The following is a 72089-nucleotide window of genomic DNA, read 5'->3' on the forward strand; positions in this document are numbered from 1 at the left end:
GTTTTCTCATATTATGTATGTTACTTTAAAAGAAAATGAGAGTGTAAATATCTATTGCTTTCACTTCAAGCCGCCCCCACCTCCCATATCAGAAACATGACGTAAAATGGTTGAAATGCTTAGATCGAATATTAAAATTTGTGTGCTTAGTCCCGTACACCAATTTCTGTTGCCATGGTTGCAGTGCGTGTGATTTTCATCTAGATTTGTCAATTTATTTTCATTTGAATATTTTCCAATTCTCAATTTATTCTTTATTTATCATGTGCTACATGATCAAAGTTTCCAAATTATAACATTTTCTTTTACAATGTAATTGCAAGACCAGAAGTCTTCTTTGGTTGAGATGAAATCTACCACATGTCTCTTTCCCCCTTCTAAATCTCACATTTCTTCTTTTGTCGCTTGTATTGTTCTTAAATTCCGAAGTTACTTTGACAATCTATACAATGGACTTTTTAAAAAAATCTACTTTTCTGAAAGCGCCATTTCAGACAGGATATGAATTCTATTCCTAAACATGGCAACCCCACGCACGCAGCAATCTCCCTACTTTAGTAAACCCACACCATGAACTCTCATATTTTTCCACAATGTGAGATAAAACATGACACTTCTCACGTGACACCACATACGAAAATCCTCCCTACAACCGCAGAAACCTAACACCACGGATAGAGGTCGTAATATGGGATGCCCCTAAATATTAAATGAATGCATGGACACCCATATACATGCGTGGAGTATAAGCCGCGGGCTGGGTCCTGTCGACTATAATGATTGATGATTTCCGAGGATGGGACACGATTTGCTTATGGGGGGGGGGGAAGTTTTCGTATGCAGGGGGTGTGGCTGGACCAACGTGATTGAAAAGGGGCGGTGATTTTTACAGAAGTTTTCCTGTATGACCCCCCCCCCCCCCCCCCTCCCCCGAAGTCTGAGGTGACACACAGGGTTTCACTGTCAAGCGATAAATAAGTTGTCACAATGTATATGTATTTTACGGGGCACAATAACACAATTTAAAAAATGCATATAGATGTATGTATATATTATTTTTTATAATTTCTTTCTTTCTTTCTTTCTTTATTTTTGTATTATTTATTTATTTATTTATTATTATTATTATTATTATTATTATTTTCTTTTTTAAAAATATTTTTGTTAAGGGAGGGACATTTTTTTAAGGGAGCGGCAATTTATCGGGTTAAGAAATAGAGTTTTGCCTCCTCCCCCCCCCCCCCCCCCCCCCCCCGTCCTCCCTGGCTGCCGCGGATACTTGTAAACCTTCCCTATACGAATGTTATAACTCCATAGACATCTACAGTAGATGTGAAGTTTAATGCGAAGTCCAATGTGGGTCACACTGCATGGGTTCGCTTTCAGTGGAGTTCTACAATAGCAACGTGATTTATGGGATAGAGAGGTTCCAGAATGAGCTGAGAATACATGTCATGCATAGAGAAATAAATTGTGAAGATAAGATGGAGAGAGAGAGAGAGATAGAGGCAGAGAGAGAGAGAGAGAGAGATAGACAGAGAGACAGACATACACAAAGAGAGAGAGAGAGAGAGAGAGAGAGAGACAGACAGAGACAGACAGAGAGACAGACAGACAGACACAAAGAGAGAGAGACTCAGAGAGAGAGAGAGAGAGAGAGAGAGAGAAAGAGATGTTACTGAAATAATTGGATGGTTTTATGCAGACTGACATTCCGTGTCTTGCGATGATAAAACCATCGTCCATGGTGCGAACTTATAATAACTACAGATTAAAGTGATCAGTTGAATGGTGTGATATCGAAGGTGAATGAAAGAAGAATACCAAATGAGTGTCCCTGGAATGTGCCAACGGCCTTGCCCATTATCGGAAACTGATGATTGCGTATAGCTAGAGCCAAATCATCCACAAAGTGCTATTAGCCTCATTGTCATTCGTAAAGCCTCTCATACATGTATGTATCAGAATGATTGCTCAACCCACAAGCCACCAATTTATGAATTATCATGTGAAATTTGATGAAAAGGGACTTTCCCGAGACAGATTGTGAGTTTGTGATGTTTGAATAATTACCAATTTTATTTTAACGATTGCTTTTCCTCCTGTGACTTATGAAATACGGCTACTTCATCAGTACACTTTTCTTGACATGCATGAAGATATCAGACATTAAGTTACCAGATTTCTCAAACTAAAAGAGTGTAACATGGATTATGCATATTCATTGGTTTAAGAATTATTTAAGAAATAAGATCATTATCATTTAGAACAATGTGATACATAAATATTCTCTATGTCGGCACCATGTGTGTATTACAATAACAACTTATATATATCTCATTTACAAGAATTTAATTATTATAATCCGTTTCAAGAATGAGGTACTTAACATTCCATAACTTATAAAGATAACTAAATAATATTTGTCTTTGAAATAATCATCTTGATAATGTTTATAGTATGCTTGAAGTCAAAGACTTTTTAATGTTTATCATTATTATCGCAATGCATACTCCCTAGTTAAAAATGTCGCTAATAAAATGAGATTTCTTCCCTCTCAATATTCATTAACTTGAATTGCTCGCGAGTTTCTATTAATGTAAAAAGCAAATGAAACCCAAACAGTCTTTATGAAGTCCTACGTACGTTAAGAAACACATCACATTTTTCTTTTAATCTGTCTACATTATGATTAAAAAAGAGGCGACGAGAGTGCATTTCTTTTCATTATTTTATAAAAATGGGTGTCTGCTGCACTTAGTGTATGTACTTTTCACAAAGTTAACTTGCCTAGAAATAGTCAGACCAAATCACTGATTTTGTAAGTACAATGTGTTTTGAAAAGTCTTTTTCCTTTTTCTTCATATACATTTACGAAAATAGTATATACAGGCATGCTTAGGTTGAATAGAGATGCTGCCTTTTTTGTATGTTGCTATAAATAAACTGGCCAATGATAGGGAACACTTATTCCACGTATTGAGCCTTGAGTGAACACAATGTTGAAAATACGAAGTCGCCACAAAATATTGCCCGTAAATATCAATGCCATTAATTCCCCATCCCCTTTATATGCATACTGCTTAAATAAACGGTATGAAAATTAACATTTGACAGGTTCAAGGATTTATTGATCTAGTTTTGTTACTTCCGTTGCAATCTGGTCACGTCCAGGCAATAGCATGCTTGTTCTACATACCAAACAACTTCACTAGTCTATTTATTTCTGAAGGCGGATTTAGAGGGGGGGGGGCTGATAAGAAGGGGAATAACATGACATAAATTGTGTCAATTTATATGGACGTATAACGAGAAAAGAAGAAAAGAACGAAGGGTGCTGAATGGGAAAAAGATCTGGCAGCAGAGGATGACGAGAAAAGTTCGTGCGTATCGTGCTCCCTCTTTCTTCAGTGTATAGCTGGACGAATCATCTCGATTCTATTTAAAGTATTATAGTGTTGATATATGTCTTTTTGTTAAAAAAAAAGGGGAACGAATAAAGTAATAATGCGTTTTAAATTATTTGTCAGCTAACGTACAAGAAACTGTAACTTCAAGGCCCCTTGAAATTAATCGTCCCTTCTCATTTACCACGCATGTCCTGTGGTCGTGCACATTGCACATACACTTCCGGAGGCTCATAAAACATTCAAGATTGATGGTTGGATATTACGTGGCTCTGAGAAACTAGTAATCTGACCACTTTGAACCCCGTTAGTCCGCCCTAAAAAAGTGACGGATGAAATGTCGACATACATGCAGTCGATGAACTAAATGGCGGGTAAACATAGTTCATTACATGACAGACTCCCCCTATCTCAAACATATGTTAAGGTGTTAAGGCACACTGGCGTGAGGGCTGAAGTATCTTGGCTGAATAAAAACTGTTCAGATTTTGTATGTTTCGAGAGAGCAAGTAAGTGATTAAATTGCATTTTTTTATATTGAAAATGTAATTTCTGTTCCAAATAGGATTATAGAATATGAGACGATGGTTGCCAAAATATTAGGCGGCGGATTCCCGAATCTTGGGTAATTTCACAATTTAAAGTTAAGCTGCAGCCCCCTCCCAGTACCCTCCCCTCCCTTGTCTTGCGACGGGGAGAAAAGAGCTAGGGGGTGTAGCCTCTCCTTTGTTCCAAATTACGGGTACAAAATAATCAAAGAGACTTTTATTTCAAAGGAAGGGAGAAAGTAAATTGATAAATGTGTGTGTCTACCTGTTGACAAGGGCTAATTCATCACGCGAAAAGAAGACACTAATGAATTGTGTGTGTGAGTGTCTCGCCGATGAGAATATGTGCCCCAAGTTAAAGCTGTATTTAATGGGCAAGACACCGAGTAGGGTCTTTAGACTCGCAGCTGAAAAGGGTTTTAAGATCATCCATTTCCAAACCTTTCGAAAGGTTGTCGGTCGGATTTGGTTGCTGAATACGTGGTCAGAATTGTCCTTCTTTTATTCTTCTCATCATGGAGTATATCGACAGAGCTGAGTGCTCCAGATGCTAGAAGGTTCACGAGCATAAACCTTTAGATTTCTAGGTTTACTACAAGTAGTTCAAAATGTTTCTCAAGCCTATTTGAAGTATCTCATAACACTCTCGTTGTGTTGGGAGAGGAGTTTCACTGTACAAAGCGGAGCATTATTATGCAGCGACGATACTCTTCAATTTAACCTTGTTGAGAACATTCTCTCGTCTTGAATGTTGCCATGAGAACATGGTTTATTTTGTTACATTAGGAGGAAAAAGATGCGGGAAGGATGCACCTGGTATAACTCGCTGAGTTCATCCCCTGTGCTCCGTGATAGTACTCGAATAATGACAGCCTTGAAGCAGAGATGTGAGCGACATGCAGAGTAAATGACCCGTTTGATCTCTCTCCATCTCTCTCTCTCTCTCTCTCGATCTCTATGTCTCTCTGTCTGTCTGTCTCTCCATCTCTATCCATCTCTCTCTGTATATATATCTCTCTCTCTCCATCTCCCTCTCGCCCTCTCGCCCTCCTCCTACCCCTTCTCCCCATCCCCTACTTCTCCCCTCTTTCTCCCCTCCCACTCCCTTTCTCCCTCTCCCTCTCGTATCTCCGTCTCGTCTCCCCTCCCTTCTTCCCCCTTGTTCTTCTCTTCCTCTCCATCTCTTCCTCTCGTCATCTCTCTCCCTTTTCCTTCATTCCCATTCCCATTCCCTCTCTCTCCCTCTCCATCTCTCTCTCTCGTCACCCCTCTCCCCCTCTCCCCCTTTCCTTCATTCCCATTCCCACTCCCATTCCCTCTCTCCCTCTCCATCTCTTCCTCTCGTCATCCTTCTCCCCTCTCCCCTTTCCTTCCTTCCCATTCCCTCTCTCCCTCTCCATCTCTTTCTCTCATCAACCATCTCCCCCTCTCCCCCTTTCCTTCATTACCATTAACATTCTCATCACCCATCTCCCCCTCTCCCCCTATCAGTCAGACCGCAGCGTGCGCGATAATGAGGCTATACGCTGATTTTTATTCAGCGTCTCTTTGGTTATCTCGTACATTCACGTGTGCTGAAATTCACGAGATTTTCTGTGAGATTTGTAAGGGTGTACATGCAGCTGCTTTTGTGGTCGATAACTTCTGTCAACATGGCAGCACGCAACGGTAATTACTCTCGAGATTCTCAGCTTCAGTTTGATATGAAACTTGCCATATTTCACAATTTTGAAACGATCCTTTTTCACCACTTTTATTGTCGTTATTTTTGTAACATTTCAACAGCTATTTTGTACCCGAAATTTCGCTTTTGGTTCCTGACTTTGGTACATAATTAATTTGTTTACTTTGAGATTCGTTGGAAAGATGAAAAGTCACTAATCAAAATAATGTCAAAACCTAATTGACGCGAAATCTTGTTCTCTTTATAATCATAGTAATTAAGACCCTAAAAACCCGGAAATTACCAATTTGTTCTTTCTATATGATGGCACGAAATTGTGTGATTTCATACTCGTGCACGCTCGCCGTTTGAGCAATGGCAATGCATAACTGATTAGTAAACTCCAGGGAGCTCCGCCGCGCCACCGACTGGCCGAAAAAATTAAGAAAAATGATTAAAAAAGAAATAATGTAGAAAAATATTATTTAAAAGGCAGGTGACGTAATTGATCCAGGATCCTAAGGTTGTTGTCATGACTGCTTGCGCGCACGTGCATTACAGGCGCACGCCACAAGGAATGCTTACTCAAATTTGGTATTCAGAATGTTAATAAACCAAAGCGGAACATATGTGACGTAGTTGACGTATTTGGCCAATCAGAACGCTCTATTATCACATCGGCAAAGTTGACTACTTTTTTTAATTATTCATGAACATTCGCGTGATTTTTCTTGGTTCCTGACTTTGGTACAGCGTAAAATATAATAATTTTGATATCATTGTAAAGAAAAATATTTATGCTTTATGCTGATTATAACATCTTCTTGACGCAAGAATGATTTCTATGTGAAAATCAGCCCTACTCTTTAGATAGATTTATCGTCGAAAAACCCCATTTTCAAGGCGAAATATCTGTTTCCAAAATATATTAAACATGATTGTCATATAAGTATATAGAGAGTGCAACTTCTTATCTTTGAAATAAGACCCATTTCATGAGAAATGAACAATTATAAAGGCAAAAACTGCCGATCGGGAAGACCGTCTGCACTACTCATTACGTATGCAAGACACGTAAATTCTTGCATACGTGCTGAATAAAATAGAGGGTTTTCGCACCGGCTGCGGTCTGACTGCTATCCTTCATTCCCATTCCCTTTCTCCCTCTCTCCCTCCTCACCTTTTGACGTCATATCGCCAGAACATGGCAAGCCTGAAATAACAAAATAATTGTCCATTACCTCCACTCGTTCAAACCACAAAATGTGATTTAATGGCATCAGAGGAGGACCACGAGTATATTAACGCATTGCGGGCATAATCACATCTCTCTTTCACCGTGCCCAATTGATCTTTCTCAGAACTGAAGAAAATAGTGAGGTAACCACTTTACTATCACATCCTATCAACGTCTCCATTAAGCTAGGAAAATGGAGGTGGTGAAGCTTCAAACATGTTTTCATGTTTGAAAGCACTGAGGGGTTCCCTAAAAGATTAAGGTCCCATGCTGCTTTATGGGCCTAGACTTGTGTATGCTGCTTTGAAACCCTGCTGTAAATGGTGATCACATAAGTTTAATGATAAATTAGGATATCAAAATATAGTGTATTTATTATTCAGTGCTTCGCAAGTTTGTTTCCAGGTATAACTAAAATCCTTCCCAGGTGACTTGACAATCATAGCCTATCAGATATAATTATAACCAATATATCGATGGATATCATACGAGTTGAAAAATACCCCCATAGTTTTACGGAGTGTACACAATTTCGTTTCCCTCTTTCCCCTCATTGCCATCACCATGTTTCATGTACATGTAGAACACCTTGTTATATCCATCTCTGCATTAATAATGTGTTTTCATCCTTTGGAACCCACGACAGTGAGGGACTGGAAGGAGGGGGGGGGGGTGCTTGAGTACTCTTTTTACCAGACGGATTGACACGCATGCACAAACCTCAAGCTTTTTTTTTTTTTTACTAACATTGAGCCCCCCCCCCCCCCCTCCCTTCCCTCCCTCCCCTCCCTCCCACGATGTTTGAGAGCGCCCGACGTAATTGTTTATTCTTTGCTTTGTCTTAATAAACTTAGCATCACTCATTTTTCTCTCTCTTTAACCAAGCCTTGTGGTTACACGTGCGAAGTGCGTTTTGAGGCATGATTCAATTTGGCATTCAAATCTGAGTATCGATTTGGAAATACGTCGAGGTTTGAGGCTTAGTATATTGAGAGAATTTGAACAATTTAGAAAGGAAAGAAAATCAATGTCTACTCTAATGAAGAACAGGTGGATTGTACTTTTGAATTTGTTGAAGTCCTAAGTGTATGTTTCGTACCTGCTTCTGTATACGTGTAAATACATTGCATATAACGTCTATCAATTATTGATTATGTATTTTTCAATGTCATCTCTTGAATTGTTTTAATTTTAACCCTGAAATTCTAGTTTTCCAGATAAACAGGAAAATTCATTTATTATATAGTTTGCATTCTTGCACATCAGTATCATTATGTCAGCATCTCCACGTTTCCCAAATTCACTACGTACTCTCCATTTCCATCTCTCTCTCTCTCTCTCTCTCTCCCTCTCTATCCTTTGACTCACTTTTACCGGTTTCAATATATTTCTACAGATAGTGAATTCAAAATTACAAATTACAAACAAGTGCAACAAACTATATATACCCCTTTAAACACAAAATAATAAAAAATCGTAAAATGGTGCATAGCTATATAATTATAGTCATACCTTCCTCCCTTTCTCTATCCCTGTCTCCCTTCATTCTCGTGTCTTTTCCACCCTCTCCCCATCTCCAAATCCTCTCCCTCTCACTGCCCTCTCTCTTCTTCGTTCTTATATCGCTCCCCTCTTCCTCCTCTTACTCCCCTCATCTTTCTCTCTCTCTCTCTCTCTGTCTGTCTGTCTCTCTCTCTCTCTCTCCCTCCCTGTCTTTCTTCCACCCCCTCTCTCTCTCTCCCCTCTTCATCCTTCTCTTTATATCTCTTCTGTCTTCCTCCCTCCCCTGTTCATGTATCATCAGCTTTCCACTTCACATTCGTGTATAGCTCCCTTGAGAAATAAGAAGTGCACTTCTTAAACATCCATTCCATCCAGCTATATACTCTTCCCTCCTTCATGTCAACTGCGCCTATTTAGGTCACATTAATCTTCTTACTCTAAGACAGGAAATTAAAAGTTTTTATCCTCATTAACTCATTATTGCTGGCTTACATTAATCGGATTTTCGTGGAATCAACGATTGGAAGTGAAATAAATGTTGTTTATAAGTTACTTAAATCAGGGTCGGTCCACTTTGAAAGGTAATATTCTTTACTTTTCAGGAAAATGTTTCACATCAAATCATTAATCTATACCACAAGATTTGAAAATAACCCCCTCCCCCAATTTATCCGTGAGGCAAATATGCTTTGAAGCAAGATTGTAATTTGGATGGACATATAATTACGGGCTGGTCAAATTCTAAACAAAATACTATGAAGAGAAAACATTATTTTGTTAATAAAGATTTCAATATTGCACTGAAATCATACGAAAAATGGCATGGAAATTGTAATAGTTATAACTATTTCAGCTTTGTGAAAATCTAATCAAGAAAAGGAACATTGTTGGCAACAGTGTCAAGAAATTAAAACAACTGCCATATTGATTGCTAAATGCAAACACAATCTTCCGAGTGCTCCCGACGTATATAAGTAATAGACAGAAGATTGGGATATCGGAATGATAATATCGATTTCCCCGGAGTGCACTGAAGAGCTGTTCCCTTATGTATCGGCCACAGGGCGAGGAATTAACATGTCTGCGTTTATTACAAAAGGCAGCTGGTCTCAATTTGTCACTTAGCATTTGATTACATTCCTTTTGTCGTGTTGAAACACTCTTATCCATGTTACTTACAGTCGTGTCCTTTTAATAGAAGGCGAACGTTGGAACACGCAGAGAAAGGGGAAGCCGGAAATTGCGGGAAATTGTTTCACACGACATGATAGAGTAAATCGAAATGTTTGTTGATAATGATAATGATGGCATATCTTGCTTAGATATGAAACGATTTTGAGTGCTCGGCCTTGTGCGGAGTTAAGATGTGGACAATACCAATCACTGGGTGTTTTACTGAAAGGTTCGAATGTCGAATCATCCATTGTCGAATCGAGTATCCTTGTTTGCAGTTCATATTCGTCTCGGTGAATACCATGTATACATGATAAAAGCAGAAATCTATTTGCTTTGAGATGGACGTACAGGTGTAATCAGTGATTTTTGTGAGGATGTAAAAAGGATACTGATTCAAATCATTTGTTTTATTGCACTCTGTAAAATACTATCGAAAAGAAAGAATATTTTCATTCCAACCACAAAATATGATTTAATGGCATGAGGAAATAAGTGTTATTATCAAGATCCAAATCCTGTTAATGTCGAAAATTTGATACAATTTCACAAGTTCACTCATAATGATATCATCAAGCAAAGTTCATAGAATTTTTTTCACTCTCGTATTTGGGTATAGAGCCTTCTCTGTACAAATGACTTTTTCTTACTGTATTTCAAACTATAATGTATTCTTTTGATATCTTACTCTTTCTTGCTAAGTTTCAAACTAGGAACTCTTTGTCCGATTATACATGACAGTGAATTGTCGCGAATCCGTTCAGTCTTGTTCCATCATCGATACTGACCGGTATCTGTCTTTTGAAGATGAGCCTTGCCAGAGGAAAGATACAAGAACCAGAGAGCAAACTCTTCTTCTAAATCCGGGTCCCAAGGCGATTATTGACACTTTATCGATTGGCTATCGGCATCGCTCAAACTTGACCCGGATACATATCAAGTTATAGTAAAACAGTACCGGATGTCATCGAGCCGAGTACCCATGTCACGCCAGTAGCTATTACACGCTATGATTGACTTGAAGTAGGAACAGGAACACGAGGAAGAGGAGATAAGGAGTGAGTTTGACGAAAGAGAAGAGGGTTGATCGGTGAACAGAATAAGTAAATATTGCACAAGGGGACAGCTAGGAGAGTCGAACCATCTTCGCCCCGCACCCCTCACAGCAGCAGCATCACCAGCAGCAGTACTAGTAGACGTAGTAGTAGTAGTAGTAGTAGTAGTAGTAGTAGTAGCAGTAGTTGTAGTAGTCGTCGTCGTAGAAGTAGTAGTCGTAGTATCAGTAGTAGTAGTAGTGATGGTGGTGGTAGTAGTAGTAATAGTAGTAGTAGTAGTAGTAGTAGAAGTAGTAGAAGTAGTAGTAATAGTATAGTAGTAGTAGAAGAAGAAGAGGAAGAAGAAAAGGAAGAAGAAGAAGAAGAAGTAGTAGTAGTAGTAGTAGTAGTAGTAGTAGTTCTAGTAGTAGTAGTAGTTCTAGTAGTAGTAGTAGTAGTAGTAGTAGTAGTAGTAGTAGTAGTAGTAGTAGAAACAGAAGAAAAAGAAGAAGCAGAAGAAGAGAAGAAGACGTAGTGGTATTAGAAGAAGTAGAAGAAGTTCTCTGCAGGTTCATACAAATTGAATGTCGCCAACTGAACCATACTATGAATGATATATTGGAATCGATGCGTGGAAATTACAAGTAGAAGTATACATTTTCGCTCTTAAACGCAAATAAACTGATTGCTCCAGATTAAACAAAAAGTTCCATGATGACGTACTCTTTTTATTCTTGTACGTGCTTTGGATAATGTCCGTTAATTGTTGACGTGACTTGTGTGACCCTGGCGTGACCTCGCTGACATTTTAGGCTCCATTGACCTTCCCTCGTACGTATAATATGGAAGATATCAATCTGGAAGAAGATAAAACGCTAAAATTATGCGCTTTAATGGGTTCATGCATGACTGCAAAATCAAGATAGGTGCGTTTTGGAGCATATTCTGAGTGATTAAATTAAAAACAAGCCCCTTTTACATTAAAAAAAATGCTATTCCTTGTGCAGATTTCTCCGGTCTTCTTCCATGTGGATGGTTAGCATTGGACATTAAAGAGATGTTTTTGAACGATTTAAATTTGTTATCTGACATAGTTTAATCTGTGATTTTCTTTCGAGAATATTCTTTTTGAGCAGCGGATGTGAGGGGGGGGGGGGTGGGGAGGAGAAGAAGCCTCCTTTATTTAGGTAAACGCGGGCATTTAGAGATGTCCACTATTTTATAAATTCTGTATAGCAAACAGTGACTAATTATGAGAGGAACTATAGTCATACGCTTCAGATCAAATGTGGTCATAATTATCATGAAGTAGGAAGGAATTGAAATACGATAGGTATTTCTTCGATAATTTTCCCCTTTTCCTCTATTTTCATACATTATTTTCTACAATACTTTATAGTCGACCTGAAGGTCCTTTTTGATAGCATACATCATGCATCAGTCTTTTGAATGTGAGCCACGATCATGTTTTCCAGACAGAAATGCTAAAAGCGCATTTATATAGCGGCAATATATAGACGTGATGGAAACCTTGGCCTTTGTCCAATGTCCTCTTGACATTTCGATCCATCTAGAATTTTGAACGTTTTTCAACATTTTCTGAACTCGAAATGAAATACTTTTACTGAACAATACATCCAATCGTCAATCATGTGAAATTGTCGTGAATATGAGAAAATGAACTCGTGTGAAAACAATGTGAAGGTCTCCATTATTAAGCGAATGATATAACCAAACAGAAGAAAAAAAGGATCAAATCAACCGAAACGAATGTTGTTTTGAGCTCCGGTAATGGCAAAAAATAAAAATGTACACCGAGTTGTCAACAATTTTATAAATGGGCATATTTTCAACAAATTTGACAGGTAATGTATGGTAAAGCTGAGAAGTGAGTAAAGAAAACTTTGAGTTGATTTATTCGATCAATAAGACACGTACTAAGTAGTTCCATATTACATTTCAGTGACGTGAGACTTCCAGCAAATTTAATTTTAATTTTTTTTCCTAGTCCAAACACTACTAAAACACTTTAAACAAGCAACAACACAAATCACTTTGATTTTCAGAAGTTCACTCAAGATGCGTTTCTATTTACCAGTACTATTGTCCTTTGGCAAGACATTGATCTACATTTGCCACTCTCCACCCAGGTGTTAAAAAGGGTACCCGGTAGGATGCGAAAGCTAACGTAGTTTGATTAGCAATGGCGCTTGTAAAATGGCGACTGGCTGGAACGCTCCCCAGGGAGTGGAGAATGTGCATACCTTGTGTGCGGGTAAGCCTGAATCCGATGACCGGGGTAATAATGTTCCGCGCCTAAAAACAAAGTATTAGGCGCATTATAAATGTGAGCTATTATTATTATTATTATTACTTAAAATAAGGCTTCCAATATCATATTCAGACCAAAGTTAGTAATACACTCACATTTATCTGTCTTCATACAGTTCGTTCTGATTACCAGAACTCAAGAAAAGGCTTCCTAACTATCTTGTCTTCATACTTTTGTATGAGATCGTCTGATTCGGTGGTCAGACTGTCCCGAGGTTGGCCTTACTTTCCTTCCCTCTGGGACTATTATAGTGGCATCAATGATTTAAAGCCGATAAATCTTCTAGGCCTACTTACGTATCCATATGACCTATACCTGACTTACGGCATGGATACATCAGACCAAGGAGTAATCCCTCCCTGATCACACTGATCAGAGCGTTCTGTGACAACTCCTTACTTATATACCATTGAATTGGAATTATGGTGATGCACACTGCTACTTAATATATACTATGCATTCGACCTAGTATCTTAACCTGTTGTCTAATGAATTCTCTTATTCCTATAGGCTTAAAACAGGGACCACCGGAACCAAAAGCCAATGGGTTAAAGCCTTTCACTATTCCTTCAGTTAATTACATAACCCTCTCGTGATTAGTGTAATAGGACGACGGAGATCCGGCATTTACCCCGGCGACATTTGCTCCAGAAACATTAATGCTCCTGCTTTATTTTGTTAACGTATGGTCAAAATTTGAGCTGTAGTGTCGTTTTATAATAGGTTCACAGCTAGGCCAAGGGTAAGGTAGGGTGTTGGGTCCAAGTTGGAAGTCAGGAGTTCGGTTAGTTTATTATGAGGTAATGCATAACAACCGTCGCAGGAGCAGTATGTGTCGTACGACCCTCGAAAACATACAATTTAATATTCTTGTGACCCTATAAACAATCAAGATGCACTACACTTATCAATGTTCATGTTTTGATGCATGTCCTCGATTTAAACGAGGCTTTTTTTCAAATTCTTAATAATCCTTTTTTAATTTCTATATTTACTTCCGTATGTGCTGAGACCTTACACTTTGAAAGGCCACATTAATGCATTTTAAGTCTCTTAACCTGCTTAAATTATTAAATTACATGTAAGCTCACCCCTTCCGCATTAGGTACTTAATTTCTATATTTCATTCAGATGATCTGTCTTTAGGTTCTATTTTTCATTCATTTCGCTCCTTTAGCCTTTTTATCCTTCTCTGTTGCATCCTGGCACCGTGTCTTAGTCTTAATACCTTGACCGCTGATGGATTGCTTTATATTGAAACAGGGGAAAAAAAGCTTAGAAAAAGGGTCACACTATTACATTAAAGATCCGTCAGTTACGATTTTGCGATGGAGATGCTGACGTCATTGATGACGCAAGTTGTTTTTCCTTCGCTTCCGTTCTTTGTTATGTGGTCGTTTCTCTCCCTTTTCGGTCGAGTTTTCTCCCTTTCTTTGCTCGAAGAATTACACTCGTGCATTTGCAATCGGAAAAGGTCAGGGCAAACTGAACGACATCACGTGACACTTCTGAGGGTCCATGTCAATTATGAGCTTAGGCAGATATCGACTAAATTATGCACGGACTAATAATTTTGTTCATAATATGCACACAACGAACATCTTACAAAATAATATGGAAGGGCGTTGTTTTGTGTACCGCGAAAGATGTTATCCAAAATATTAAATTCTCTAGAACCAAAAGTGAATGTGGTGTCAACGTGTTGGAGGACGTTGCCTTTGGTTAAACACAGAATACAAGAACACAGTCCTCATAATGAGACAGTATGAATAATGCAACAAAACAAGACGTATCACGACCGTAAAAATAACAATGGAAATCATAGATAAATAGTCATTTGGCTAGTTAATGGTTAAATGTAACTAATAGTAAAAAAAAAAGTAGAGATCATAATGGGAGTTCGTATAATGCAAGTATAATAGAAGAAGAAGAAGAAGAAGAAGAAGAAGAAGAAGAAGTAATAGTAGTAGTAGTAGTAATAGTCATCGTCGTCGTCGTCGTCGTAGTAATAGGGACTTTTAGATTTGCACGAAGAAAATGTGGATTGCCACGATCGACGTCCTTCTAATGCACTGCCTTGAATGGACGTCACACGGATCAGTCCATGCAAATCTAAAAGTCCCCAATGATAGCAGTTGGGTACTAGATCGAGTAATCATAGTTGAATGTAAAACAGTAGAAGGTATATTTATTGTAATAGTAGATACTTATCATATCATGCCTATTCAGGTTGTCGACTAAAGGAACATATACATTGTAGCAAAATTCTTGTCAATGCACTGTAGTCAGAGCTTATTCTGTACTAATAATCACATATCTAGTCGATTGCTGCCTGATTTTCTGAACTCTCCATGCAAAGCGTTATATGAATGGCATCATAATACATCATTTTTAGCTCTGGGATCATCGGATTACATCGCATATATCCCACCATCTTAAAGGATTTATCTTGACATTTCGTAAAAATCTCTACCTCTCATACGAGTACATTATATATATATATATATATATATATGCTATCTTTTATTTCGCTTTTTAATGCTAATTTTGTAACAGTAGTCTAATAATGATAATAATATTCGGCCATTATAGCACGTCATAATGCCCTTTTCCATCTCAATGCGTTTTACATAATGAAAATCCACTATAATGATATATATAACCTTTTATACAACACCTACGTGGATCCTTGTCTTTTGATTGGACGATTGTTGGTCACATGATATTCAATAGATGGTATATTGCACGGTCGTGCATTTTTGGTTATATGCGCCGTGCATTTTTGGTTATATGCAGACTGCGTATCTCTCTGCTGCATGTGCGCGCGCGTATCCCTGCGTGTATCTGACGCGAAGGCAATCTGTATGTAATTGAGAAGGCTTGACTCGAACTGTAATTTATCTTTATAAGGAGTAAAGCCTAATTTGTTGATTAACGTTCTATTAGGTCTTCTTCGATGTTGTATAAAACAAATAATGAATGTTTTTCATTCGTTTAATAGTGCAAATATTTTCATTCGTTGAAAGATTAACGTTAATTCTATTCAACTCGGCTGACGCCTCGTTGAATAGAATGTTAATCTTTCAACTCATGAACATATTCGCACTATTGAACTCATAACCATTCATTATTTGTATATTATTTCGCTTTTTAATGCTAATTTTGTAACCGAAGTCTAATAATGGAAATAATATTCGGCTTATATCTAGCTCGTCATAATGTCCCTTTCCATCTCAATGCGTTTTACATTATGAAAGTCCCCTATAATTCTATACATAAAGTCGTGTGTTAATATATGATTAAGGGAAAGCCGATATTATGGGGACATAGTGGGCTATAAACAGATCGTCTACATACTGACAGACAAAGCAGGGAGGAGGCTGTGTACAATGAGTTTTTTTAAATGCCCAGTATTCGAACAATCTTGGCCTGATATTCGGACCCTGAGACTGTCTATTATTTTGTCTCAACATTTTCACCGAAATTACGTGCCTTCATTCTTTGCTCTCTGGCTTTGCTAACTTTTACTTAAAACAAAAAATATGAACTAGAAAGTTGACTTTAGGGTTTAGTCAGCCAACTCTCTTGTAGAATATTATTTGCGCCCGTTATCTTATGCTGAAAATTATTACATTTTCGAAGTAAGGTATCTCCCCTAAACATGCACAGACACCGTGATTTAATATACACTGTTAATAACACATCTAAATATAATAATGTGTCCTCTTTACGATTAGCAAACAATGTGGGATTTAAATCTAACCGTTACCTAAACCCAAAACCTGCTAAATCAATGAGCGTCCTCTATAGTCACAATATAAAATACCCAGCGATTATTATGACAGACTTGACACCACTCAAAACTAATATTTATCAAGGCGATCTGGATTGTGAAACAACAGGGTTGCTTCTCATTGCTATAGGAAGCAGATGTTTTGTCTTTCAAACTACGTTCATTCATGGACAATTCCTTTATTCTACTGTTTACCATTAATGAACAACATTTGTCTTTGAAATTATCATTTGTTTTGGAAGCAAACGGGTAAGTACCAAACTCTTCTCTCGGAATAAACTAAACCAACTTTAAACATTGCCATTTGCGTATAACCCAATTATCGAAGGCAGATTGCATTTTGATAACATGTAATCATTCATGGGGGGGGGGGGGGGTGCTTCTATGCAGGTTCGTAGCGATAACTGGGTTATAATTTGTATAGTTTGTTCTGCTCCTCTTTAATGACCAAGTTTCTGATTATGATCTCAGTAATTATTAATAGAATGTGCTTGATCAGAGACCGATTGGTAATTAAAGAGAAGTAGGAAGATTGATGGATAGAGAAAGGGCTAGAGGGAGGGAAAATGTTTAGAAAGGGAGAGATGGAGTGAGTGAGACAGAGAGAGAGAATAAGAGAGAGAAAGAGAGAGAGAGAGAGAGAAAGAGAGAGGGGGTGAGAGGGGGGGGGGGCGATATGGAAAAAGAAGGGGGGGGGGGTCAGAGGGGACTATATAGGTATATGATTGAATACATGTATTTCTTCTATAAATCTTTCTGCACAATTCAATCATTCTTAATCCCGCATCAAGTGCCCTGAATACTGATTTTACAAATGAAAATCTTTTTTTTTACCAACTGTAACGTATTGACGTTCCGTGAATTTTTTTCTCTCAAAGATTCAAAGATTATGATGCATAGTAGATCAAAAGTCGATAAAAAGCACTCACAATATGACCTACTAGACAAAGTACTACAAAGATTTGAAAGTCAGTTAAAACCTGAGTAATTCCGCCTTTTTGTAATATGGTATGGTAAACAAAGCATCAATAATATATTGCAAAAAAAGTAGTCTGCTATGTTTTTTCGTGAAATAACTGTGTTTTGAGGGGTAATGTGTTAGTTTGTTAGTGTGTCACACGTTCTCCTGCCCAAATTATCTTCAAAGTCTTCGATGTTAATTACGAATCCTAGGTATTTTTGTTTCTCTCTCTCTAAATAATGAAGTAGAACGAGCCACTTTATTGGCAGGGCAAATCAAAAGCCAGCAAGGCAAGAAGAAAATGCCGTAGGATAAAAATCAGAGGTTCGTGGAACACCGCCGGCGTCGTGACCCGGTGAATAGTCGCGGTCGATGTCGACAGGTCTGCTGGCGGGCGACGATGCCGGGCAGACCAGACGATCATCGAGTTGGGTGGATTCAGCTTTGATGTATTTGGCGCGCGAGTATATACAGAGGGGGTGAAACAATGGATGCATTTAAGCAGTGATGCTGACAGTGCAATACTTTTGACGTCATTCGTCAGGCAGAGAGACTAAGGAATAGAAAGAGAAAGAGAGAAGAGGATGGGGTATAATAGGAAGGGGGAAAGGGAATGGGTTTAGTAGTGAACGAGAGAAAGAAAGCACATGCACTAGAATAACTATAAATATTTATAATAAGGAAAACTCATACCATATAAATAGGCCTATCGAGAGTAATATGCGAATCTTGAACTTCTTTATTGTGTGGTAGACATTATTGACTCCAACAACCACTGTATATTGCGTCAGTCATTAATAATTTCGAATTGCTCAGTAGGCGTAAGGTCTAAACACACCATCCACGTGATTACTATGAATATTCATGAAGGTATAGTTTAATCTTTTGACGCATATTGTCACCCAGGGATATCAAGATAACGACTTTCTTTGATTGCTGCATAATTGAAAATGATAATGATCTAGTCAGGATGGATGACGTCAACAGGGCGGGAGTTATTCATTTTCTCTGTGATATCTTTTCTGTTACGAAATTATTATATGGCTTTGGTGATTAAAAACTCACTTATTCTAGAAATAAAATATGAAGTGAAACATGACCGAGTAATGATATGTATTTGAACTTGTGACATCATTTCAATTGCGAATTATATCGAAAAAGTAGGAATGTTCGTTGAAAACTCACTATCCTAACACTTCATTATTAAATAACATGTATGTTAATGTTTTCCAAGATAAGGTTATGTTGTAGTTGTATTTTTGTTTCAACCATTTATTGAAACATAGAAGCTTTATCATTGGAAACTCATTATCCTAACACTTCATTATCAAATAACATGTATGTTAGTGTGTTCCAAGATAAGGTTATGTTGTTGTTGTATTTTTGTTTCAACCGTTAATTCAAATAAAAAAGCTTTATCCGTGAATCATCTGTGCAACGTGATATTCATGTCAGCGAAAAACATACGTGCCACATGAAACACCTTTCAAATTACCTACAATTTTGTCTTTGATGAACGAGGCAATGCAATATCAGATAGAAAGGGAATCAATAATTGACTATGTTCAACGTTTGGGGTTTTCCCTCATTCGTGTTACTCGCGTACATACGTCAGAGCTTTATCTGAAATAATACATAACCACGAAGATCATAGTTACATGCTCCAAAAAAAAAAAAAAAAAAAGAATAACCTTGTAACCAAGAGAGTAAACCATAATTATGTAACTTTATGATTATTATTTTTATTTTGACTTTATCCTGTAAAGTAGCCTGTGGAGGGCTAAACAACATAAACAAACATTCTCATTGGCTCTATGCTCAGCGGGGCCGGTTATGCTTATGTTTATGAATGATTCAAATTCAGGAATGCCTGAAAATGAATACATCAAATGACCTTCATAAGAAGCTTTTCAAAAATATTTAAAACAAAGTATATCCACCCACTTATTTAATAGCGGCTGTTTGTAAAATGCTTTATGGTGTACGTAAAGGACAAATCCCCATGGACGTTAATGGAAATACTGGCTTCTGTTTTGCAATGTACATGTACGTTAGCGTTATGTTCGCACTGATTGGTATTCGTGTAGGGTCACGTGGTACACATTATATCATAATTATGACAAATTTGATAATGCCATTACGTGCACATAGAGGGCTAAAACAACACAAGTATGCTCGGTGAAGGTAACACTTCGAGATTTTGGCGCATTAGGTCCCCGTCTTCTAATCGCAACCGTACTTGCGATTTATATCAATCGCGACTATGTGCATAAGAGATAGGAGACTGTAAACTTGCGATTGATTCGGATCAACTGTAACTCTTTAAAACACAGGGCTCATATAACAAAAAACCCACTTTATCACTCTAAATATTTTTTTTTGATAAATCTAGTGACAACGTTTAAATTTTAAATTGGCTTTATGATGAAGACATTTCTTTTTTATTTAAAAAATATTCATAAGCAAAGATTAAACCACTTTTGTTTAAAAAAAAATAGTCCCAAGTGATTGGAATAAAGAAATGTGAGAGAAAATGTGAAAAGCAAGACATGAAAGATGGTGAAAAGAACAAAGAATGAAGAGGACAAACACACGAAGGTATATTTGAAGAAAACAATCAGATGGGGGAGAAACTGAGAGTGACATAGAAAAAGGAAAGAAAGAGAGGATAAAGAGAAAGAGAAAGACAGAGAGAGAGAGAGAAAGAAAGAGAGAGAGAGAGAGTGGGAGAGAAGTAGAACGCTTAGATTATGAACATCAAGGGACCATTAAAACATATTTTATGGATCGATTTTTAAAAGCAGCTTAGGAGAAACCGAAGTCTCGTTTAGCGGGACATACCCATCAGATAATGCATTAGTGTGGCCTAAAAAGAAAACGGTGCATCTTCAATTTCAGCACGAGCAAGCCATGCGAATACTGCTATGTGAGAAATGGGGCAAGAATTATATATAGTGGTTCTTTTATGACTTTAACATATTTCAGTATTAAAGAGAAGAGAATTGTGTTTTCATATGACATTAACATATTGCAGCAAATGCAATGTCATAATACGTCATTGACAATGACAGGTAATTATTTAAGTATATACATTAATAATTTATGAATGAGCCCCCTGGTTGCAGAGTAAGCAGACAAATTACATTGTCACCCTTGTATTGTGATCCTAAAACTACATGTATAATATCTTGAGAAATATATCAGACGCCGATGCTTGGAACTCTCTTCAATTACAAGACATGATTTTTGTTTATATGATGGACCATTTGAATAAGTTATTGACAACTAGTAACGAAGAAAAAAGGGATTTATACATTCATCTGGATTTATCATTATATTGTAATTTCCTGTGAATTACGTAATCGACCATGACCTGACGTCAGCAATTGCCAGTCTCTATTGCCATACTTGAACTCAATGGCAAAGTACGGCACTGTCATCGTGGGGGGGGGGGGGGGGTCTCACTCGGGAAATTAATTTATTGTTTAAGTTGCCAAGCCTTATTGTGTGCCTGGTGACTCTGTACCTGCACCAATGCTGAAACTATACCATGTTTAAAACCTTGTCTTGTCAAAATATAATATGATATCAATCTCAACCTGAGTTTGATATCAATTGCAACTATATGTGCACAAAAAATCAGTCGGAACTTTGTGATTGATTGGAGGACGTCCGATCGATTAGGTTCCATTACAACTCTTGAAGCCGGGAGTATAATGTGTAACCAGTGTATATTGCAATGTCAATATCATTACCGATGTCTGGATCATTCGTGCATCTGTACACCATTTCCCTACCCTTGCTAATGCCGTCGTTTCTTTCCACACTCAGTCTTTTGTCTAAAATCAAATATATTATTTAAAACTAAAACAAACATATTATTTTGTCATGATAATTATACGTGGCCATAATCTTATAAAAATCAACAACTTGATCATTTGAGAATTTGAGAAACAGAAGACGGCTGAGAAGGTTCAAAAATCATTTTTCAGTAGAACCTCAGGAAAAAATAAGTTATCAAGTGTCTGTCTATGATAGAAAGATTTGTTTTGCTGTGGTAATTAATGAAGGGCGTTATTTGACTTCATGAATGATTTTCCGTTATAACTCTGATTACATGTATGATTGTTCTATATTAATGTTCATAAATGTTTTTCTTTCTTTCAGAATGTAGCCGTTTTCGCGACAGTGGATCGAGAACGAGCTCGTCCGATGTTATGTTTTTAGATCTACCACTCTCCCCATCATCGCCTACGCCCTCATCATCCGCCTCATCACCATCGTCATCACCATCATCATCCCCTCTACATTCAAATTCCCCATCGTCATCGTCACCGGGGACGACGACCGAATCGTCAATAAAAGGGACGGAAAGAGACTCTTTATCGATCAATGGAAGCAGCATTGATCACGAGAAAGCAGCAAAGAGCCATTTGTGCAACATTACGCATGCGCATCATCCCTCGGAAAGAACGAACCAGAAAGATGATATCGAAATGAACATCACCGTATTGCCATGGCAACTCAGCATCACAGTGGCCAACCATACATTGAGTATTAAGGTAAGGGCATCTCGATATTGCTCAAGGTAACAAAATGTTAAGTATTAATGCCGAATAATATATCAGAAGAAATAGCTGGTACGTTTACATCTATAGTCAGCTAATAAAATCAAACACCGAATTCTTTAATACTCGCTCTTGAGCAGCTTTAGGATAATTAACAAAAAATAACAACAACATCAACAATAATTGTACTAGAACTATTATGGATGTAAAGTCATGCTTGTGCATCCTTTGATTTTCTAAAGATAATATCTCTATTTCTCTCTCTCTCTCTCTCTCTCTCTCTCTCTCTCTCTCTCTCTATTGATATATAGGCCTATACTTATATATCTCCCTCTCTCCCTCTCTCTCTCTCTCTATATATATATATGATATATAGGCCTATACTTATATATCTCCCTCTCTCCCTCTCTCTCTCTCTTCCTCTCTCTCTCTGTCTCTCTCTCTTATCAAACAAAACTATGTGGACAAGGAAGACATTTTTTCATCCCAACGTTTGGCGTTGTATTAACTTGAATATATTCTCATTCCACACTGCTGCTCATCGTTTCAATCATTAACGCTGTATAACAGACCTTGTGTGCACGCACATCGTTCTGATGACGTTCTGATGGCCATCACTTAAACTCCAGCACCCAATTAACACTTTAATATTGATCTATCATTAATTGAAATGCTCTAGATTATTGATTGATGAAACATTCCCTTGCCGCTAGACTCATCAAGCGACAGGGCAGACATTACATCGGTTTATTTATAATTATAGTTGTAAAGAGGTCGCTGGAAGTAATTTATTTAATTGGCAATATGTATTTCATGATTTTATTTATAGATTTAATCATGGATCGTGAATTGAGTTTTGTTTCCCTATTTACATACCGCCGATTGTGATTTCGTTTCCTTACATCTACCTTGTTTCGTTTTACTTGGCAAACACATTCATCGTTTTCACCTGAGCTTCATTCGGATCTTCAATGTATTTGTCCCATGCGTTACCGACTATAATATCACATTGTCAAATATTTCATTAAAATCTTGGATGCGGATGGAAGAGAGAGAGAGAGAGAGAGAGAGAGAGAGAGAGAGAGAAACAGAGAGAAACAGGGAAACAGAGGGAGAGAGAGAGAGAGAGAGAGAAAGATAGAAAGATAGCTGCATTTTTCTTGAGCATTATGTTTCTTAACGAACATTTCAACAATGCTCGATTTTAATCAAACTAGTGTCAATATTACCCCCCCCCCTTCCCACCGCGTTGATTTGTCAACGTACACATCTTTTTCGTATAATGTTTACACGAGATCATGTTCTTTGTCCCCTTCTTTATCCTATTAAGGGGGCACCCCTATCCCCACCCCTCATCATAATATGTTACGTTTCGTTAATATTGGTCGCGCAGGAAACCTTTGTAGACGTCTGGGAGTCTCTGCTTAAAGTCTGCGCCTCATTAATCATCATGTGGAGTATAAACTCTTCCTCACCTCTCGTCTTCTATCTCTATCTCTCTCTTGCCCTTTGTATGTCTCTCTTTGTCTCTCATACTGCATTTCTTTCACTATTTTCACCCCTTCTCCACCTCCTCTTTCACTCTCTCCCTCCCCCTCTCTCTCTCTCTCAGGGAGATCAGAGCAAACTCTAATTTCACAAAAAAATATTTATATCTGTTTGAATAAAAGTGCCTCTACATACTTTGACTAATTGGAAAGCGCAGGTCGTCATCTCCGAGCCATTGTTTCTAAGCATTCCAGTTGATTGGAATTTAAATAAAAACACGTTTGTATATGCTCTGGCAAATCTTCTGTGACACAACCCTAAGCCTGCTAAGTTGATTGCTCTACTAGCGGGTATTACGCTGTGACAGTTTCTTGAGTCAAAATACAAGATAAAGGGAACATAAGAAGCTGAGATAGGGAAGATGATAAGTACATGAAGTAGTATTAAAAGAAGAGAGACATTTATAATTAGAGGAGAGAGAGAGAGAGAGAGAGAGAGAGAGAGAGAGAGAGAGAGAGAGAGACTGACATACCATGCAGACAGACAGAAAGAAAAAAAAGAGAAAAAAAGAAAATGTGTAAATGTGACGAAAGTGGGGACCCTAAAATAAAAACGTGTTAATGGAAGAACAACAAAAGTAACAGTAGATAAAGACATTTAATGAAGAAATTAACATGCCAGGAAAAAAAAGGATAAAAAAGAAGAAAGAACACTACTATGGAAAATATAAATATGGGAAAATGAACTCCAGAAGAACAAACACAGGAAGAAGGAGATGAGGAAATGAGATTGGGCAAAAATAGACACAAGGCAAGCGCAATATTATAACTTCAACATATACTCGCTCATGCAGTCTAACAATAGCCCGTGTACAATACCCCTTCTAACATGTGTAATAACTTGCAAGCGACAGTTAATTTCCGGGGGTAGATATGTGAGTTTGATGGGTAGATGTTTCATATTGCTTATGCTGGAGAAGAAAATGCCGGAGCTTAATGCAGCTCGGATTCGCGTTGTCATGCCTAGAGCTAATGCCAAGGAGATTCAAGTTAGAGACAATAAGTCTTCTTCAATCGATGTAAGTGAATCCGACGAATGGAGGAGGGGGGGGGGGGGGGAGGGGGGGGGGGAGAAAGACAAAAATGCAATGAGTGAATGAGGGAGGGAGGGAAGAGTGGAGAGAGATAAAGAGAGAGAGAGGGAGAGAGAGAGAGAGGGAAAGGGAAAATGGGGGGGGGGGGGGTCGATCAAGATAGAAAGAAGGTAAAAAGAAGTAAAAGGGAAAACTGGAAAAGGGAAAATAAAAGAGTGTATGATAATCTTCTAATGATAATGATCTTGATTTAAAAAAATTATTAACATAAATTTATGGTTGATATAAAAAAAAAAAAAAAAAAAGCATGTGATAATGACCAGCGCAAGATCAGAAATATAACTAACATCATAATGAACAGTGAGGCTATGAAACTTCCATCTCGTGTATTTTTACACAGGTGGGGGCGTCCCACGGGGGGGGGGGGGGGAGGGGATATGAAATGACAAGAGAGGAAGACAATCACGTATACAAAAAGACTGAAATTATCCTATCGGTAGAACAAATATGAAGATTTCAGGACGAATAGAGAAATAGGGAAACTGGAAGACTTCAAATACAAAATGCATGAGTACGAGATGGTAAACATGTCAAACATTTCGGACAATGATTGCTCTACGAAAGAGGTTTTGAAAAGTACATTCCACTTGTAAATCGTAGAAGCCGACAATGATTTTGTAACTATCTAAAACCATCAAATAAAATTAATTCAGAAAACCTCAATGTTATTTTTAATCGAAACGTTTGGAAAATTCAAATGCATAATACCATTTTGCGCGCGTCTTTGGCTTTGGGGAACGTATTTTACAGGTCTAACCACATTGTTATGCTTTCGGACACTGTTTTCAAAATAAAGATCGGCTACCGCCCCCATCCCCGCTTTCTCTCTCTCTCTCTCTCTCCGCTCTGTTTACTCAATTGACTGCATAGCTGTATTCAAAATAGTTACTTTTCACGTTAAGTTCACTTGATTAGCTCGCTGACATTTTCCCTGAGAGGAGATACTATCTTCAGCATGTCATTTTTTTTTAAAGTACTTAAAAACACTGCATTAATTGCTTTCCGTTCTTGTATCACGAAAAAAATTATGATTTAAAGAGCAAGTCAGGTGATGTTTAAATTAATTTTCTTGTATCATATGATGTTTACTGTGTATTTTACAAGACAGTCAAGAGTTAAATTAAGCATGGAAAGGTAATTAATGCCGCTTCCTCTCTCTAAACAAATGTATATATTTTTAATGTAGGCATAGGTAATTTCCTTGGTTTTTATTCCTGAACCTCCCCTCTCCCTAAGCCCACCACACCCTATTTTGAAGTTCTTCATTCCGGGTAAGTCTACTCAGCATCTAAAGGAGTAGCCATTTACAACTACCAGAGTCAGTTACACATCTACTAACCTGCATCAAACAACAAACCTTCATATTATAATCATTATAATGAATCAAATATATGGGAAAAAGATTAAGATCGGCACGATAGTTGCATCATACTCTCGTATGTTCGTTGTCGTCATCACTTTTTTCATCCTCTTTTCTTCCACATCTTCTCTTTCAAATGGCTTCCACAATCATTGCTGTACATCTTGTATTTAATATCAATCGTGATATAATTATCATTATCGATGTTTTTGTTTTGTTTTTAATCCAATGTCTCTAATCCCAGTGGACTGATACAACTGGAGCCGAAAGGTTAAAAGGATCGATCGTCCGGATAAATTACAGCTGTTGCTTCCATGATGTTCTTCTGCCGCCGTGTCTTGTTTTCAAGATCGCTGGATCAAGATATTGTAAGTATAATATTATTCAGGAAAGGGAATATTGAGTTTTGCTCGAAGAGAAGAAAAATTGAAATGATTTTGAGAGCTTCCTCGTTCGTTTTCATTCCTTTTTGTGGAAGAATATTATAGCAAAAATTGTCACTTGAAAATCGTTCCTCTTTAATTGCCCTCGTATTCAAAATTGGACTTTACTAGAAATAGTTTAGTTCTGATGGATAGTGCTCAGTTTATCAGCCTAATCATGATTTTGTTTTTTAAAAATTCTTTCATTTTCTGCTAAATATTCATGCTGTCATTCTTAATTCCATTCTTAAGCTTGTTTCACTCACTCAGCGGCGTATCCATGATATGAAGCCAACGAACGCCCCTTTCTTTGTTTGAAAGCACGCGGGGCTGCCAGATTTCACCAACCCCACCCCGTTTATTTATTTTTGAAAACGCCACTGAAAATAACGTTAATCTTAAAGGAAAATATAATAAAGGGGCAAAAAGAAATATACAATTTGTAAGCTTCTTTTAATACATTTTCGTAATCGCACAAATACTGCAATGCAAACTCGTGCCGTAAAGAGGTCCACGGCAGCCTGAACGATCCCACCTTAGCACACACGTTATTAAACCTGGATGAGCCTGGGGTGATTCTAACTTGATTTCCTCTCATTCTCCATCCAAAATGCCTGGATGAATTCCTTCGAAGTGATTAATAAATAACCCATTCACCCTTCCCTTCCTGGAGCTCGATCGGTTGCCGACAATAATAACTCAGGTACCGAGTCAAGAACCGTTCGTCAAAAATCTAATTACGGTGTCGTCAAAAGACAACAAGTCTTCCCTGGTTTGCACTCCATTTTCACATCCGCTGGCGGTATAGAAATGAGAACCTGAAATATAAATAAGACTGTAATGTATTTTCCCGTCAGGTATCAGTGACATTAGATAGAAAAAATGAAGAACATTATCTGGCATGTCTCTAAAGGTAGGGAGGCGGAGAAGATGATTCGTACTTCATTTTGATTGTGAAAACAAACTGACTTCCTCGCGCAAGCTCATTAACTGCAAAATCTCTGATAAACAACCCCTATCGTGATGCCTTAATGGGTTATTTGGTTTGAGTGATCCTTACTGAAGATTGCTTTTGTATTAATAATATATTTTAAGTATAGTAATACCCCAATTAAATATTCAAGATCAGATTGGGCTGCCCAAATGTACATTTTTGGGGAATTATTTCGTTCTTGACATTGAATAGTTGGCTATAAAATAACAACTCGAGCATCCAACCCCCCCCCCCCCCCCCGCGCCCCCTAAAAATCAAGGACAAAACTGTACAACGAAAAACAATTCAAGGAACGTTATCCATGGATCAGATCTTGCAATAGTTGAAATATGAATAGGACTGCAATGTGTTTTCCCGTCTGGTATCAGCGACATTAAATAGAAAAATGAACATTATCTGGCATATCTCTAACGGTAGGGAGAAGACGCTTGGGATGATTGAAGATGACTTTTGAGATTCAGAGGGTCGTCTTTCCCCCTAAAACTGTATAGGTTATCACTCTTGTTCTGAGCAGATATTATGTGGAAACGGATGTTTCTACCATGTCAACTGAACTGTATATTATCACAATTGTACAAGAATGGCAAAATATGATTGGAGCATTCATTTTCACTGTAAGATATTGGATCTTTTATTTCAATGATCGCATACTATTTTGGCATATGGAAGCAATATGTATAATACACAATCACGATCTATACATAACGTCATATAGATTGAGATCGCTTGCTTGGCAACGTCCAATACGACTGGGTTTACTTTACCAAATAACAAGCATTATATATCATACCATTCAATATCAAGACGCCTGCAGCTGTTTTTTTATATTGCTTTCATTCATCTCTGCAATAACGTCTTCCCTTCCTGAATTTTCTCCCTCTTTTCCTGTCTCTCCTACTTTGCTCGCTTCTTCTTTTACCTCTTGTTTTTTTACCTCTCGTTCTCTTGACCCCAATATCCTGCCACCATCCGCCACTATTTTATTTTCTCATTTCGATTCCCATCTCCTTCTCACGTTCTTTCTCTCCATTCTTCTTTATACTCTTTCCATAGCTTGATAAAATATGTCTACTTGGCTCTATCGCAGCATTAAAGTGTCATAAAGAAAGAGAGCTAGGGAGAAGGTGAGAAAGAGAAGGAAAGATAGAGAGAAAGAGAGAGAGGGAGACAGGGAGAGAGACAGGGAGAGAGAGAGAGAGAGAGAGAGAGAGAGAGGAGAGAGAGAGAGAGAGAGAGAGAGAGAGAGAGGGGGGGGGAGACAGGGGGGGGGGAGAGAGAAAAAACCCTTTGTAAAAGACATAATGACTGTCCATGGTCAACAACGGTGGGAATTGAAAGAAGAGAAGGAGATAGGGAGTCAGAGGGGGGGGGGGGGGGGAGGGGAGGGACAGAAATAAGCTAGAGAGATACAAGAATGAAGGGAAAAGAACATTATTTAATTTTGTTTTGATCAGAATAGAGATGTAAAATGTCACTCCTTCCTTCCTTTCTTCATTCATAACGGAAGTAAACGTGAGAAGAATTTGAAAACGAAAGAAACCGATCGATTCCGATGTACCACATATTGAAAGGTGAACATTGGTTGTCTGCACTTTGAATCTGACCTCTTTATAAGTACAAGAAACAGGTTCACAGTAATGATGTTCTGGTGTGAAGGAATACAATTTTATTGGAAACGTAAGTGGGAAATGTCTGCATGTTAAGAATGAGAGCCTAGGGAGGAAGGATGTGCAATTGGCAAATGTGCTTTTTATTAGAGACGATGGATGTGTGCTTTGCTGAAAGCCCCTGAGAAGCTGTGATACAGTGTGATCATGATGCGGGTCTACCATCACTTTGCTTGTGGATCGGAAAAATGTGAAATGTTGAGGGGAAAATGGCCATCGTTAAAGATCAGATCAATGTGTGTTAAAATAGATCAACGTGTCGGTAACATTGAAAGATCATGCCTCGAAATAATAGAAAAGTTGTTGGAAGTTTGAATAAAAAGAAACTTGGCAACGAATTGCAGGAAATCGTTCGAGATGGTATTGGAATGTAAAGCACATTGGTGCGACAACATTGACAACGGGTATGACGACAATTTTAATAGTGGGTATGACGGAAGTCGGTTGCGGTGATATCAGGCCAAGACAGCACAATAACAAGATGGAAACAATATGGAAATGATCTGGCAGAGTTATCTTACATGTCTTATAAAATGGTTCAAAATGAATGGGTGCTAGAATGTCGTTGAATATGGTCGTATAATGACAGATTGTCAGAAAAAAAGGGGAGAAGAAGAAGAAGACGAAGGAGGAGAAGAAGACGAAGGAGGAGAAGAAGGAGGAGGAGAGGAGGAGAAGGAGGAGGCAATCTGCTCATTGGTAAATTTCGTCATATCCTCGTAACGTTCTTGGTAACTTTTTTTCTCTTCAGATTCTGTAGCAACCGATGTTCTCAGGCAATCAAAATCAACGCCATCTACGGCAGGGAATAGGTTAGGAGTGATCAGCGGTTCTGGCGATAGTATGACGTCAATTTTCAATACCTCGGCGACGCCAGGAGCACCCATCGAGTTTGTGACGAGTAATATTACGAATGCAACGACGGGTGAGTATGCTTATTTCTTCTGCGGGGTGATAAAGAAATAGGACAAGATAGGCGGGTGTAAGGAAAGGAATTACTCAGGGGTGGATCCATAATTGTCAGAAAGGACGGGGGGGGGGGGGGCGGTTGAGTCTTCCCGGGAATATGATTTCCGCATACTATTTTTCCGAGAGAATCCCGCAAGACGTCCTAAGATCGGGAGTGTTTTTACCCATTAGGCTAAAAGGCGCTTGTTTTTCACTCTTTTGCCTCCTCTTGAATACGCCTTTGATAAAGAAAATATCCTAATACAGAAGACGAGATATGAAAATATCAAAGCGCTGATGCAGAAGGCATTGTTTATGGTGCAACAACAGCGATGGAGAAAGAGACTTGGATAATAAGCATAGATAATAAGACGATTTAAACATGACAAGATTAAAAACGTGACGCATCTTTATGACATGAACTATGACGGACCAAAGCTGGTGGCACTTTACTGCTGTAAAATGAATATGACATGCCCCCCCCCCATGTTCCACTTCCTTCTCCGCTGTCCCGCATTCAGAAAATAGTAATAATAATAATACAATGAAATGATGCCCATCGGCACAACGACCAGATAATGACTCAACCTTGAACTAAAGAGACGGAGGCAGAGACAACTGAATTTAAGGTGTATAGATAATAGTAAACACCCAAGTATCAAGAGAGATATATTTAGAACTTAATCGTTTTTTTCACAGAGTTGATTAGACGTGTTTTATTACAAATAAGACAGAGATGGAAATATAATGGTTGTAGTACATAATGATTCAACATCTGTTCAACCTTTCTTTATGTGAAGTATTTATCATTCACTGGCCTTCTTGACGTCAAGGAATATAATTACAAATAATTACACATTTGTTTCATATGATCAAACGAGAAGAATCAGACAGTGAGAATGCAATGGCGTCACTAACAATATTAAATGGGATGGGGGGGGGGGGGGGGCTTATGAATTTGCCGAAAGTACTAACAACCAACAAAGAGTTCGAGGGGGGAACAGTACAATTGGTCCATCGTACTATTAGCTCAATTGACTTGGAAATTAAGAAATGTGCTGACAGTTTGACATTGTTTTGCAAAACAAAATATTTCAATATGACTGTCACTCTCCCATCCATTCTCTATCGACGCCCCCTGAGAGTAGCCTTACTATCGACAGTTGATGGGGCACATTATGATCCGAAAAAATACGACCCCCCCTTACCAATTGCTTGGAGGCCCGCCCAGACACCCCAACCCCTGCCCCCAAGCTAAGGTCACCTAGATATGCCACTGCCCATGATATGACAAGTCGAATATTGCTTGTCTTGCTCTGTGTTTCTAATAATTGATTTCTTCACTGCACAGCGGACGGAATGACGGCATATGAAGAACGTCTGGAGGTGATCGTGACGGGGCTTTGTGTCGGTGTCGCCATCCTTTTCGCATTCTGGTTGGTTTGTTTTCTGGTAGAGAAACGATCTCAATCAAAATATATGTAAGTGCTATCTATCCTATTTTTTCTCTCTTCCGTTGATTCTCTACTTCCTCCGACCCCCTCTATGATTCTCTCTCTTCTCTCTCTCTCTCGTTCCTATTCCCTTTCTCCCAATCAATTCATAATGATCATGGTAACCACCATCCACTAGATGGTTAGTAAAAACAAATAAAAATGTTTCTCTCTCTCTCCCTCCCTCTCTCTCTCTCTCTTTTCTCTCTGACTCTCTCTCTCTCACCACACTTTATCATCCCTCTCTCACATTCCTCCATTTACCCTTCCCCTTAGTCACAACTATCACAGAGATTAACAAATTTCAAAAACATTGTAATGTAATGATAAAACATTGATAAAAAAAAAACAGATATTAAACGATGCCAGACTTCTCCAAGACGTCTCCGAGAATGTGCTCGATCAGAGGTTTGTGAATTCAGAAGCAGGTCTTATTATTTGGCTCGCTCAAAAACAGTATTTAGAAAATAATCACAAACGAAGCTGATATATTGACGTTTATACAACTGTATTTTAAATGGACGGTAGTATTCATTTACGAAGATCATGTGCATAAAAAATACGTCATAATTGTCTTGTATTGATTTCAATGATCTGCAGGAAACGAGGATCAGATAAACAGAATGTTTCCCAGACGAGACAGTATCCACATGAAGTAGCAACCGTCAGAAAAACACTCATGGTAAGATGACCCCCCCCCCCCAAAAAAAAAAAAAAAAACGATTCTCCATTAGATATAACAGTAATTCAGAGTCCGACGAAGTATCCGACAAGGCTACAACCCAAGTCACATTGACGCCACCTACCCCAGACCGATCAAACTACATTACTTCGAATAGCGCATCGGTCGTTTTGAAGTTGGTTTCACGATGTGACTGCGGCACCTCTTGCCATCTTGGAAGAATGACTTCATAAAGTCAACAAACGAACGTGGCCCATTTTTTCATTCTACTTTCGCATGATTAGTTAAGATTGTAGCCGAATTAATGCACCATTAGTCGTGTCAGCTATACTATTGTAAGCCAGTCAGATTTGATTATTCAATAGAAAACCCTCTTTCCCCAATATCCATATGACTACACAACCTGCGATAACGAGACTCTTTGTTTTAGTTTTTTCCGGATTGCTCTACTTCCAATTCATTAAAGAAACAGCGTTAATTTAAGGGATCTTAAAGTAAAATCGTCTCTAGATAGGCCCCTCCCTCACTGTGAAAAATTTGGGAAATTTTATTTCAACACTTTGCCCAACGTTGTGCCATAGTCAACCTAACCATCTATTGGGCAATATTTTACCCAGTGGTATTGGTAAACGTAAGTACCCGACTTCACGCGTGCATAATTGTTTCGTATTTTGACCAAAATTTGGGCGAAGATATGACCCTTCAACTGCCCAACTACGGTAGCCCACTTGTTGGGAAAATCTTGACCAGCTGTTGGGCAAAATACTAAAAAAATTATGTAAATATTGCCCCATTGATGGTTGGGTTGACTATGGCACAATGTTGGGCAAAGTGTTGAAATAATATTGCCCAAATTTTTCAGTGCTCTAACAACGCTTCCTTGCATGCTCACTATGTTTATCCCTGCCATTTGCAGGAGATCTACGACATGCCAATGATACGGGTAGCGAATTCAGACGAGGAGGGGTCAGAGAGCGGGTCGGGTCAGTCGACGGGTTCCCGCGGTCGGAGTCGACTGGAAAGTGAAGGCGACGAACAGAACAGCTCGACCAATATTTCGTCATCCGACCAGCCGACCGGTGCCGATTCGTCTTCGTCAGAGGATACGCTCCGTAAGAAGGAGACGAAGAAGAAAACGACGTTCGCTGATCCGAAGGTACACCTGGATATTCCGAAGGTATAGTGTAGGTGCGACTTATCCTTCCGCAACAAGAGCGTTGCTGATAATTCCTTACACTTTCCGAATTCCTAACCTGAACTCAACCGTAACCCAATAACAGTCGCCTCAACCTATCCTAAAACCCGGTAGAAACCCTTACCCGACCCTGTGATATTTGAGCAAATAAAGCTCGGAGCAAATGTGGCTGAACAAAATTGAAATGTTGCATATAAGCAATTGACGGGCCACTACACGGACATGTCCCCGTTTGGTAAAATGTTGTGATTGATCCGAATCGTGTGCAACTGAACTTGAGATGGATATCAATCGCAATTCTAGTAAGTTTGCGATTGATCGGAATATCAGTCGCAACACTACAGAAAAGGAAAATTGGTCTGCCCAGAGATGCAATAAAGGTATTTCGACGTTTACGCCAAATGACATGATGACCAAACCTATTTCGTTTTACCCAAACATTTTACCAGCAATGCGTTATCATCACAAAATTATTCCTAACCACTGTTTTCACTCCGATCCAGAGTTGTCTGCTTTGTAGTTTCAGTCAGAACGTTGACTGGGACTGGGACTCATGGAATCCGATTATCACTTCTACATCATGATATAGTAGGGATTTAAAATAATGACTGGTGTTCAGTCAAATATGTGGATAAAAGTAAATTATAGGCATATCATGTTGGAAGGCTAAATAATTAAGAGGGGAAACCTGCGAAGTTAAAGAAGGGAGAGACTACGGTACTTTGAGAACTCCGTCTCTTGTGTCATTCATGGCGATATCATATCAAATCTAATAGAGATTGTGATTCTTGTATTTTTAATAGACGGTACCTAATTAATAGGCCCGAAAATCATCGATGTTCTATTTCTTAATCATCGTTTTCCTTCAATTCCCTCGCAGGAAGGCACCCCTGAGAAGTTTGGTACGTGGCGCCCTGTAGCCAAGGCAGGATTGGGGTCACCAGGTGAGGTGCGCTCCAACCGCTTCATAGCCACCTCACCAACAGCTCAGCCCAAACGAGCACTACTAGCTGGCGGTAGGTCTCCGTCGATCCTCAAGAAACCCAGCAATTTCAACGCCAACAAATCGCCACCGAGTATACTACGGTTCTCCCGAGGTCGCAAGATACGCGAAGACCCGACGACGATAGAAATGAACTCCATGGGCGATCACCTCAACCACGGCTATTCGTCGCCCAAGAAACATTCGAAACTGGTCTCTGCTCTCAAGAGCTCCGACTCGAGAAAGCATAAACGAACTCGGTTCAAGATGGACGAGCCAGAAGACATCGGCAACTGCGCAGGCGCAGGAGCTGAAACGTCGGTACCCGTGGGGAACAAAGCTCTGCCAAAGCAGTTGGTCACGTGCGAAGTGCACTTTGAAACCCCCACTGCCCCAATCCTAAACGGAGAACTCGAAGCCGAGGATGAGCTGGACGACGATGATGAGGATGAAGAAGTGACAGAAAGGACTCCACTCAAGAAAAATGTGAATTTTGTGGTGGTGGAGAAAGGTCTCGCAAGTAAATGCAAGTTTAATCTGAGCTGGGAGGATACAGACGGATTACCATGTACTGACGTATGACGTTAGTTTGGCTGGAGTTTGGTTCAATAACGCGCAGATGATTCTTCACGCCAAACCTGGTCTCGATGCCAAAAACTTTGTGTTTTTATCGCAATCCTGCTATCACTTATCATTCTATACTACGATAATACGAATAGAGAAATCTTATTCTTAATTGAATCAATTAAGGTCTGCACAGTGTGAACTAATTTTTATCACGCAAAGAGCTTGCAAAGCAAAGCAATGTATCGACATTAATTAAAGTGCTTGTCGAGAAGTGGAGAACACTCCCACGCCCAAGTTGTTTGAATATAATTTTGAGCATTTTTTTGTACATTCTGAATTCTGATAAAGTTTGACAAGTTGAATTAAAAATGAGTTTACTGCTTTTTAATATAATGGTCGCACCACAGGCCCCTTTTACACTTTATCTAGAACAAAGAACACTTGACTGTTTTAATCCATCACTTAGAAGAAAAGTTGCATCATCTAAAGAATATATGTGAATTTTCGTTGCGTTCGCGATGTGATGGGTGCTAAATCGCTGGTGCCTAACGTTTCATATCGACATTTTTCATACATACAGCAGATTCATCTTAATATGAAATAGATAATTCAAAGATATTATATAGCTTTACTTTTTTCCTTTTGCAATCAGTGCTTAGGGGGAGATGTTCTGGGGAGTGTTTCACAAAGACTTTCACAAAGATCGACTTAGGTTGGACTTGAACTATGGCAGGCCGATCATGCCACTGGTTGCTCTCACCATTCCTGGCATTGGTCTCGGAAGGGACGTACAAATCGTGGTCACAGATCTCCATTTTTTGATAGTTCATTATTGAAGGGAAAAAAATTATCTTAAGATCATAATTTTAAAGGTTTTGTCCTTCTATTTGCATCTGGTTCAAGGCTTTATAAGGGCATAAATCACATACCGTAGTATAAGTCCAAGTATTAAATGTAACACAAGTTTACAATGTTTTTTGTTTTTTTACTTCTTCAACAATTAACTATGAAAAAAGTGTAAATTCTGTAGATTTGTGAAGTTCCTTGACAGACCTATGGCGAGAGCAACCAGTTGCATGAATGGCCTGCCATAGTTCAAGTCCAACCTAAGTCGCATCTTAATCTTTTAAAAAAAAAACACCCTTCTGGATGCGCATACGACATAACACATACACTTGAGCATTCCAACTGCGTACATTCTCAGAGCAATAGACTTTTGATACGCAAACAATAGGTGAGGGTACTCAAGCGGGATGACAGTGATCAGGTATTACTATCATCATCATGACAACAAAAAAAGTAATATTGCATTAATGATGTTTTCTCGGATTTTTATATAAAGATTTACATGCAGCCTCAAAATCATAACGGAGTTTAACATTTATGAGAAGCAGCATATATTTGTTTTACAACTATATCAGGTTATTAGATCAAATTAATAAAAAATGTATTTAGTAATAGTGAGAAATGTAGGGAGAAAAACATGAAATGATGCGTTGTTTCATTTTAAAATCTTTTTGGATATAGGCGCCATGCAAAAAGGGTAGGCGAGATGAGCTAAACTGTATTTTTATATAAAACGAATTTGAACTGATAATATGTTAATGGAATATCAATAACAATATACATGTACCATTACAGAGAATTGATTTATGAAAAAAATGTGCAATTGTTATCAACAATGAACACATGAATGATTATCGTCAGTACTTGTATTTTCTGGTTCAATAAAGAGTGATTAGAATGATTATGATTTAATAAAATGTATGCAACATATTACTAATTGTATTATTGAAATATGTGTAGATGAAATAATTGTTGAGAATTATGATGTATATTGTACACAGAACGCATATGAGAAGTGTATAGAACCACTTCAGGTAGAATAATCACTTCATTTAGTGAATTTTTGAGACACACAAATTAAAGTACAATCATGACAATGATAAACGCAATGAGAAATATTTTTGTGGTATTTAAGTGTTTATTTATATCATTTATACTCTTTTATATTTAGCAGGACAGATTGTAAATCATTTGAATATCACTTAATGAAATGAGAGATTGTTCATAGATGAAATCGTGTTCACTGGAATATATAGAATAATAGACAGGAACAAATATCTAGGTATTGAAATTGCATATATTGGAATTGTTTTAATAACTTCTGCCAAATTTGTCAATGATATTTGCAATTAAACTTTGATGTCTCTAACATATATGTTTTTTTTATTAAAGAGGTAATTATTATACTTATCGAATCAATTAATAACTAATCTTAACAAATTGGAGTTGGATTTGTCAAATAAATCAAGTAATTCATTTGTATTAGATTAAGTGATGATTGCAATCTAAAACTCAATAAATACTTTTATCTAAATCCCTAATAACATGGATAATCTTTTATCATTCCATTTGCATTTCAACCATTCAACTATTGAGCAATAAATACTGACTCTAACATTAAATAACAGTTATAAAGTCATTTAAACATATTTGTGGCTAACACCCAGTAAATAAGATCGATTGATCGATCTGTAATTGAAAAACAAGTCAGAAAAAATCTTGATACCAGCTGGACCTGAACCTGTCAGATTTGTTCGGACTTCTTTTTCAATTACAGATCAATCAATCAATCTTATTTACTGGGTGTAAGCTACAAATATATTTTAAAAGTTCTCCCAGGAAGCATTACATTTTTTTTTAAAGTTATAAAGTCTTAATTAAGACATATGATAATTACATTCTTTATGAATTTAGTTGTCAAACAAATTTCATTAATGGGATGTTCATATTCTCTATCAATAAAAACAATGAGAATAAACAGGCATGACTATACAGTCTAAAAGGATGGCTCCAAATTATTATAATGTTCTTGCAAGGCATACTTTTTAAAGAATAAACACAATCAACCGTTCATCCCTCCTACATCTTTCTATACACGTAAAAAGTCAAAGATATGCTTTTAAGTAAGCAACATGGATCCAAGACCCAACTTCTCGACATACCAAAAGGGACCAGTGTCACAACTTGGACTCAAAGCCAGTGTAGCATCTCATGAAACCATCATAAAAACATGCTTGCTGATTTCCTGTTGAAACCTATGTTCATTTCATAAAACAATGTTTGCAAAATTAGACTTAGAGTACTGTAATGTAATGGCATGAAAAGATGCGATTGGAGCACAAAAAGTGTAATAGTTAGTGATGTTAGTGAATAATAAGTTTTTTTGTTTTGTTTACACATCTGTTTGAAAGGTTTTTCTAAACATTAAGCCTAATTGAGTTAGTACATGTACCGGTATTTACCTACCCCATACTTTAATGATGTGCTTCTACCGTAGGTGATAAAATCATTATTTTGCACAATCACACATTTTGCATTCCAGACGCTGCTTGTTCCACTTCATGTTTGCTAAGCTATCTTTGATGGTTTCACGTGATGCTGCCTAGGGTTACCACCTTAACAAACCATCATTTATTCAATATACTGAGCCACACCTTATTGTCAAAAGATGATGACAACTTCAATTATATGAGAACTATTCCGATGGACTCATAACACATGTAAGACCATTAGACCAACAAAGGTCTGCAGAACTTTCGCTCACCTGAGCTGATGAAAGTAGGGACCTCGCAATAAAGGACCTAGCTCCCATCCCCTTTGCACCAGGAACTGAAGATTTATTAGAACAGTAGGGCAATTTAGGGGTGCTGCTCCAAAGTCCCCTGCAAGGGCAGGTATCCCATTCAAACAAATTTAGGTTTTCTTCACATAAAAATGGTTCCTACCATGTTTAGCCAGAATCCATACCAACATTTTAGTATGAAATCACATCTACACTTCATGATCCATCAGGAGCAAGTTTAAAGAGATATCCTTGATTTAAATGGATTTTTTTAAAACCCATGTTTTGACAGTTCTCAAGATTTGTGCATGCACTTTTTTAAAAGTTTGTCGTGCTTGCATTGCTGTTTGGATGTTGGATATTGAAGGCTGTTCCCAAGACCCCATGGGGGCATATACCTCATTTGAACAACTTTAGATCTCCCTTTCCTGCAGGTAATTCCTACAAATTTTGATGAGAATTCAGCAATGGATGAGAGTTGAGACATGTTTCTAATTATCTTTACCTTTTTCATTGCCCATCTTGAGAAATACACAAATAATATTTCACACAAAAAAAAATTCCAATTGATGTATCTGCTTTAAATTTCAAGAAATATTTTTAGTAATTCCCATTAACATGGATTTTAGCAGTTTTAAAGAGAAGGTAGAGTTCTGATAAGAGGTGAAAAATAATTTGTGAGCGTTTACATTGTTATTATGCAAGTGTGGAAGAAAATGTGCCCTGAAAAGGATGGCTCTTCAAATGCCTCATATTCTAATTATGACATGTAACAGCTTAAAAATGAGGACCACATTTTTATGCCACATGTTTGTATAGTCCCATATAAATCTTTCTGTATACAGTGCTTGTTACTTTTACCAAGACTGGGCCAAATTTCTCATCATTTTGATGATCCCAGAACCTAACAGTACATACCAATACTTATATGCTACATGATCAACTTTTCTGATCGATTCCACATCGCTTCTTTCACAAAGCAATCGCATAACCAGAACTCAACTTTATCTTTAACTGCCAACAGCACTAGAAAACTAAGGTAAAATTCCTCATTTTGGAATAGATTCTAGGACAACTATCAAACTTGTGAGTTGAGATAGTATAATTACAATGAGTGACAAGAGTAAATGTTGTTTAATCCCTGGAAGCGGCAGTTTCTCTGCAAAGATGATGTAGTGCATCACATACCTCAAACACCTCATTGTTTGATGAAGCACCGTGGAACGCTTCTCCCATCAAAAAGGTAAACTTCTGGGATTCTGTGGAAAGGGAACAGATGAAATAAAAGTAGAAAATGCATTGTAGTTCGTAAATGAGGAAGAGGAGCTAGAAAAAAAGAAACAAAGAAACAAAGGAAGACATTTCAAAAATCGGTCCATATGTTTTTATGTTACTCATCCCTAAGGATGCAGCTATATTTCCTCTGAAGTGTTTTAGAGATATATTGACTGCTATGAGAGGTCTGGCTGTTTTTATAGGCTCAAGCCAGTATAGAAACAACCAGACCTCGAGCAGTCGATATGTCTTTAATATACTGGTACCAAATTGACACAAAAAAATACCAAGAATTCTTACCTTATCCTTTTCTTGAGTAAAGATTGGTTAAAACATTACAGAAAATATGAGACACTGTCTGATAATCTTTGCTGGAAAGATGACTGAATATTACAATCATTTGGGAATCGCAGACAAAAAGCACTGCATGGTATCTGAGCTCGCAGTAAGTTTTAACATGTAAATCAATGGGATCTCATCAAAATTTAACTATTTTCCCGGTACCCAAAATCTTTAGGGAATCTCACTCATGAAGTATTAACTGTTACTGGCATTGTTCGTTTCGTTACGGGAATGGCTAAAATCACGACTCCAATTTCAAACTTCAAACTTTCAATTAGTGCTGTAGTCAAACGTTTAACCGTCCGGTATCCGACCGCCCATGGCGGATTCCGTTTTCAATTGGACGGTTTTGTTTTCCCGATTTTGTTTAATTTTTAATTTTTTAAAATTTATTTATTTATTTATTTTTAATTTTCGATTTATGCCCCTCCACCTGGCACTATTCCTGGCAACGTCTCCAAGCTCAGTAATCTGTGTGTCGACTCACCACTCAGAAACTAGAACAACACTCCAATAAGTAAATCTTTGTAATAGATCTCAATATGTAGTTTATAATAATAATTCATCCAATTTTTACACATGGCGTACCACAAGGTTCTATCCTAGGTCCTCTACTGTTTTTAATTTACATTAATGATCTTACACATTCTTCTAAAAACGACATTGTTACTATTATTTGTGACAAGTTCACAAGCACAAATCGGCGCCTTCAACTGCACCTCGCAGTTAAATGAAAGTCCTTCCTTCTTTTTCACACGGACCTGGCTTATCCGCACCCAAAAAAAAAAAAAAATTAAATAAATAAAATTGTTTAACCGAAAACCGCCCGGTTTTGACTGGCGGTTAAACGGAATTGGAGATATCCGTGATGTTACAGCACTACTTTCAATGACATGCTCCTCTCATTAATTCTTCTTCTATTAAAACCAAATAAATATCAGGGTGGGCTTCCCCCTTTAAAGTAACAACTAAAGAGTATTATTTCTCACATTGGTTCGGACAGTCCCTACACACAAGAAAGACTAATAATACAATTTTATGTCAACGGGGACGTAAGCCAACCTTGCACGACGTCAGCACAATGGTTCTCCTTCATCGTCTATCAGAATTTTGTGTTCATTTGACATCGTCTTGAGCAGCCAGCTGGAGAATCAGCTCCTTCAGCTCACCCCTCTTCCTGGTCACACTGGCCTGGGTGACGGCTCCGGTTAGAGGAGTCCCTTGGAAGTGATGCTTGCAGACATGCTCAGCATTGCAGATCACAAACAAACCACAGTCGTAACCTGTAAAACAAAACATACACTACATGTCATGGTCTGCAAATCCCTACCAAGGCTCTGAATGTTTGACAAAAGTTTGGAATAGACAAAAATATATTTACATGTAATCCTGAACCAGAAACATGAATAGTCATTGTAAAGATTATTCTCAAAGAACATTTTTGAAATACAAGAACATAGAAAAAGGACATAATTTGATATAATGCTTTTACATGACAAATAATAATCTTAATGGCAGAGAATGGGATACTGAAAATACTTTATTTGAATAACCAATAGATACAATTTCATTTTTAGTATACATAATGTACATTTTCTCCATAGACCCCAGCCCAATTTCTCTTGGGGTTCATACTCAGCAGGTAAATTAACATACGTTAATTCACTAGAGTGTGAATAGAGGAACTAATTTATAATATTCTTTCACAAACTGAACCAAAACCTGATAAACCTATGATAGGAATCATGTTAAAACGTGTGATGGCATAACTGTTAGATTTAGTGGCCATATGCACTTGGACTCCTGTTAGTTTGAGCCCTATCTACATGCACACTCACAATTTTCCTGCTGAGTACACTGCTCTTGGGCAAACATCACGTGGGCTTTCTCTAGACCAACGTGAGGTTGCATCTTCATTGCTATCTGCCTTGCTGCATGCTCATTGAAAGAACCAGAGGAGTCGTAGTGTCTGAAAGTACTATCTCTTCTGGAACACACCAGCAAGCTCCTGTACAATGGTAAAGAAAAAAGGTCATAGCTAGTAGAGTAGACATAGTTAAATCAATGGAAATCACCCTCGTTGAGCAGTCACATTCATGGGGTACTGAATAGTTCCCTCCTCCAGGGACTGCATATAGGAGTTCCCTATTCAAAGCTCCATGAAACTGTTCTTTGAGCAAGTGCACATTGGCATGTCACAACCATCTCTCTAAATATGCTATAGATGGAAAATGTCAAAGGCAGACTGGTAAAGATTACAAATATCCGATTCTAACAGAATCCTAAACAATTTATGATGAAAGTTTACTGCAAATTACCAGCCCCCAAAAATTAGTAATAAATTTATAAGAACTGGTTTATAATCAACAGATGAGAAAATCAGGTTAATCAGGTTGTGTGTAGAATACAGTCCCACGCATGAAAACATGTGCTGGCTTGATAACTCATTGATTAGTCTCCAACGTATAATTATATTTCCACATAGGCCTAGTGTGCACATTTCCAAATTCACTGATCAATCCCCTAGGCTACATATATAATTTGTACATGTAGTTCCATTGTGTGTAGATTTATTAATTTACTATCTGCCTCCTACAAATAATATACAGTCCCACATATTCATACATGAACATGCTAAGTCACAAACTGGTCGGTCAGTTTGATATTCCATTCTTGGTTTCATGCACCTAGCAAGAAAAATAAAACTCTACTCACCAATGGGATCCACCAACAGACGTGTCAGAGTCATTGTCATTGATGGCTAAAAACACAAGTTGCTTGAAGGCAAGATTTAGAGATTCCAAGAACATCCCAACCTCTGCATCTAAAAGAACAACAATTAATGAAATAATATTTATAAAAAAACATTCACAAAAATATACACTTCAACAAGGTAGATGGAGAGAAAATTTCAAACACTTGCTCTTAAGCCAATGTAGTCTTGAAACGATTCTATATTATTTATGGTCATAATTTACAAGGCAGATTAATCATCAAGAAAGCAAAGCGAAGGATTGTCCTCTGACATTTAAATCATCTTCTTTTTCCATTTACAAAATATGAATACTTGTAATTAAAGATGCATATTGAGTGTTTACAATTCACAAACTTCAACATAACTGCATACTTTGAATACTCTGACAAAGGTATATTTTAGGTATGTTACACAAAAACCATTGATATGAAGGTGCACATTATGTTCTAGAGATTTTTAGAATTATTCAAGGCTTTATGAGGAATGTTTGAAAACATGTGCAGATCATTTTTTTTTAATACCTTGAGATAACTTGATGAACTGAGCTATGTCAGGCCCGATAAACGATACATCATCTGAGAAGTCCTTGAAGAGGTCATATTCAAAATATCTGCATGAGGAAATTCAACACAAAATTTTTAAAATATTTTCTAATCTCATATAACGTAAGTGTTTAAAGTTGTATGTGAACTCAGAATGTACCAGCTTAACCAAATGCATATAGTGACACATACAGACACATCTGGAATACACAAAGCCATTGAACATATGATTTGATATATTGGAATGGTAATTTCGGAAACAATACAGGTAAAAGGCTAAGCTAGCTCGAAGTCCTAATGACATGGACATGGACAGCTACCTACAGTAAGTCATCATGCCTCTATCATCATCATCTATATTATTATTTTACTATCGATTCATCATGTACAGTAGTACCATTACCACTGTGATATGTATGTTGGGTCTATGCTTAAATTTGGCACACACATGTTGATGCAATCTTGCATCTATGTGTGTTTTAAACTATGTACACATAGACTATGTGTATGTTTTGCTAATTCATGATTTGCAGCACGAAAAGTAAATTGTGAAAGAAAAGCAGAGATCTATCTTCAAATTCAAAAGACGGTGGAGCCTAACAAGTTAGGCCTTACTGAGCAACCATGTACATAGTCATAGATGCATCACTTAGGTTCAAAATGTGAGCCTAAGTACGAACAAAAAAGGTAAAAACACAACACACAATTAAAATATAACGTATGAACATAGACCTATTTGACAATTCTGCATGCAGACTACCTTAAATAGGGAGGCCAATGCCCAAATCTAACTTTTTAATTACTAATTTGTTTATACTAAAACTAAGATTAAAAGAAAGCATTTACTTTCACTAAGAAAATCCACCCATCTGCCGACTCCATAGGTTCCATCAAATAGGAGATATCCAGCTGGTTTGTAGCCATTTCCTTCTACGCCTTTCCGTACGTAAGAGCCTTGAAACAATTATATTTCATGTCGCAAAGTTACGTTCATAATTAGACAGGCCCGAGGGACAAAGTTCATGATGAAGTTTAAAACTTCGCGCGAAAGTGCAATCACTCAACAGCGGCTAGCCTTGAATCGGTCGCACACGTACACACCTTCTTCTTCTTAGTTGATCCCTCCACCGACACAGGCAAGCCCCGATGCAGGCTGAAGTCCAGCCATCAATGTGCGAACGATTACATCTTCTACTACTACGAGCCGAAGACGATGGTTCAAAAAAGGAAAGAAATATATATAATTCATTGATATTTACCTTAGATGTGTATTCCAATAATTTGATTTCCTCATGAGTATTCCTTATTATCAACGATCGAGAAGTTACGAGGTCCAATTAAAATCCATCTTGCAGCGAACACAATCATAGCGCACATCCATGCATGCAACGTACGTGTACTAATATTTCTCTCACTCTCTCTCTCTCTCTCTCCCTTTCGCTATACGTAACATACACACTCACTAACCATGTATCATATATACAACACACACCTTCAAATCATGGCTTTCATTTCAATTCTCAATTGGAGTATAGACTGCTCACGTAGACTTTTTTTTTTACTGAAATATCTTTTTAAACACTTCTCATACATTACTGCACGACACTCGTATCTAGTGCTGTGAGAAGAAGGTACTAGGGTCTATAAATAAGACTACGCTTTGCGCACGATTTGACCGGAGCTCAGATTATGTCGCAATACCCTTTATTTTTGGCGCGAACAATGACGTCACTGTTCACTGTTTTCCTTCTCATTTTGAGATGGATGTAGTTATAGGGCTCAAACCAACGCAAGATTGACAGAAACATCGTACTCTATCTACTTTCGAATGTTCAGTTTGTAAAAATCTGTATTTAAAAAGATATAATCTTTTTTCTTTATATTTTCTAGTTGTTAGAAGTGGCAATTGTGAACATCTGAAATGTTGATCTCTATCAAAAGTTCTTTACTCAAAACGGATCCCATATTTTTAGGGTCTACCTTCTGCCAATGAGAAGGTTTTTAGTGAGCAAACCTCTACGCCCTCTAGGATTTTCTTAGTCGGTGGTGCGAGTGCGTCAAGGTCGTCTGCAACCACAATTATTGGATTAAAAAACGTCAAAATCTGCAAGATTGTCAACAAATGGTGAAAGACTGTTACAGATCTGTGATTATAGGTATGTTGTGAAATGTATAATTGTATTTTCTTTTCATATTTTCTTCAATTTTTATTTTTACATCATTTTTTTCCCTTTGCTAATTTTTTGAAGTGGGCGACGAGCGCACAAATCGTAGGTGTAGAAGCCTTACGCCCGGCATTGGCCTCCCTACCTTAAAGAAATATAAATTTACAAACATCTTTTGTTATATATGGGACCGAGCTCAAGATGTGGAAGATCTTGCACACATAACACTCTGTCAAATTCCTGCAGTCATTCACCAAAAACTTACTCGAATGCGAAGGCAATCACTTGGTCATTCAACCATCTTGGTCCTTCAAGTAAGGCTAAATCACTACGTCGAAGAAGGCAGTTGTTATAACTTAGAACAGTTGGCCCTGTACTCGCCATTTTGAAAGAGAAGCTCTGCCGTGCCTGCTATGTGTACGTATGGGACACGCTGCGCTGGCACTCGATATCAGGGTTCTCATACAGTAGACAGCGCACTAGCAGACGATGGTCTCGAGGCACTATTGATATTTGGGTATCGCTCTATATCTCTACGAAAAAAAAATATATGCGGCATTGTTGAATATGAAAACAAGTCATATGGAAAGAGGATCTATAATTAATCCGAAAAAGACTTTCATACAATATTTTTAAGACCTAGAAAAATGTACTTTAAAATAGTAGGTTTAAGGGAATTTCAATTTAGAATGTAAAATGAAAAAATTACTTATACATACTAGAAAACATATGTGGTTGCATTTAAATTTTTAATTAGTAATAAATGTGCCTTTTGTGATAACAATGGAGAGACCTGTGAGAATTTATTTTTTACTTGTGAAAAAGGAGAGTTCTCTGAAGAGATTGTGGTGATTTATTCAATTTATTGGATATTAAAAATATAAACTAGGAGGGAATTTACAATGGTGTAAAACTGAGTTTTAAAATAATGTATGAAAGGAGCAGTTATACTTTTAATCAAATATATGATTATTTTTTTTAATAGCGGAACTCAAAATAGACCCCCAAATCCTCGAAAAATTAAACAAAGACTGCTGGGAAATGAAGGAGAGGAAAGAAAATTAGCTGAAGAGCGATGTACATTAATACACCACCTTGGGAAAAGGGAAACTTCCATACATAGGAACATAGGGACGACGGGGCGAATACATTTATTTTTGGATGGAAAAAAAGGAGAAAAAACAGCAACAAGAATTATGAACATGTACTTTTGTTTTCCTTTTATTATTGCAATTCATGTTTAAGCCAAACTATCAATGTACAGTGCATCCTGTTTTGTTATGAAGAATATGAATAATTTTGTTTAATATGAATGATTTGTAGGCCTACAATATAATAAATATATTGTTTTAATGCATCGCTAGAGCTAGAGGTGAAGGTGGGGGGGGGGGGATAGGCCGAAGGGCCGACCCCTCCCCAATATAACCTGCCGTCGAAAAGCCACCAAAAATAATTAATTTGTTGATTACACATTTCTCTAAACAATCAGAAGAAAAAGATAAGAAATAATGTTACAACTGATGGGTGCACTTTTATAGCAGGTCACCCCTGACTCGGGGGGGGGGGGGGGGGGGGGTCTTTCCCAACATGACTGACTACGCACCCGGGTCCAGAAATGGCGTAGAAGGGTGTCCTTTTTAGCTATACGTCGTCATCGACATTTTTCTTTAAAAGGTGTGTTTTCAAGCACTGATCACGCAAAAACCAAAAAAGGGGGTGCATTTTCTGGTTCACAGGTTCCGACGTTTACTTAAAAACCATTCAAAGCCGATTTCTAACAATTTAGAGGTGTTGAATTTAAAATGTGTGGTATACCTTTTAGGGTCCGTTTTGGAAAATGTGCGATATTTACGCCATTATAGGATCATTACAGAAAAGGTGCGATACGCCAATAGGGTCCATTTAAGAGGTTTGATGGATACGGGTAGGTAGCACTTGTGTATGAGAGTGACCCCGCCCCAACCCTCCTGGCCCCTACATAACAATGACACCGCCTTTGTATACTAGTCTACGGATATTGCAAGAAACATATAAACGTACATGGATATTCACAATCCTCGCATGCCAGTATATATAGCTAGTTTCAAGAGCTAATTCTCTGAGAACTTGCAACCACTAAATACGACCCAATCTTAAATTTTGAAGAGCGTCATCACTGGCAGAGGCTGGAACATACACAGTCATTTTAAAGTAGATATTCATTGATTTTAAAAACAAACTTTATTTTCATTATTGCAAAGTTGAACTTTGATTCGACAAGGTTATCAAAATTCATTGCTTGGAAACATTCAAAGTAATGATTAAAATAAATTACAAATTGCTTGAATACAGCCCCGGCATAGCACCTGAAGAGCTCTCCGAACGCTGCTGAGATGTGTGAGATCACAGTATGGACATGACTGGCACAAGCAGACGATGTCCCATGACATCTCACACATTTCCAGTGCCTGCGTTTTCATCTTCTCTTGAGTTCTTTCTCTTACTTCACTACCGTCAGGCTAAATGTATAATCTATTGCCTCACTCTAAACCCCGCACATGGTTTTATTTTGATGACAAATGCAGCGATACAAAAATAAAGGAATTTGTCGCTTGTAAACAAAATAAGACGCCATTGTATATTCAGCTGCACACTCCGGGGTATGTTCGGCGTTTCAAGAGGGAACAAATGCCGTCCTTAATATCGTTCCGGGGGGTTTCAATTTAAAAGTCTGGTTTCTTTGATTGTTAATGAACCCCTATCCTGTTTATTTACAAGCAAAAGATTTTAGTTATCAGAATCGGGTCATATCCCCTTTTGAATGGTTTGACATGCCATTACATTTATATACACTAAACTCATTATAATTTGAGAAATAATAGCTTTGCAATTATGTTCATTCTCTATGGGATGTCGTCTGCTTGGGCAGTGTTGGTCCATATAGTGACGTCATTAAAACATCGTTATTTTCCCGGCGAATCTCTCGTATATCCCAGCTGCTATGGAGGTGGTTGTATTTGTATTTTTATAAATCACCCGATATGTAGTTGACCTAAAACTTGTACGATGGCCATCTGTTAGCTTACCAGTTTCTAGTGATACATTAGTTGACATATTTGTGATCTTCTTTGAATTTCACCTTTAATGTGTTCTGTGCGTAATCTTTTTAGGCCTATAAAAGTAAACTTACTGTAGAGTACCCCTTCTGTAACAAACGTTCGCCATCATACAAGGAAAACAAAAATCGTTTCAAATGCGCATGCCTATATCTTCAACCTGTCGCCCTCAGACCTTATCACACTTTCGTTTAGTTAATTGGCTTCTATGTCAATTCGTTCTTTCTTTTCAAGGATGCATGATCGACAATTCTTAATCATACTTTGCTTAATACATACTTGACTTGTATACATAAACGAGACATTTTGCCTATGGCCTGCCGCCACATCTTACGCATAATCATGTTTTTGCAGTTATCTTTTATGGTTAACAGGTTACGACATAAGAGAATTCGGAGAAAGCGAGTTTAAGGATAACACAGAATAAATATACATAAACGAGAAAGTCATTTTGCCTATGGCCAAACGCGAAATTTTACTCATACTTTCAATCATTTTTTGCAATTATCTATTACGGTTTACTGGTTATGGCATAAGAGATTTCACTGAAAGCGATTTAAAGATAACACAGAAACTAACGTTAAAGAAAAGTAAAGAATAAGAAGATGATAGCGATATGAAGATGATTATGTCGATGATGATAGAGAAAACAATTTCAAAAACCAGAAGATGGTTAATTGTAGTTTATTTCATTTTATTCTATTTTATTTATTTCGGTATCACCTTTTCAAACAATGTGACCTTTATATGCTTTTTCATTTAAAGGTAAAGACCAGTATTTCATTTTAAATGAAATGAAATGAAATATTGGAAACGCCCCAATTTCAAAAAATAAAATGGAAGCTCTCATTACCAATCATGTGAAAGAATATGTTTTGACTAATACATGATGATAAAAAAATTTGCCGGGAAGCCGCCTACTAATTCATATATTTGGTAAATTTGTTTCTCTCATGGACTGTGAGAGATAAAGGGTAGTCCCATAAACATCTTTCTGTGTATAGTGCTTGTAACTTTACGAAAAATGGGCCAAATTTCTTATCATTTTGATGATTCCAGAACCTTGCAGATGCTAGATGCTAGATGATCAACCTTTTCTGATCGATTTCACAACATTTCTTTCACAATGCAATCGCATGACCATAACTGGTCTTACCTTTAATACATGGGTTTTTTCGATTAGGGCCTGCAGTACATAAGAATTTAAAGGGAAATAAGCATATCGCTTTTATGCCCTTTGACATTAACAAGTCAGTAGACGTAACTTGATGTTTGCTTTCACTCAAAGTATCTTGCAATTAACTTTGGTTATCTCCTGAATACGACCGTGGAAACCCTGTCACCCTAACCCTCAGCAGATGACAGTATTGCTTCCTCATTTACAACGAACCTCATCGTCTTGGGCACATCCAGAAGCAGGTCTGTGGCATCTGGGATGCGAACGATGTCTGTCTAATTATGAGTATAACCTGAGGCAACCATGTTCTCTGCTCTTCACTTACACATGAGACGGAGAAAATTCTATCGCATCCGGCATCAATTTTTCCTGAAATTATTTTTGGGGCATGTTCGGTTTGTTCGAAAATGCATTTCTTGTTTTTGATGCGAAGTTGCGTCTCGAATTCGAGCAAAAAATATGCTTGTTCATCTCTATATGGTGTCTCCTGTCTTTTATGATATCCTGAGGACCCATCAACAATAACTTGAAGAAAGAAAGGAACAAGACTCACGGTTCCAGGGGAATACACATATGAATAATAACTAAGTTACTAAATAAGCGCCCTTGACTAATGACGTCATACTGAACATTCACGTCCTCTCTCTATGTTCGGAAAGGGTTAAAGTTAAAAGGGGATAATACTTATGTGTTTTCAGCTTTTCACGTCATAATGTATACCGTTCACATGACAGATCTTGAAAGAAAATGAAACAGGTAAACCATGAAAACAATAGAATATAATTTTTTTTTTTTTTTTTTTTTTTTTGGGGGGGGGGGGGGATGGGCACATTTCTTCCATGTAGTTATGACACATGTGCTTTCCTGAGGCCGCCACCGCGTTCAAGCTCTGGTCTAAGATAGCGGTCTCCTTCAATTTGGAATGAATTCAGTGTCAACTGTGTCAAGTTTTTGAAAGGCATACTTTATTTTTTTAAATATTCATATTATAATATGATTGTATATGTATTTTTTAATTATATATTATTTTCTGTTCTGTTGAAACAATGCAGGAATAAAATCCTACAATCAATGAAACAATCAACCCTAGCATGCATCAACTTAGGTGAAAACACATTTCAGCGGGTTTTATTTATCCTATTCTCTGACAACTCCTCTTTGCATGTAGGTGCTAACCCGTGTGTCGGTATACTTCACGACGCCTATCATACCTGTCATTCGAGCTTTCTCATCAGGAGCTCGCTCCCGGGCCTGTCGCTTTGATTCGAAATGAAAACTAGCCCAAGCCTGACCCAAATCTCTGCACACATCTCACTCTCTTTCAAAAGAAGGGGGTAAAGGTGTGAATGAGAGAGAGAGAGAGAGAGAGAGAGAGAGAGAGAGAGAGAGGGAGAGAGAGAGAGAGACAGACAGACAGACAGAGAGAGAGAGAGAGAGGAAGAGAGAGAGACAGAGAGAGACAGAGACAGAGAAAGAGAGAGGGAGGGAGAGGGAGAGATGGGGAGGTCTGAAATAAGACGATCAAAACAACTCGTCGTCTGCATGCAAAAAATATCTTCACAGCTTTAGGCAATGTTTACTTATACGACGCTTACACCGTAACACACTTAATTGAAAACTGTAACATGAAAGGCTATACCTTTTTATCAATTGTAGCAACCGTCTAGATAAACCTCCTTCTCATGCAGACCTTTTCTTGATCAAATATACATTGTATTCTCGTCGCCGATTTCTGCGCTCGAGCAGTTTTTGCAATTCAAGCCTCAAGTGCACAAATTGGTGAAAAAAATATGCCAAACCCTTTCGCGATCTTGAAATCTAGAACTGATATGAATCTATATATTTTGGTTTGGAGAGACAACCCTACACCTGTCGCAGGTGGCAGATCTAGTTAGACTCACATATTGACGGTTTTGTTGGGAAGTGACACGCCAGGTCGGTATTCCTAACGGCATTTAACATCACGGGGACATCACCGAGCATTGGATTACAGAGTTTATATCAGTGATGACTTACCTAGATATTGGGACAGGAAACATCGTTTGACCTCTTACTCTACTTGAGGTAAGTTACATCTCCTTTGAAGTTAGATGTTTTTTAATCGATTCTTGGCTTCCGCAGTTATCAATGATTTAACAACTGCGAATCACTGAAAGTGTATACTGTTGTTTGCTTATTTCGAGATACATTTATTTTGGACATTGAAGACGATGACGTCAAAATCTTTCTAGAACGCATCGCTATTTCATAATGGCGCCTCCTGATTCTAGTTGTAAGCTAGAAAGGTCAGCTGTTTCGGGAAACGAGTATAACGTGACCATTAATTTGCCAACAATCTGGTATAGAAAGCAAGTCCGAATGAAATTGATCTTATATTTGTGTGACACAGTGGAAATGGGACCTTATTAACCAAAAAAGAACATGATAGAGTAAGCTTTCCATGAGAGAATCATGGATCGGCGTTATTATGTAATCAGTTTTAAACTCTGCATAGATTTGTATAAAGGACTCAATTTTTAAATTTGTCGTATAAACCTCATCGGACAGTTCCAAATAAAAGCGCGCATGTGTGCGTGTGTGTTTGTGCGTGTGTGTTTTCTTATTTGAAAAAAGGGATAATGAAAATGATTGTTTTAATTTTTAGATTGCAAAATGATCTGTGAATGAACTGCCCTATTCAAATAAAATGATCTCCCGGAATATGCATGTACAAAACCCAGCGAAAGAGAAGGGAAAGGGGTTTGTATGCCGTTTTGGAATTCGTACCATATGCTCCTGTTGAGCGTCATCGTGTTAACAAATAGTATACTGGCGACGCCTAGGTAGAGTCCCCCCCCCCCCCATCCCCACGAGAAAAAAAATGAGTCTCATTGATTTCGTTTACACACGCTTTTTCAATTAAAGGGGAAAACTGTGAAATTAGTCCTTTAGTCCTATATGTTAATTCAAATAATGATAAATGATCATTGCCTTCTTTTTATAATTGCTATATTTATGTTAAAGTCCCTTGAAAGGGCATTCAGAATAGAGAAATTGCAACATTTTTAAATAATGGAATTCACACCAATTGCACGGTGTTTTGTAAATGACGGACAACATAATTTGATACAGTAATAGGACAAAATAGAAGGAGGTGAATACCCTGTCAACCTGGATACAAGTAGGTGTACTGATATCATATACAAGGATCTTTTTATGAATTAAACGGAATTTAATATCAGTGACAGGCGGAAATTTACAGACAAATTGTTTATACGCTGCTCTATTTCACATTTCTGCTGGTGCATCCCTGGATGTTGAGAGATTATTAGCGCTGATGGGTATACCCTATTATATCTTTGGCAAATCGCTCTGTTATTATCACAGCCTTTATGTATCGCTTTATATTCAATCCCTCCATCATTCTTCGCCCTGACATATCCTCTGGCTAGCAGATTAGATTTAATCTAATTTTCTAAACGTATTGTGACAAATCGCCCAACGCCTTACGACTCTATCAGAGACGTGAAGATATTTAGTGTCCAATCTGTCCTAGATTTGTTTCCACATCAATTTCAGCTCGTAATAACAAAGAGAAGGGGGTCAGTGTTCTAGTATTACTTACTTTTTAATACTGACCACAAGGCTCGATCGCTAATGATGCAAAGCGGTCAAGTCTGTCTAGCTGGTTTGACCGCTCAATCTATCCTTTGACCAAGGAACTCCTTGCTTTGACATCATTTCCAGATCCGAAGCAAGTCCCTCTCGGAAGAAAACCGAGGGTTGAACAACTGCATCATCCATTTTGTTCGCGGACTTTAGCAATTTGTGCTATCAGAAGTACAGTGTGTGTCAAGATAAAATCAAGAGTATCAGTTGTGTCAGGTTGTCACATGAAAATGTGTTTGCATGCTCTCAGAATTTAAGAATTCAAGAAATACAATATGGTATCATTTTGACATTTTTGTGGTCTCCATTATTACCAGATCGAATAAGGTGCTCCTGTTTCATCCTACTGAAAATGTGGGTATACTAATATTTTGTGAAATATGAAAAAAACAATATTTGTCGCTTCAAGCTAAAACCTGCTCATATTTTTGCGCACCATGTAGATTTACTTGGTTGTAATGGTCCGTGTTTTGGATGCTAAAAGAAGAATGACCTTTTATGAAATATGCATAACTTTAAGTGCAGGCTTACACCTCTATACCTCCCCCACCGGACTCCCCACCCACCCCACCGGAAAATAAGGCCTATACATGCGCGTCATCTAAATATGACGGTTTCCCAATATTATCAATTTTGAAAGAAAGAGGGGTCGGTGCACAAATGGGGAAACTTTACAAGTGGGAACACCGCAGCGTAGTGGTTCGTCCACTTGAAAATTTGCAATGAAGGTTAAGGGTTCGAGTCCCTACACGCTGCGTTTGTCCTTTCGGAATTCTCTCTGCTTTATACACCTCTTCGGACACTGGTGTAAAGTGGGTTGCTGGTAGCAATTTTATTTCGTTGAAACAAAAATGCAATGTGCGCTGATAGCAAATGCCGAAGCTGAAGTCGGCCTAATACTTTATAACGATTTTTGAAGCGCATAGAGACGATTTGCCATACATGCCATATTGAACGGACTATTGTGGTTTCATTTTATGATAATTATGGAGGAAATCGTTCCCGTGTTACGGGGAATTGTATCAAGTGCACAATATACCAGCATATTTTTATTGATGGAATATGTGATTATGTTTACAATCAAAACCTGCAAGGTCATGAAATTGGATAGGGAGTCATAATTAATATGCGATTATACAATCTCAGTGTGGTGATAATTATGAGTATATACTCAGTTACATTTGTGGTGCCAACGTTCGGTCAATAGTTATTTTTGATCAGTTTTATTAGTTATCCGTTAGTGAAGTCGTCGTTATGTTATCAAGTTTCCAAGGTAGTTCGATCTAACTGAGACTCAGTCTTGAATTAAGTAAAGAACAAAAAACGCCTAAAAAATGGTCATGGTGGTAGTGTTGTGACTTTGCTGAAAGAGTCGACGATCAGCAGGGGGTAGGGAGGGGGGGGGGGAGGTCGAGCTTCGAGCCGAGTCTATCCAAACTGTGACTCAAGTTGAGTCAAGTCAGCTCCAAAAGCTCAGTTGAATCGAATTTCTTTACTCATTTCATTATTGATGCTTCGACACCCAAGGCTATAAGGAATCCCCACAACCATTTTTTTTTTTTACTCCAGCGTCAATTGCCATTGACTTTCAGTAGTTCTTATCGAACAATAATACAAAGTATGTCATTTCAAGTAGTTGAAAGTCTTTGTACAATGGGGTTGAAATATGAATGTCACATTAATTATGGCCGAATGGAAATGGTAGAATATTACATACGCTGCAAACGCCTGGGAATTTCGATTTAACGCTTCAGATGGCACTGCTCTATAGGAAATTGTGGCCTTACACAATCAATCATAAATTACCAGTGGTGCATTGTAATTTGTGGTGTTTGATTAATACTCAAATACGTTACGATCTTTATAGCTAGTCTTTTTTATGCTACCACAATGCAACCGCATAGCAAGTACCTGACAAGAAATGTTCTGTTTGTATATACAATCATGTATATTACCTTCAAAAAGAAAGAAAATGTGTATATCATAGTTTGCATTCGTACCAAAATAACTCTTATGAAAGCATAATTCTAAGCAGATTGGTTCACATTTATTTCTTGTAGAAAGTGTTTTGACAATACTTTGTTATTGGCCTCCATGAATATCTCCTCATAAACACATAGCAATGACTCAGCTACTTTTTAGTAAGGAACATAATACAAGGAACATCATAATGTGCAGGTGATTATGTACACAAACACTACTGTTCATCAAGTGACCCTTCATTTCAAATGTATGAGGTGAACATACATTTATTTATACTTATTCCTTAATATATAAACAGATATGCCTTCTCGCAGCGGAGGTTGAGGGACCCTTGGCGAGAGCATCACAGAAGACAGAGCGATTCTAAAAAAAAAATCTCGCATGCAGGATCGTCTCAATTACGTAAAACTAGTTTTGTGGATCTCAATGGCGATAGCTCAGTCGGTATAGCAGTGATCTCGTAATCCGGTGACCCGTGTTCGAAACCAAGGCGATGCGCTAGTGCCCTTTGGTAAGGCATTGATCCTCATTACCAGGTCCCTCGGAGAGGACGTAAAGCCGTCGGCCGTCTGGTTGCTAACTTACAAGCATTTATGCTTTCTTAGCAGTCAGGTAAAATAACCACCACCATTCCAATGTTACTCGTGCATGTAAACATGGCGCAAGAAGAAGAAAAAGAAGATGAAAAAGAAGAAGAAGATTAAAAAGAAGAATAAGAATAAGATAATGATGAAGAATGCAGGAGAAGAGGAAGAAGAGCCGAGAGATCCAAACACTGAGTGAAACGTTGTACTTATAGCTATAGATCTTATTAATCAGGAAGATTTCGTTTGAGGTCCTTGAAGTTTGTTTGCAGAAGAGAACACGTTCCTCTTAAAATGTGACAAACAAGAGCTATCTGTCGCAGCGTCAACGAGATGTGAAGTGCTTAGCTAACAAAACACTTCATTGAGTGTCACATATCATCCCACTTAAATAACAATATTAAAGAATAAGTTCGGTTGAGAAGATCATGCGTTCGAACTCCCTTCGAACTCCCCCATCTATTTAAAGATACAGTTGAGTTCTGGTCCTGCGAAACGGTGTGGAATCGATTAGGAAAAAATTGATCATATAGCATATAAGTATTGGTGTGTACTGCAAGGTTCTTAAATCATCAGAATAAATTTGGCCCAGTCTTGGTAAAAGTAACGAGCACTGTACACAGAAAGATGTATTTGGGACTACACAAACATGCGGCATAACAATGGGGCCCACATTTAAGCTGTTACATTTCATATTTAGAATATGAAGGCATTTAACTGAAGAGTCATGCTTTTTCTTCTTATGTCCTTCCACAATTTCATGATAACAAAGAAAAAGCTAAAAAAATATATGTCACCTCTCCCCAGAACTCAACCTTCTCTTTAAACTTTAAAAACGTCTAATCAAAATTAAACTATGTACAAAATATACAAGTTCATATCCGAAGCGCTATATTGCTAAGAAAGTGTGCCCTGCACACGGGCATTTTGGCAGGGGAAGCTTTGAATTGCACTTAAGTCATCCTCCTGGGCCCACCAATGAAAAATTCCTTTATAAACCAGGCCCAAAATAAGAGAGCACTGCCTTCAACTTTCTTATGCCTACTAAAATGATCCGGATATAATCCCGGGGATATGATATTGTATTACCTGTTGTTATTAGGTTATAAACGTTGGTAAAGCCCATTATATTACTGCTAACTTGCCATGGAAATCTTCTGAGTTCTACAGTGTATCTGTTAGGAGGCAGAAAGGTGATAACTAACAGCATTTTACAAAGATTTAACACCTTTTTGAAACCAAACAGGCGATTGATGTCTTGTGACCCTTTAACCCTATTAACCGAAGCGTGTTGATTGGTGTACACTTTGACAAATTACACTTCCTTCAATTTGCACATCCTTAAAATGACAGTGTAGACTAAATGTGTGGGTCACTGTGATCGGCATATGTTTGAGGAAAAACGGTTGCATGTCGATTACTAAGTAAAAATATATAAGGAAATGGGAAAACCACGTCACGACATAGTACATAGTGATTCATTTGCTATTTTCTTCACCTTGTTTTCTATTCTGGGATTTCCAAGCTCGCTAAATGCATTTGAAATGCAATAGTGGGAAGTTATTAGACTTCAATGCAATCTCCATGATTCGATATGAGGTGACAGGATGCGGCGAAATAGTACCTGCATGGAGGTGAGATTCTCGTTACAAATGGGGGCAAATTTAATTGTCCAGGGCTTCCGAACTGTCATTAGGTCTAGCCGTTCACGCCGGGAGATTCCGCAAAGTAAGATATAATGATGGATATTGGATATTTTCCGAAACTGTCACAGTTGCATCATTTCCTGACATGTTGCGCTTTCGAAACGTTGGCAAGCGAAAGGAAACGTATGCAAATAACTAAGCACAATTCGTATTAACTGGGATAAACATTCCCATTGTCCCTGTCTGTAATCCCTTTTTCTCCCCCCCCCCCCCCTTATCCCCTCGCCCACTCTCCTACTCCTTACTCCACACTATCCACGAACTGTAAAATAATATCCACTCCCTGTCTTCATCTCCATCTCTCTCAACATCTTCCTTTCTTATCCCATCCACGCCCACTCCCTCATCCACCAGCCTCCCCCCCCTCTCTCCCCCCCTCTCTCTCTCTCTCTCTCTCTCTCTCTCTCTCTCTCTCCTCTCTCCCTCTCTCTCTCTTTCACAACTATCAAATCATGACCAACATTTCAACGTGGAATATTCTATAGTTTCATGAATTCATTCCTTTTGATACCGTTCTAAATAACGTGAATGCATCCATGAAATTACCAGCCTTCATTTTTCCAAGATAATTCATGTAATAATACATACAGCTAACAACTAAATTATTCATGTTTAAGTATGTAAATGCGTGATTTGTCCCGATTTATGTTTCATGAGAATGAGACATATTAAAGCTACATGTATCATCTAAAAGTATTCAACAATTATTAAAGGCCCTTATAAATTATAGCCAGTCCATCTTCCATTCTTGATTTACAAAAACTACAAACACATCAAATTTACAAGAGGTATGAATAATTCAGTCGTTAACGGTATGTATGTATGTATATAATGCAATAAATTATGTGAGTAAAGAGAACTTACAAATGACATGTAAAGTAACCATTTTAAAGCAAACTGAATACATTAAATATTATCATAAAACGTTGCATAAGGAAGTGCAACTGGTTATGGTGCAATCAGATCAAGGTTTGAAAGGCCACTTTAGATAGACGATCTATTTCAATCTCTGACGTCTGTACTGACCACTTTAATATTTTAGAATCTAGATCTAATCTTACTCATATTTTGCTGAATAATCTTTTTACTGTCATCGTTATTTCTTACCTTCATTATCCATTAAATTGAGAGAAGTGAAGGAGAAACAGGGCGGGTATAAGAAGCACAACGCCCTTCACTTTATATGGGGAGGGGCACACTTAGAGAAGAAAGAGAGAGTGAGTGTGTGCGACTGGAAAAAATAACGAACAAAATAAGTATGATGACTCAATCCTTTCCCTTACGATTTATTCATTTCGTGAGATTGGAACCCCCCCCCCTCTTTGAGTAGACCCTTACTTTGCCCCGTGACTGATATAACTAAATATTATTGATTGACGTTACTACTTGATACTTTAAGCCATCTTACTAGCTTCACTTATTTTTAGAGTAGAATCCGCTATTTTCATGGTTTGACGAACGTCATGGATTTCAGGATTCAGTACACATAAATGAACATGTCATAAGAAAATTATGGGTTGACCTAAACGTCTTGTGCAATAAATGACTATTTTCAACGTACATCTTTACACATATTGAAATATCCAGAAATTGAAGAATATGGGGCTTAAAGAATCTTGGCAGTCTCGCTTCTGTCCCCCCAATAAGTGGAATTTGTGTTTAAAAATTCAGGCTTCAAGTTGATGGTGGCTTCATTCAATGTTGCATACACGGTTACGTTTTTCCTTGTTTTTCTTTCTTTTTCATGGGCTATGTTTCGATGTGTAAAAATGTTTAGTATTATACAAGAAAACGACTTGAAACAAAATCGAATAGTGTTTGCCAGGACGCTCGTCATCCGCTGAAAACTACTCTCGAGATCACTGGAATGAAACCATGACGAATGCATTTTAAAGGGAGCATTGTCGTCTCCAATGGATTCAAACCTACTATTATCGGGATTGTGGGATAAAAATAAACTGAAGTTTTCTATTTCATCCGTTGTCGATCGGTAAAATCATTATCTTGTAACTGATCAACTTGATTTGGTGATGCATTGATGTCTGTCGGAGAATGTTTATGCACAATGACTCAATATCGATGTCTCATAGGACAGAAATTATGTTTTTCAGCGCAGAATTGATTGATGTTTCTCTACAGTAGTGGTGTAACACGGTTCCAGTTATTCAGCGGGCCCTTGCAACATTAGCTGCATCTGACTGCAACCAAAAATCGTCGATTTTTCTCACATTCGGTGTTTCGGCAAACACGACGAAAAATCGAAATCGAAAATTCCACCTCAGGAGTGTGATTTGTTATAAGCGGCTGCCGAAGTTCATCGATTTTTGTAAAAACGATGATAATGCCATATAATCACTAGGTAAAGAAAAGGAAAAAATATAAAAATGAATTCCAATTGAATTCGGAAACGGAGTTGCTGTTCCTGTATCCGAACTTTGGGAAACGGAAATTTTCGTTACTCGATTTGTTTTCTTGATTTCGGGAATAGTTGTCTCAGGGGAATTTGAAAAATACGTTTCTATTGGCGTTTCTTTCTGCGTTATCACTTTGAATCTTTTTCTCCAAAGCGATAGGGTGACGTCTCAGAAATTCAAAACAAGGTTTCAACAGATCTAAAGCCTTGTCTTTATAGTTTGATTGCGAAATGACTCGGAAAAAAACTCGGCAAGTAAATTATATTAGTCAACCGTATATGCGCTTCCTGAAAGGTTGTTTGTAGTGAGATCATGATCTTTCTCTCTCTCTCTCGCTCTCTCTCTCTCTCTCTCTCTGTCTCTCCGGATGTCTGTCTGTCTCTCCCCCAACAATTACACTGTACTTCAAAGGAAAGCCCAGTTCAAGAAATCTAATGGAGTATTACAATCTGTTTGTCTTATCTAACCCAAATCAGCTTCTGAGGTAAAGTTCTCGAGGCGTGCGGAGATTTTGAGGTTCCTAAAATGTTAAATCCTTCAACCTTTGCGTAGATTTTTTAGATTTACATTTTCTTTTCGTTTCAGAAAGGCAGCCTTACTCTGAAAATCTGGTCGATTTCTTCGTCTTTCCTTTTGTCGTTTGTTTCTTTTTTTTTCTGGCCAGGCACTTTTATTTCTCCATATTGTCGTCACAGGTTGATAACTATCTTTCTCTCTCCTCTTTCTCACTCACTCACTCCTTCGTCCTTTCCCCCTTATCCCCACTGTATGTCTCTCTTTACACTTCACCATTCTCATTAACCCCCTCTTTAGATTGGTATTTCTTAACGTTAACATTTAACAACTCACTCTTCCCTTCCTATAGAAACAAACGAATAGCGACATCAGTGTATTTATAAATTCAAGAGGTATTACTTAGGATAAATGCATGGCTTTGAAAGTTAAAATCAATGTTTAACAAACACTAGCGTAGGTTGATAATACTACGTCAAAAGAAATTTATAAACCATATCATTTTCATACAATATTTCTAATACGTCATCCTTCCACACAGGTATTACAAAAATGAGAAATCTCGCACATTTTCTTTACCTTAACAAGAACTTATCCTTCCTTTACGTGGTTTTAGCAATTCACGCAATCAAGCCCTTCTTCAGGGCACATTATATACGTCATCCCAACATTATGTCAACGCCATTATTAACCGACAATGTAATGTTTTGCGAATGCTGCATCTTTGACCGCCAATGACGTCCACTCACCATGTCATCATGGGCATCGAGGTCCGAGTCGTTATTATGATGTCCGTCTTCGGTGCCCTTCAACCATAAGTTCACTTCCCGATTACGCACTCAACCGCCACTGCATGCAATGCCGTGAAGTTCTTTTTTTCCCGTCGAGTCTGCCGTCCGCCCTTGAGACCGGCTCGTATAAACAACCGCGACGGAGAACCGATCTCCGCAAAAACATGGTTTCTGACGCAGTAGCAAGTCTGATATTGTTTTTACTCTCTAGGAGAATGCCAAGATGACATTTATTCTTTATCCATCGTCATCATACAGCATCTTTACGCATCATATCCTCTTCACACTAAGGAGTATCCTAGTCTACACCTTCAGACAAAAACAACCGGTGTTTCATTGAAAGATCTGATATTGCAGTTTTCTTGTGCATGATTATGACATAATTTCACTTATACTTTTTATTCGTCATTCATAGTCGGATTATGTCCCCCTATTCTCTACATATTTTCTACTTCGATCCTGCTTACTTTTGTTCTTTTCTTGAACGGAAGTTCGATGATTAAATGTCTTTTTAACTAGCCTTCTTGTAAAAATGGCTGTTTACTTTCTCTCAATCTTTATTAATACAAACTTACTCTACGTCATGAAGGGTTAATGTTTAACAAAATCACGTTTTTGAATCTGCCCCCTTTTCCCTTTTTTAGATTCAGAAATTTCAGGTTTAGTATCCTTTTTGAAGGCCATCACAGTCGATATACTTGTAAGACCAAACGTGACACTGACAGCCGAGGTTGTTAAATTGAGATTGAGTATAATCAGGAAGGTGTGAATTTTAAAAACTCACCACTCCCTGCTTTAATTAGGCTTTACGAAAGTGCCTCCACAAAAGAAATGGCTTTGTATCCTTTTGTCTAGAATTGAAGATAAACGTGATTGGAAACAAGCTAATGATCGTGGTCATTTTTTCTCATTTTTTTTTTGGGGGGGGGGGGGCGGGGTGGAAAGGTAATATTTCAAACTCATTTTTCGATGATCAAATGCTATGTCAATTAGGAGTATTCAAACAGCCTTTAAAGGGGGATGGGGGCAAAATGCCATTCATCAGATAATGCCAGTTTAATTCCGAATTATTGGATCAATCTTAGGTTCTTTAAAAAAATATAAATCTAGTGTCCTATAAATTGAATAAATTGCATCTGATAACTAAAGAGTATGGGAGTTTGAGTAGGTCTATCCAAACAGACTATTTAGGAACTTAACTCTTCTTATTTATTTATCGCACGAAAGGTCGTGAAATTCTCTCGACACTCCTTTCATTCACATGTCCGACAGTTATATTTAGTGCTCAAATATTGAAGTCAAAATAGATTATCGAGTTAGCTTGACTGGCAATGTATAGAAGTTGGAAAGAAATACACGTCGAGAAACTGTAATTTGATCAGACAAGCAAATGGGTTGTGTTGTCATAGTAACAACGTTCTATTTGATACAAAACTTGATTGACATGACAAATTCCCTGGATTCTTTTGGTTGTTTTGTGTTATGTTTTCGAGGGATTGTCAGAATTTTATCTAAACTTATAGCAAAAGTGTAAAACAAATCGGAAAAATACCTTCTTTCAATTAAAAAATTGTGGTTTTACACTAATTATTCACGGAATAAATGTCAACTTCGTCTAACACTAGCCAATATTTTATTGAGGACAGTCCTTTTACTAAAAAACACCTTTTTTCGTGAAAAAAATTAACAGTAAGCTCAACACAAATATATTTCTACCCCCCTAACAAAATATAAAAAAGCAGAAGAAAGAAAAAGAAAGACCTCGAATCAGACCACGCTTGAACTATTGATTCTCATTGGCAATTAACTGCCACATGGGCAAACTTGACACTTCAACAGCAAATACAGACGGTATGAGTATGTGGTACTTCATCAATTATTGCCGACGTTTGGAATTCAGCACGTAAACACGATACATTAATTTACCCAATTTATAGCTAAAGTGCATTTCATCGTAAAATTGTGTTCCTCCACTATGCGAAACACGCACAGCAGTCAGAGCCGCGTTCATGTGCTTTATCATCATTATTGCCTCTCTTAACCAACGATTGTCATAATCATTTCACAATATTTTCCTCACGTTTTCACCTGCGCGGGAAGCGCAAGAGAATACAGTTCTAACGCCTGCTATTCCTTCATTTCTTAGAGTAATAAACATTCACTAACTGCCAACAAAGATCAAAGCCAGGTCTAAATCTTTCGCAGGAAAAAGAATCGATAGATACCATAATTATGCTGGCGTAAAATCTATATTTATCGCAATTGAGAATTTTGACGAATGGTAACCCCAGCAATCATGAGGTATATTGACAAGTACAATAATGACTGACGTTAGGAAATGCCTACCGTAGACGATTAGCAAAACATCTTGAGTTATTATGATTGTATAGGCATGCAACCAAGAGGAAAATTTGAAATGCTCATGATTGCTTTTACTACACTGTATTTGCCCTACATTGAAATGAACTTTTAAATACTGCTTTTACCCGCAATGCGTATGAAGTTAACTTATTTTGATCATTAGAGAGTGTAATTTTGCTTGGCGATTGATGATGATTTGTGCAGAGTATAGAAATTTTTGTTAATAGTCTAAAGTTAAGTACAGGAGAATTTATAAAGATAGAATAGTAACTAACCAAACAGAATTAAAGGACAGTGAAATTGTATTTGCAAATTTTAGCTAGATTAGGGTGTTATGTCTCTTTATTTTATCTATCCCCCAATCATTTTTAATTTAAAAATAGTATTAATATACATGACAACCAAGGGTTTATCATGATTTGATTAACGAGTTATCGTTCATATTACTTGTATTTGATATGGTTCTTAATATCTTTAGTTCATGTAGTTCGTTGAAGTGGCTTCTTATGCATCTTTTTAAAAGAAATGATTGTTTAAGATGCCTTTTGTCATGACCAAAATGACAACCAAGAAAAGGTATTTCTATTAGGGCCTACGTCAACTATTCTGATACATCATGTCCAAAGCATGCATTAAAGGTTATGATATCTCAGGATAAATTATAATTTCATTTCCAGACTTAATTTTGACTTTGACTCTTGGAACCAAAAATTACAAGGAAATATCAGTGGACAATCATTGTATGGCCGTAATATAGGCCTTATCATGTCGTGTAGACCATGACATTGGATACGGTGGAAGTGTCATTGTCATGCCCTTGACTCCCATTTGATTCGATATTAGAGTCTAAAAGGCTTTGATCACACCTTGTATACCGCGTTTTAATGATGATATCGTCATCCACACTTTTGCATTAAGTGCGTGCGCGTGTGTGCGTGTGAGTGTGTGTGTGCATGTGTGCGTGTGTTTTTGTGGGTAACCGCGTGTGTGTGTATGCGTGGGTGCGTGTGTGTGAGTGTGGGTGTGAGGATATGTGGGTATGTGGGTATTGGCATGTGTGTGTATGTGGGTGTGGGGGTATGTGGGTGTTTGCGTGTGTGCGTGGGTATGCGCGCGCGTGTGTGTGTGTGTGTGTACAGCGCATAATGTGGATAAAACGTCTTTTATATGGAGAGAAAAATTTGGGATGGAAATTGTTTTTTGATCATTGCTTACAGTTTGTGGGTGGTAGATTTATTTTTTTATGTGATTATGAATTAAAAAAGATTAAACTCGTTTTAGATATTCCACCATACTATATGGAAATGTTGCAAGCATGGCAAGAGACAAGTAATTTAAGATATTTGGAGGGTTATATTAATCCAATTATTTTTAATAATCGGAATATATGTATAAATGGAAAAAGTATATTTGATAGATACTTGTTTGAAAGAGGGATTGTTCAACTGAATCACTTGGTTGAGAAAGGCCATGTTAAGTCTGTTAAATATTTTATGAACCTCGGTATGAAAGGTAATAATTTGCTTATGATTATTGATATTTATGATGCGATACCCAGGTTATGGAAGGATGATTCAGGGTTAATACAATTCCTCGAGGTTGATTTGATAAGCTTTAATACTTATTTCCATATTTCTAGTAAAAAATACAGTTTGTGGATGTGGGTTCAAGAACAATTCATGATTATTTTATCAAAGCACTGCAACAAACGTATGATTTTCAGGTAAGGGATGGGCAAAATGATTATGATTTTATAGATAAAGAATTAAAAGAAATATTTGTTAGACCAAAAATTACTATACTCATTAGAAAACAACGAGAATTTCAATTTAAATTATTGCATGGAGCCATATACGCTAATGAGCATCTTCATAGATTTGGTTTTGTAGGTGATAATTTATGTTCGTTTTGTAAGCAGGAAATAGAAACATGCAAACATTTATTTTTATCTTGCGGGAGCGTTCAAAGGATATGGCGGGCTTTAATACAACTTTTTGAGTTAGATGAAATTCAGTTAAAGATTTAGAATGGCGAGATATATTTGTTGGGTTAGAAGGTAGTTCATATAGAATACAAATGTGTAATACTATCATTTTCATGGTGAAGTATGTTACATTTATGTCAAAATCGGGGGGGGGGGGGCAAGTACCAACTTTAGAAAAGATGGAGAAAAAAAATTTAAGTATAGGGATGAGGAAAAGAAAATAGCAATTAAAATGGGAAAGCTGGGATCACATTTCTTAAAGTGGGAGCAGCTTAAGATTAATTAAGATTGTTTTTTTCTTCTCCACCGTGAGCCTGTTAAAAGGGTAACTCTATTTTGCGGCCTGGATAACTTATTTAGTATATTTTTCTTGAGTTGAGAATGTTAGCAGACATCCACTGAGTGAGTAGTGTGTGTGTGTGGGGGGGGGGTGGGTGAGTATGTTTGTGTGATGGAGGGGGGCAGGGAGGGGGCAGGATTGTTCCAGTAAAATTACCTCCAGATTTGTTTAAGTTTTTTTGTTTGTATATAAGTGTATAACATTTACAATTGACATATTATGTGTAGGTACTTATACGTTTACTTAAAGTTATATATACTGCAAATAAGTTTGTGTTTAATTATGTTTATGTAAAAGCATCAATATTGAACACGTTTATTTTATTCAATTGTATGTTATGGTTTGTATTACACATTTGGAGAAATAAAACAAAATTGTTTTAAAAAAAGTGTGTGTGTGTGTGTGTGTGCTTCGGAGGGGATTTGGTCTTATGACAACTTATCATATTAGATGCAAAATGATTATAAAAAGGAAAGAGAAATAGTTGATGACACATGAATTGTCCAACCTTCAACACACAAGCCGATATCATGATAAACGTTGGATATCTCTGCATAAAGTGAATATGTGCAGTAGCTAATAAGCATAACACATTCTTTTCATCGGCTCATGAATTTTCCAGCCTTGAACGCTTAAAAACGAAATGCCGTTAAAAAAGTACATTTAAATAAAAGCTATAAATTCGAATTAAATTCGAATTTATAGCTTTTATTTAAATGTACTTTTTTAAGGCCTGGAGCTGAAGTCATATTGACGAAATATCCAAGAGAACAATGATCCGAGACCAAAATATTAGGCTACCTCTACTTGTAATTTTTCCCATGGGCCCTTGGTCTCAAGGGAACCCCCATTCTACCCTCTGCCGCGCGCATTACAGTCAACTACCGATCTACAAGCATTCATAGCACATGTTACTAAACAGTTGTCTGTTAATAAATAATGATAGTGGTATTCCAGGGTAGCGTGTGAAAGCCTCGTATCATTGATGTAAAGGGTGGCAACTGCGAGCCACTTTAGGATGCAAAGTTTAGTGCATGTTGGGAATAAAAGTGTCATATTAGACGTCTGTTTACAACGTGATTAAAGTTGCCCCGACCTACATGGAGATATTAGTGTAGTATGACATGTCACCTCAGTTAAGATGATTATCGCGGTTTACGAAGTGATTTATACTTTCTGAACTCATCCCCGAATAGGAAAACGAAGAAAATGTAAGGGATGGCGGGCTATTATGATTCAACAACATTAATTAATTAATTAATGCGAATTTCTTGACATGCTCTGTACATGTATATGGCACAGCTCGTGAAATTTGATTTCAGTTATATTATTCTCTTAAAACATTCTCAATTTTTGGCTCCGAAATTGTATCCATGTCTATAAGATTGACCAGAGTTTTTCAACTATTTCACAATCACGGTACCCTTTTGAGATATAAACAATTTCGCGTCACCCTCCCAATTTTGTTATACAAAATCCATTTTCCATCACTCTGGTACACGTCAAGTGCCATGTACACAAGAACGGATACATTTGTTTCAAAATTTTGCAAGGGAGTGAAGCGAGCTGGTAAAAAAAAAGATGAGGACATTTTAGTATGGTAATTTTTTTATTTTGTAAACAAAAGACACTAGATAAGATACGATATTTTGCATGCGGGCACTTCGCTGCCTAATACTGGAATACCAAGATAATATATCCATCTCGTTGTCCACGATCATCCTGTTTTTAAATGTTCTGAGCGAGTGAAGTGAATGAGCGTGGACAAATGGTAATTTCAAGATTAAAAATATAAGATATAATCGGGCACCAATTACTGCCCGAATGTGAGGATATTCGGGCAACTCGTTTTTTAAAAGAGATATCCTGGGACCGCTTGGACTAAGCATGTGGCTGTTCAGTCACTTCACTAGCTGAAATAATACTGTTTCTACATGTTACGAGTGAGCGAGGCGAGCGAGGAAAAAGACACTTAATTGCCTTTACAATGCTATTTATTCATGCAAATACATGACGGTTTCTAGTATTTTGTTTTCACGAGATCGGCATTTAATTTCCATAATGGATCCAAAAATAGATGTTTAATTTATTTTTCTCGCGGCACCCCAATTGAAAACGATGGACTAGACAGTCAATGATCATGGTCAAAGTTAAATCCGTCGCACACGAAGTGTAATGTGCTGACATATGCTTGCGTCATCGACTGGCGCGGTCTGTAGCGCACCATGTGAGAGTTACATCGTACACACAAAAAAGCAAAATAAACAGGCAAAAACGCCATGAAAATGACGCATTATTTGCAATAGCCACTTATATTACTACCGATTTTGCTTATTTCATTTAAAATTGAACGTCTGCTTAAAATACTTTGACAATGTGATTAAATAGGGCAACACGGTCGACATCACGTGTTGCTTTTGTTAATGTTGTTTTTGCTTTTGTTGTCCTTGTTTCGCTACCGGAACAAGAGCCATCGCAAATGTTAGTGAGTATGACGTTAGTTTTCATGTTGAAGATAAGAGTGTGATGATCGAAACATCAAACATGTGCCATGATATCAACGATCACTGTCAAACATTCGCCAAGCGTTTCCCCCTCAATACGAACATTGCAATAACATCTGATGGAAATTGTTCATATCCCACCGGAAAAAAGAAAGTCGGGAACAGATTATATTATAACGGGGAGGTCAATAGTATAAGGCCTACCAGGCAAACTCCGTCGTGCATATAAAAACGTCCTTTCACAATCAGACTGACAAACAAATCTCGTTTGACATGCCATCTTCAAGTAATTACATTAATCTCCCACAAAAATTCCCCTAGATTTTCCGCAGGTGAAAGAAAATGTAACGTGACATTGGCAAATCGCTTACCAATTGGTCAGTAATTGCATTATCGCTCTCAGTTTCATTCGCGCCTTTCCTTTGTCTCGGTTTTCTGATATTAAAAGAATGATCCGTCAATTGATTGCACAGGAATAGTATGATTATGTTTGCCAAATAGGCAAGAAAGCTTTATAGGTTAGCGTAATGCCTGAGGAGGAAGTTTTCATTTTCATGCTGAGGCAAATAAATGTTCACTTTTTTTTTATTCAGCCCGTGTTTATTGTTAATTCGAAGAGACCAACCTTTAGATTCGATTGACGTACAACGCGTGCTTGACAAACACAAACATCATTGAAATGATGAAGACAAAATAACACCTCTGAAGATATGCATGTAAAAAAAAGCAGGTCCCTCACAGTTTGTATCTCTCTCATCTATTTATCTTTTTTCATCTCTCTCTCTCTCTCTCTCTCTCTCTCTCTCTTCTCTCTCTTTCTCTCTCTCTCTCTCTCTCTCTCGCCATTCATTCCCCATCATTCCCTCCCTGAAATTCTTGTATCTCCCTCTCTCAGTCTCTCCGTCTCTTCATGTTTGTCTTCTTTTCTGCCCTTTTGTTGTTTCTTCTATCACATCTCACTTATAAGTTTCCTGCAATCAAGTTTTTAGTGTTAGGCTATATTAGTATCACCTTCCATTGCTCTCCACTTTAATACACGCTCACACAATCCTCTCTTCGAAAATCCCTTATATAATTGTAGGATGGATGATTCTGTTAAATGCAGGGGGAAGGGGGGGGGGGGGCGGGGCGGGTGCAAGTCAAACATAATCTCAGAGGAGGAAAATATAAGTCAAACTAAAAGGTTTTCATATCTGCGGATGCCTTTATAGTCCAAAATCGATACAAAAAAAGAAAAAACAAGGAGGTATAACATTCTGACAAGCAAGGAAAAGGAGGGTTATCATATTTTCAGATTTTTTTTTCTTTTAAAAAGGGGCTGCGCGTGCCCCTGTACTGCCTACGGGTCTGCATCTGCATCTGTAAACGAGTTCTGAAAAAGACCTTCACATTTCCCGTATAATAGTGTGTGAAGAAAGGCGAGAGACTATTGGTGCGAATTGTCAGTAAGCTGATACTAATTTCGCTAAATCAGACCCTCTGAAGCAGAAACTAGTCAATACCCAATTGAATTCAACTTGCACTTAATATACTACGAATGGGAGTAATTAACAGTAGCGAACCTCCTGTTTGTCGTTCTCTCTTATCACCAGAGGCGTCGAACAGTCAGCAAGATGGAGCTGTGGGGAGGGGGCGTGCAACATCGTTCAGAATGATGTAGTAGGCCTATAGCTAAATTCTATTTTAAAGAAAACTGATCGACGCCCCTGCTTGCCAGAGACAAACATAAAGGAAGTTCTTAGACTCTGCAGCTCAATCTATGCCACGTATACATGTATTTATATAGACAAAGAACATTGTTTTACTCACCATAGAAAAAAGACCACAGTGCTAGAATATGGGTATGTGGGAACGATGGAAATCTCTCGAATGTATTCATCTGCCTAACATGATAAATTATTTTAGAGAGAGAGAGGTGGGGGAGTGGGGGTAAGGGGCGGTAACAATTAGTCGAACGAAGATGGTGGGTGGTTGTAGCGAAAATAGTAATTAGATAACCACTAGGAATGAGATACGACCTTTACAGTGGGGTAGGGGCGGGGGATACCCATGGGCCCGTGTTCTACGAAAATTCCTGCGATGTTTGGCTTATTAAAGCTTTCTTTCAAAATCAGGTTCGACAAAACGAGGCTAGTTTGAGGTTGAAGCTTTCCTTTATTAACAGTAATCTTAGACCCACCGATGTGTTAAACTGCATTAGCAGAGAGTGGACCATGGACTTTAGGAATGAGAAATTAGGAAAGATAAAACCGAGGAGGGTATTCTTATATACCATAGGCGCAGAGCTCAAGCAGTAGGGGTTCATCTCTTTGAGGTTACCTCAATTCGACGACAGAGGTAGGATCATAGTGAAGGAAAGAACAGTGACGTTTGCCATTCTAAATTACATTCAATAATAGGTGTGTGTTTTAAGCATTCGCCCGTATTCTTTTTTGAAGCCGACGAACTTTGGGCTAGGTACTTCGAGGTAGTCCAAAAGTATCATGGAGAGCCATATGTACAAATTTAAAAAAAAAATCTATAACAGAATGGTGTTACAAAAGAAAAATTATTTTTAAAGGGAAAGCTGAAAGACGAGATTTATTCCTGCCTATTGTAGTATTGATGTACAATAATCCTCCTATGCCAGGAGTCAGACCCTTACAGAATTACAGGCCCGATACTTAGCCAGCTAAAAATACATGGGCCAAGCTTTAGTTTACCTTATGCCGCTTCCGGAATATGGGGCCATTGAGTTACAGGGTGCGTCAACACGATGGCTGACATGCCTCTATTCAAAATTAATACCAGACTACAGAACAGCCACAACTGGCCATTCAACCCACATCAAGAAAATAAAGTGCTTCGGGAATGGTACACGTCTTAGGAGACCTTCTTTTATTAAAGAACGACATGAATCGATATAAAATACGTCTCAGCGAAGTGCATGTGGGTGTGGGGCGGAGGCACTTGCCTTGAAACTGGGTAGGTCGAAGACGGACAAAATGTTATCAAAAGTAATAATTTCCTTGTTTTAGTATAAAAAAAGGGTACTAGTGCTTAAATTTAATTAATTGATTCAGTGTGCCTGAGGGATATTTCTTTTTTTTCTGAGTGTTTAAGTTTTTGTAAA

The 72089-nt window shown here is 37.7% G+C and overlaps 2 protein-coding genes across 2 annotated transcripts; one reads left to right on the forward strand and one right to left on the reverse strand.

Annotated features, from left to right (window-relative positions):
* Positions 1–21714: 21714 nt before the first annotated feature.
* LOC115924479 lies at positions 21715–35446 on the forward strand. Its single transcript, XM_030986654.1, has 7 exons — positions 21715–22213; positions 26465–26588; positions 30055–30228; positions 31603–31732; positions 32345–32426; positions 33343–33603; positions 34502–35446. The coding sequence occupies exons 1-7, from the start codon at positions 21800–21802 to the stop codon at positions 35183–35185; spliced, it is 1869 nt and encodes a 622-aa protein (XP_030842514.1). The 5' UTR covers positions 21715–21799; the 3' UTR covers positions 35186–35446.
* Positions 35447–39837: 4391 nt separating this feature from the next.
* Positions 39838–46261, reverse strand: LOC580189 (sentrin-specific protease 8). Its single transcript, XM_030986517.1, has 6 exons — positions 46143–46261; positions 43692–43780; positions 43131–43239; positions 42254–42423; positions 41478–41698; positions 39838–40057 (listed from the first exon to the last, which is right to left on the reverse strand). Exons 1-5 carry the CDS (start codon positions 46259–46261, stop codon positions 41532–41534), a joined length of 654 nt encoding a protein of 217 aa, XP_030842377.1. The 3' UTR covers positions 39838–40057; positions 41478–41531.
* Positions 46262–72089: the final 25828 nt, after the last annotated feature.

The sequence above is a fragment of the Strongylocentrotus purpuratus genome, unplaced genomic scaffold, assembly GCF_000002235.5.
Source record: "Strongylocentrotus purpuratus isolate Spur 01 unplaced genomic scaffold, Spur_5.0 spur5_contig_838, whole genome shotgun sequence".
NCBI lineage: Eukaryota > Metazoa > Echinodermata > Echinoidea > Camarodonta > Strongylocentrotidae > Strongylocentrotus > Strongylocentrotus purpuratus.

Bases quoted from the DNA above. Each gene is read 5' to 3' on its own strand.
- LOC115924479 (XM_030986654.1), top strand. From the start codon at position 21,800: ATGTTTTTCTTTCTTTCAGAATGTAGCCGTTTTCGCGACAGTGGATCG. The intron at 31,733-32,344 runs GTAAGTGCTATC...AATGATCTGCAG, and splicing joins CGATCTCAATCAAAATATAT to GAAACGAGGATCAGATAAAC. The intron at 32,427-33,342 runs GTAAGATGACCC...TGCCATTTGCAG, and splicing joins CCGTCAGAAAAACACTCATG to GAGATCTACGACATGCCAAT.
- LOC580189 (XM_030986517.1), bottom strand. From the start codon at position 46,261: ATGGCGAGTACAGGGCCAACTGTTCTAAGTTATAACAACTGCCTTCTT. The intron at 43,240-43,691 runs GTATTAAAAAAA...TTGTTCTTTTAG, and splicing joins GTTCATCAAGTTATCTCAAG to ATGCAGAGGTTGGGATGTTC. The intron at 42,424-43,130 runs GTGAGTAGAGTT...ACCATTGTACAG, and splicing joins TCTGTTGGTGGATCCCATTG to GAGCTTGCTGGTGTGTTCCA.